The 69,927-nt window shown below is 33.7% G+C and overlaps 8 protein-coding genes and 2 non-coding genes across 12 annotated transcripts; 6 read left to right on the forward strand and 4 right to left on the reverse strand.

Annotated features, from left to right (window-relative positions):
* The first annotated feature begins 1,439 nt into the window (after window positions 1-1,439).
* LOC125859526 (homeobox-leucine zipper protein ATHB-7-like) lies at window positions 1,440-2,340 on the forward strand. The gene is made up of 2 exons (XM_049539295.1): window positions 1,440-1,829; window positions 1,936-2,340. The coding sequence occupies exons 1-2, from the start codon at window positions 1,497-1,499 to the stop codon at window positions 2,248-2,250; spliced, it is 648 nt and encodes a 215-aa protein (XP_049395252.1). The 5' UTR covers window positions 1,440-1,496; the 3' UTR covers window positions 2,251-2,340.
* Window positions 2,341-15,588: 13,248 nt separating this feature from the next.
* TRNAL-UAG (transfer RNA leucine (anticodon UAG)) lies at window positions 15,589-15,668 on the forward strand. The gene has a single exon. It is a non-coding gene; the product is annotated as a tRNA-Leu (tRNA).
* A 73-nt stretch (window positions 15,669-15,741) lies between these two features.
* LOC125859524 (pyridoxal reductase, chloroplastic) lies at window positions 15,742-19,003 on the forward strand. The gene is made up of 8 exons (XM_049539293.1): window positions 15,742-15,915; window positions 15,993-16,221; window positions 17,160-17,253; window positions 17,478-17,601; window positions 17,767-17,868; window positions 18,253-18,404; window positions 18,516-18,609; window positions 18,713-19,003. The coding sequence occupies exons 1-8, from the start codon at window positions 15,784-15,786 to the stop codon at window positions 18,896-18,898; spliced, it is 1,113 nt and encodes a 370-aa protein (XP_049395250.1). The 5' UTR covers window positions 15,742-15,783; the 3' UTR covers window positions 18,899-19,003.
* Window positions 19,004-19,161: 158 nt separating this feature from the next.
* LOC125859530 (ubiquitin-60S ribosomal protein L40) lies at window positions 19,162-20,845 on the reverse strand. The gene is made up of 5 exons (XM_049539299.1): window positions 20,741-20,845; window positions 20,521-20,607; window positions 20,327-20,429; window positions 19,511-19,577; window positions 19,162-19,417 (listed from the first exon to the last, which is right to left on the reverse strand). Exons 1-5 carry the CDS (start codon window positions 20,841-20,843, stop codon window positions 19,391-19,393), a joined length of 387 nt encoding a protein of 128 aa, XP_049395256.1. The 5' UTR covers window positions 20,844-20,845; the 3' UTR covers window positions 19,162-19,390.
* Window positions 20,846-22,542: 1,697 nt separating this feature from the next.
* LOC125859525 (probable 6-phosphogluconolactonase 4, chloroplastic) lies at window positions 22,543-26,954 on the forward strand. Its single transcript, XM_049539294.1, has 3 exons — window positions 22,543-23,075; window positions 23,141-23,276; window positions 26,271-26,954. The coding sequence occupies exons 1-3, from the start codon at window positions 22,711-22,713 to the stop codon at window positions 26,733-26,735; spliced, it is 966 nt and encodes a 321-aa protein (XP_049395251.1). The 5' UTR covers window positions 22,543-22,710; the 3' UTR covers window positions 26,736-26,954.
* Window positions 26,955-27,778: 824 nt separating this feature from the next.
* LOC125861059 (small nucleolar RNA U3) lies at window positions 27,779-27,992 on the reverse strand. The gene has a single exon (XR_007445929.1). It is a non-coding gene; the product is annotated as a small nucleolar RNA U3 (small nucleolar RNA).
* A 10,131-nt stretch (window positions 27,993-38,123) lies between these two features.
* Window positions 38,124-45,562, forward strand: LOC125859520 (rab GTPase-activating protein 22-like). Of its 2 annotated transcripts, none has more exons than XM_049539287.1 (5): window positions 38,124-38,587; window positions 40,545-40,680; window positions 41,331-41,380; window positions 43,666-43,719; window positions 43,892-45,562. In XM_049539287.1, the coding sequence occupies exons 1-5, from the start codon at window positions 38,376-38,378 to the stop codon at window positions 45,114-45,116; spliced, it is 1,677 nt and encodes a 558-aa protein (XP_049395244.1). In that variant the 5' UTR covers window positions 38,124-38,375; the 3' UTR covers window positions 45,117-45,562. The 2 variants fall into 2 exon arrangements, with proteins under 2 accessions (XP_049395244.1, XP_049395245.1); XM_049539288.1 differs by having other exon boundaries at window positions 38,151-38,899.
* A 1,253-nt stretch (window positions 45,563-46,815) lies between these two features.
* On the reverse strand, window positions 46,816-50,042 carry LOC125859528 (cytochrome b5). 2 transcript variants are annotated; one of them, XM_049539298.1, is made up of 4 exons: window positions 49,804-50,042; window positions 49,600-49,699; window positions 47,394-47,460; window positions 46,816-47,293 (listed from the first exon to the last, which is right to left on the reverse strand). In XM_049539298.1, exons 2-4 carry the CDS (start codon window positions 49,684-49,686, stop codon window positions 47,043-47,045), a joined length of 405 nt encoding a protein of 134 aa, XP_049395255.1. In that variant the 5' UTR covers window positions 49,687-49,699; window positions 49,804-50,042; the 3' UTR covers window positions 46,816-47,042. The 2 variants fall into 2 exon arrangements, with proteins under 2 accessions (XP_049395255.1, XP_049395254.1); XM_049539297.1 differs by having other exon boundaries at window positions 49,817-49,837.
* Window positions 50,043-55,924: 5,882 nt separating this feature from the next.
* LOC125859527 (uncharacterized) lies at window positions 55,925-56,906 on the forward strand. The gene has a single exon (XM_049539296.1). The coding sequence runs from the start codon at window positions 56,002-56,004 to the stop codon at window positions 56,623-56,625; it is 624 nt and encodes a 207-aa protein (XP_049395253.1). The 5' UTR covers window positions 55,925-56,001; the 3' UTR covers window positions 56,626-56,906.
* A 2,407-nt stretch (window positions 56,907-59,313) lies between these two features.
* On the reverse strand, window positions 59,314-62,977 carry LOC125859519 (metal-nicotianamine transporter YSL3-like). Its single transcript, XM_049539286.1, has 8 exons — window positions 62,770-62,977; window positions 62,323-62,683; window positions 61,755-61,927; window positions 61,373-61,470; window positions 61,146-61,280; window positions 60,876-61,065; window positions 60,661-60,775; window positions 59,314-60,485 (listed from the first exon to the last, which is right to left on the reverse strand). Exons 2-8 carry the CDS (start codon window positions 62,675-62,677, stop codon window positions 59,551-59,553), a joined length of 2,001 nt encoding a protein of 666 aa, XP_049395243.1. The 5' UTR covers window positions 62,678-62,683; window positions 62,770-62,977; the 3' UTR covers window positions 59,314-59,550.
* Between the last annotated feature and the right edge of the window lie 6,950 nt (window positions 62,978-69,927).

The following is a 69,927-nucleotide window of genomic DNA, read 5'->3' on the forward strand; positions in this document are numbered from 1 at the left end:
AATGGGATCCACATAATTTTTTATTCATAAAATTAAATAAGACAGGAGAGAAACAACAATGAATAGAAAGGTGGGATTAACTTCACCTACCACAAAAGGGTAGCTTCTTCCTCACTAAATTAATAATTCTAAAGCTTATCAACAATTATGACAAGACTGTTAAGAATGACAAATTTTCAACATTCACGGCTACAAAAAGATACAATAAAGAAAATATACCATAAAACATATGACACCTGTATATAGTATAGGAGACACTTCATCAAAATTCAAATCTAATAAGAACAAGTAACCAAAATCAAAAATCAAACAAAAAATTCAAGTAAAAAGAGGCGAATAATTCCGCGTCTGATTTAATGGTCAATAAAATAGGTACTATTAAATTAATTTTGAGATTTCAGATTTAAATTTCAATAAAAATAAAAGTAATAGATAATTTCTTATGATTTATTCGAATTAATGATAGAATTATCTAATATTTATGTTGATGAAAACTATGAATAACACAATTATTTTTTAAAAAATGGTTAAAGAGGACCACTTTAAGAAATCAATAGCGTACGTGGTGTGCTTAAAATCAGAAGAATTGGGAATATTGTGTCAAAGCTGAAGTCCTAAAATTGGTTATTTCTTCCTGCAAATGATTATTAATTAATAATACAAGAATCAAAAAGCTATATTTTTTTGTAGCTATTAGGCGACCATATATATCCATTTATATTACTGTCGTTATGTACAGTTCAGGACATCTAAACTATTTTCTTTTCAAAGTATTATGTATATGGCATTAAAAACACGATCAAAATTTCCATTTTTGTGTGTAGTGATTACATTTAAAAATCAGAATTGCCATGGTTCCCCTAATCCAGCAGATATCTCGAAGAAATAAGAAAAAATCATTTAACTTTATTTTATAAAATAAAAATTGCTCAACGTCACTTAATTATTGTCATTTCACCGCAAAGACACTTAGTTAGTTGTATAATTCATATGTTAATTAGAGAATTAAATCAAGAAATCCTTTCTATATACTCAGCGCAATTTAGTTGAATGACTTTTGTGTTACAAAACAAAGTATAGTAATTTTATGAGATTTAAGTTAGTTGAGTTACCATTTGAGATTTAAGTTGCATATTAACGTATTTTACTGCAAGAAGCTAATATCCTGAATCGGCCTCTGCATCTACCTATTGAGAAGAGAAGTCCTCAATCTCAATAATATAGCAACAAGTTAAAAAGCACTGCACATATGGAAGGTATGAATAAATTAAAAAGATATATCAAAAATATCCAAAAGAAATAAGTTGGAAAAAGATACACGACTTGTTAGACAATTGGCTTTAATGAACCAGCAAACCATAAGTCCACATCAAATGAAAGCAACCACAATAGATACTTGTTATCATACACTATAGTTAAATACACCTATTCACCAATTTTTAAAAATAATTTCTTGTCAATACAAATATTGAAACTCCTCTCTCAACTTGGAACAAATGGAACCAGAACTTGAAAATTCTGAGATTTCCAACTTCAAAAAACCCTTTAAGAACAAGTGTGAAAATATTAAAAGGTTTACTGATGAGCAAGTGAAGTTACTTGAGTCCATGTTTAAACTAGGGACAAAGATTGAGCCAAGAGAGAAGCTGAAATTAGCAAGAGAACTCGGGTTGCAACCACGCCAAGTAGCTATTTGGTTTCAGAACAAAAGGGCTAGATGGAAATCGAAGCAATTAGAACACGAATATCGCATACTTCAATCGAATTTTGACAATTTAAATATGCAATTTGAATCCTTGAAGACAGAAAAGGAGAGATTACTCATTCAGGTATCGTATTTAATTTCTTTAGTAAAGATTCTGACTCTACTGCTATCTTTTACCATGCAACTTATGGAAACGAATAAAATTTGTTGTTTTTTTCTTTTCAAAACAGTTGGAGACATTAAATGAACAGCTAGAAAACAACAACGCTCGAGGAAGCGGAAGTCAAGATTCAAGAGACAGTGAATTGCAGCATACAAGTCCAGAAAATGGATTTACAGAGTTAGAATTGAAGGATTGTTCAGGTTCGAGATTTGATCACAAGAGTGTAAATGAAGAGGATGATGACACAAGAGATAAATACTTCACTCCCAAAGAAGAATCAGAGTTTTGGAACCTGGAGGAATTAGGAGACAATAATAATTCCTTAGAACATTGGTGTGTTGGCTTAGGCAGTATTTCGAATTCCAAGTTGTGGGACTTTTGAGCCTCACAGATTGTACTTAAATTTCATAAAGTAGTACAGTAGAATAGAAGGAAGGAATATTTATTTATCTCAGCTATCTCGGTTTCTCTACTTTTCCATTGTGCCCAAGAATCAGAATGTAGCTTCGTAAAAACAGAGGCATTGTTTGTGAATCCTTGTTATTGTTCACAAGAAAGCTTAACAAAAATGTTGCAGCTAGAAAAAAATATGCATGCAATGAAAGAGGAAAAAAGAGGTACCTCGCTACACAAAGCATCTCGCGTTAGCATAGGGATCGAGAAAGGATCGCACTCTAAGAGCTGTAGAATAGGTTGTATTATATACCAACGCAAGTAGAAGCCAAGGAATGTTTATACGTGATATATACATAAAAAATAATTTACCTAGCTACGTACATAGTGTAATTTCTGTTGGGTTTAGTTTAGCAAGGTATGAATGAAAAATAAAAAAGAGAAAATGGAAAGAGGAAGAACCAATGAAAGTGGGGGAACCAATTTTGGAGGGAAATGAAAAGTCACTGCAAAGTGCAAATGACAGTCATTTTTACCATATTAGTAGAAGAAAGGAAATTGTTGTTCTTATATTAGGAAACACTTTCTTTAGTTCTTAAAGGGTTAAGAAGAAGGTGCACCCTCGCGCCGCCGTCGTCGCTCGCTCGGCCTGGGCTTGGATTTGGACAAATTTATTTAATCAATCTTATTATTTCATTTCTTTTCTCTTATAAATTACTTCAGAATGTTAGTTAAATAACAAAATTAATTTGGCGCAACGGAATTTATTTGAAACTCATGTGCAACGGTAATAACGTTCTGAAGGGACATGTTCATTCCGAAAAGTCGTTATTTTTCCCAAAAGACACAACGTTCTGGAAAAAACGGGTCTGAACAGACGCATTCCTTGTTGTAAATGGCTATAAATAGAGATGTTTTTTTCTTTTTTCAACACTGAAATTATTTCCTCTCTGCATACACTTTCTTACACAAACAAAATTGTCGATCGACTGAATCTGTGTGTGCTCTTATTGCTATTCTTGCGTTCGCTGAAGTTATTGAAGTTTGAGGTACCGCTACTTCTCTAACAGGTTAATCCGTTTTATCTTGGGAGGAATTAATCTGCAATCTCGAGTACAGTGAGGGGATTAAATTTCTTAAGGAAACACAGTGATTTATGTGGACTCGGATTAAAAGCATTTTGTCTATTTCATTTTTTTTTCTGTTTCTGTAGTTTTGACTAACCTGAATACAAGAGATAACAATCTTAAGAAATTTAATAGTTTCTATATTTGAGGTTTCTGGAGATTAAAATCTTTATGATTTTCTACTCTGTTTGACTTTTTTAAAATTCATTCGATTAACGAATAAAAGAACATAAAAACTTTATCGTTAAATCAAAAACAGTCTGTGTAAGAATTTATTCTTTACTGTTAGTATTTCACATACTAAAATTGTTTGCCATTTGTGACAGAAAAATGACTAATTCAAGTCAAGTAAATGCTGGAACAATAAGTGCTGCAACAACATCGGTTGCACACAATCGTTCAACTGCTGCCCTGGCACCGGCTGAGAAACCTGCAAAGTTTTCTGAAGTCGACTTCAAGAGATGGCAGCAAAAGATGTTATTATATCTGACTACGTTGAGTCTGCAGAGGTTCATTAATGAAAACGTTCATGTTATGTCGGATGAAACTCCGCCTGAAGAACGATTCTTGGTAACAGAGGCATGGACACATTCTGATTTTTTGTGTAAAAATTATATTCTGAGTGGCCTGCAAAATGATTTGTACAATGTATACAGTAATGTCAAAACCTCAAAAGAACTATGGGATGCTTTAGAAAAGAAGTACAAAAAACAGAGAATGCCAGAATGAAGAAGTTTATTATGGCAAAGTTTCTAGACTATAAGATGATAGACAGTAAGACCGTCATCACCCAAGTTCAAGAATTGCAGGTCATAATCCATGATCTCCTTGCTGAAGGTATAAATTTATTTAATACCTATGTTGGAAATATTAAGTTTATTTTTAATACTCACATAATCTTTAATGTAGGATTGGTTGTGAATGATGTTTTTCAAGTGGCTGCCATTATTGAGAAGTTACTTCCATTGTGGAAGGACTTCAAAAACTACTTGAAACATAAACGCAAGGAGATGACTGTTGAAGATCTCATGGTAAGGCTGAGAATTGAAGAGGACAACAAAATCAAAGAAAAGAGAGAAAGCATATGGTCCAAAGAGCAATCCTTCTAAGAAGAAATTCAATGGAAGATGTTTCAATTGTAACAAACGTGGTCAGAAGGCTACTGAATGTAGGGGTCCCAAGAAGGACAAAAGGAAGGATCAAGCAAATTTGGCTGAATCCAAATGAGAGATGGACGATCTTTGTGCAATGCTTTCAGAATATAATTTGGTTGGATATCCAAGAGAATGGTGGATAGATTCTGGTGCCTCATGCCATGTTTGTGCCAACAAAGAATTATTTTCATCATATACTCCAGCACTTACAGACGAGACTTTGTTTATGGCAAATTCCGTTGTTGCAAAGGTGGAAGGAACTGGCAAGATCCTCCTAAAGATGACATCAGGCAAGGTAGTGACTTTGAACAGGGTCTCGTATGTTCCGAAGTTGCGAAAGAACTTAGTTTATATACCAGTTCTGACTAAGAATGGATTCAAATGTGTATTTGTTTCTGATAAAGTTGTAGTAACTAAGAATGAGATGTATGTAGGAAAATGTTACCTCACTGAGGGCCTTTTTAAACTCAATGTAATTGTAGTTGATATGAATAAAGATTTTTCTTCTTCTTACTGGCTTGAGTCTAAATGTTTACGGCATGAACGTTTAGGACACGTTAATAACAAAACCTTGCGAAAACTGATTTAACTTAAATGTTTTGCCTAAATTTGAATGCAATAAATCAAAATGTCAAGTTTGCATTGAATCTAAGTATGCTAAGCATCCTTATAAATCTGTTGCAAAGAATTCATATCCCTTAGAATTGATTCACACTGATATTTGTGACATGAACTCAACACCAACACGTGGTGGAAAAAAGTATTTCATAACTTTTATTGACAATTGCACTAGATATTGTTATGTCTATTTGCTAAATGGTAAGGATGAAGCAATAGATGCATTTAGGCAATATAAAACTGAAGTTGAAAATCAGTTGGATAGAAAGATCAAAATGATCAGAAATGATAGAGGTGGAGAATACTAATCTTCGTTTGCAGAAATATGTTTGGAAAATGGAATAATCCATCAAACTACTGCTCGTTACTCTCCACAATCTAATGGAATTGCAAAAAGGAAAAATCGAACTTTAAAGGAAATGATGAATGTCTTACTTATAAGTTCAGGTTTACCACAAAACTTGTGGGGGAGGCTATCCTTACAGCAAATCGAATACTCAATAGAGTGCCTCATACGAAGACATATGTTATTCCATATAAGAAATGGAAAGATAGAAAACCCAACTTGAAATATTTCAAAGTGTGGGGGTGTCTTGCCAAGGTCCAGGTTATTATACCTAAGAGGGTGAAAATAGGACCTAAGACTGTGATTGTGTATTTTTTGAATATGCCACAAATAGTAAGGCATGTCGATTTTTGGTTCATAAGTCCGAACATCCGGATATTCATAATAATACGATAATGAAATCAGATAATACAAAATTTTTTGCACATATCTATCCGTATAAAACTAGACTTGAGTCATCTAGTAGGGGGTCTATACAACCTCGAGAAGAACTAAAAGAGAATGAAACCAATGAAGAAAGTCCAAGGCTCAGTAAACGTCAAAGGACAACTACTTCATTTGGATCTGATTTTGTAACATTCTTTCTTGAAAGTGAGCCTCAAACATTCAAGAAAGCGATGTTGTCTAGCAACTCAACCTCTTGGAATGAGGCTGTCAATAGTAAGATTGAATCAATCTTAAGCAATCATACCTGAGAGGTGGTTGATCTTCCTCCAGGGAACAAACCCTTGGGTTCAAAATGGATCTTCAGAAAGAAGATGAAAGATGATGGAACTATTGACAAATATAAAACAAGACTTGTTGTCAAAGGCTTTAGACAGAAAGAAGGTCTTGATTATTTTGACACATACTCGTCAGTGACTAGGATTACATCAATTCGGATGTTAATTGCCCTAGCTGCAGTATACGGTCTTGAAATCCATCAAATGGATGTGCAAACTGCCTTCTTAAATGGAAAGCTGGAGGAAGAGATCTACACAGAACAACCTGAGGGCTTTATAGTTCCCGACAAAGAAAAAAAAGTATGCAAACTTGTTAAGTCACTTTATGGACTAAAACAAGCACTGAAACAATGACCCTATTGTCAAATGGATTTAAGATCAATGAGTGTGATAAATGTGTTTACATTAAAGACACTCCGGATTAGGAAGTCATTGTATCTATATGTGGATGACATGCTGANTGAGGGCTTTATAGTTCCCGACAAAGAAAAAAAAGTATGCAAACTTGTTAAGTCACTTTATGGACTAAAACAAGCACTGAAACAATGACCCTATTGTCAAATGGATTTAAGATCAATGAGTGTGATAAATGTGTTTACATTAAAGACACTCCGGATTAGGAAGTCATTGTATCTATATGTGGATGACATGCTGATAATGAGCAAGGACATTGCCAATATAAAATCTACTAAGCGTATGCTTGCTAGTAAGTTTGATATGACAAATCTAGGAGTAGTCAATTTGATATTGGGAATAAAGATTCACAAAACTCCTAACGATCTAGCATTGTCTCAATCTTATTATATTCAAAAGGTACTTGAAAAGCTCAAGTATTTGAATTTCAAACAGGCAAAGACCCCAATTGATGTGAACCTTAATCTTGCTAAGAATAAAGGTGAAAGTCAGTCTCATTGAATCACGCCAGGGTATTGGAAAGTTTGATGTATGTCATGAATTGTACACGACCAGACATAGCCTGCACTATAAGTAAGCTGAGTCGATACACAAGTAATCCCAATCAAAATCATTGGTTAGCAATGAAGAGAGTTTTGAGATACTTAGAAGACACTCAAAACTACGCTTTGCATTACCACAAATATCCAGCAGTTCTTGAAGGATATATTGATGCAAATTGGATTACTGGGTCAACTGAAACGAAATCCACAAGTGGATATGTTTTCACTATTGGTGGATGAGTAATATCTTGGAAATCATCCAAACAAACATGTACAGCTCGCTCGATAATGGAGTCTGAATTTATCGCCTTAGACAAGGCAGGTGAAGAAGCTGAATGGCTCCGGAATTTCTTAGAAGATATTCCGTTTTGGCCCAAACCAATGGCACATATATGCATACACTGCGATAGTCAAGCTGTAATAGAAAAGGCTGGAAGCGTTATGTATAACGGGAAGTCTCGTCACATAAGACGAAGACATAACTCTGTTAGAAAACTACTCTCTAGTGGAATTATCACAATTGACTATGTAAAGTCAAAAGATAATGTGTTGGATCTACTTACAAAAGGCCTAACTGGGGAGTTGAGAGATCATCGACGGGAATGGGACTATGGTCGAGAACAAGTCATCGTGGCAGTAACTCTACCTAGAAGACTGGAGATCCCAAGATCTAGGTTCAAGGAGATCAAACAAAATCATAGATGACAGTTCAACATTGTCAAAACTTATTTTATGGTCCATTCTCATGATGAGACAATGTTCACTAACCAGGATAAAGGCATAAAGACTTTTAAATGGTTTCTAAATTTGATACAAGGTATATCAAATAGTGTATCTACGGGATAACACAATTAGAAACCACATATGTAAGTGTGAAGTTGAAGCCGCTTTAAGGAGAATTCGGTAAGGCCAGTTCTCTAAGCACTTATTAACCGAGATGTGTTCATGGTTGAAACGAACAAAACAATGAGAACCAAAAACAGTTTAAGGGTTGATTGTGTGACTTATATTGTCTAGGTATACACCAAAGCTCGACGGTTCAAAGATATCAAATATATCGATTGATCGAGTATATCCGATATATGTTCACTACGGAAAGTTTAAAGGGAAACCTATTTATCCAGATGCGATTAACCCTTATTTACAAGACACACAAATTTTTCATGCATATGTTTTAACTATAGTCATTCCCCATTCATGTGGGGGATTGTTGGGTTTAGTTTAGCAAGGTGTGAATGGGAAATAAAATGAGAAAATAGAAAGAGGAAGAACCAATGAAAGTGGGGGAACCAATTTTGGAGGGAAAATGAAAAGTCATTGCAAAGTGCAAATGAAAAGTCATTTTTACCATATTGGTAGAAGAAAGGAAATTGTTGTTCTTATATTAGGAAACACTTCCTTTAGTTCTTAAAGGGTTGAAGAAGGTGCCCCTCGCGCCGTCGTCGTCGCTCGCTTGGCCTCAGCTTGATTTGGACAAATTTATTTAATCAATCTTGTTAATTCATTTATTTTCTCTTATAAATTAATTCAGAATGTTAGTTAAATAACAAAATTAATTTGGCACAACGAAATTTATTTGAAATTCATGTGCAACGGTAATAACGTTCTGAAGGGACATGTTCCTTTCGAAAAGTCGTTATTTTTCCCAAAAGACACAACGTTCTGGAAAAAACGGGTCTGAACGAAATTGTCTGAACAGACGCATTCCTTGTTGTAAATGGCTATAAATAGAGATGTTTTTTTTTCGTTTTTCAACACTGAAATTTTTTCCTATCTACATACATTTTCTTACATAAACAAAATTGTTGATCGACTGAGTCTGTGTGTGCTCTTGTTGTTGTTCTTGCGTTAGCTGAAGTTATTGAAGTTTGAGGTACCGCTACTTCTCAAACAGGTTAATCCGTTTTATCTTTGGAGGAATTAATCTGCAACATCGGGTACAGCGAGGAGATTAAATTTCTTAAGGAAACACAGTGATTTCTGTAGACTAACCTGAATACACGAGATAACAATCTTAAGAAATTTAATAGTTTATGTATTTGAGGTTTCTCGAGTTTAACCTTTATGGTTTTCTACTCTGTTTGAATTTTTTAAAATTCATTCGATTAACGATTAAAAGAACATAAATACTTTATCGTTAAATCAGAAACAGTCTGTGTAAGGATTTATTCTTTACTTATAGTATTTCACATACTAAAATTGTCTGTCATTTGTGACAGAAAAATGACTAATTTAAGTCAAGTAAATGCTGGAACAGTAAGTGCTGCAACAACATCGGTTGCACACAATCGTTCAACTGCTGCCTTAGCACCGACTGAGAAACCTATAAAATTTTCTGGAATCGACTTCAAGAGATGGCAACAAAAGATGTTATTCTATCTGACTACGTTGAGTCTGCAGGGGTTCATTAATGAGAACGTTCATGTTATGTCGAATGAATCTCCCCCTTAAGAACGATTATTGGTAATAGAGGCATGGACACATTCTGACTTTTTATGTAAAAATTATATTCTGAGTGGCCTGCAGGATGATCTGTACAATGTGTACAGTAATGTCAAAACCTCAAAAGAACTCTGGGATGCTTTAGAAAAGAAGTACAAAAAGCAGAGGATGCCGGAATGAAGAAGTTTATTGCGGCAAAGTTTCTGGACTATAAGATGATAGACAGTAAGCCCGTCGTCACCCAAGTTCAAGAATTGCAGGTCATAATCAATGATCTCCTTGCTGAAGGTATAAATTTATTTAATACCTATGTTGGAAATATTAAGTTTATTCTTAATACTCACATAATCTTTAATGTAGGATTTTTTGTGAATGATGTTTTTCAAGTGGCTACCATTATTTAGAAGTTACCTCCATTGTGGAAGGACTTCAAAAAATACTTGAAACATAAACGCAATGAGATGACTGTTGAAGATCTCATGGTAAGGCTGAGAATCAAAGAGGACAACAAGGCCGCATAAAAGAGGTCAGGTGGTAATTCAGCAATATCTGGAGTAAATATTGTTGAAGAAGATCCCACAAAATAAAAGAAAAGAAAGAAAACATATGGTCCAAAGAGCAATCCTCCTAAGAAGAAATTCAATGGAAGTTGTTTCAATTGTGGCAAACGTGGTCATAAGGCTACTGAATGTAGGGGTCCCAAGAAGGATCAAGCAAATTTGGCTAAATCCAAATGAGAGATGGACGATCTTTATCCAATGCTTTCAGAATGCAACTTGGTTGGAAATCCAAGAGAATGGTGGATAGATTCTGGTGCCTCATGTCATGTTTGTGCCAACAAAGAATTATTTTCATCATATACTCCAGCACATACAGACGAGAAGTTGTTTATGGCAAATTCCGCTATTGCAAAAGTGGAAGAAACTGGCAAGATCTTCCTAAAGATGACATCAGGCAAGGTGGTGATTTTGAACAAGGTCTCGTATGTTTCGAAATTGCGAAAGAACTTAGTTTCTATACCATTTCTGACTAAGAATAGATTCAAATGTGTATTTGTTTCTGATAAAGTTGTAGTAAGTAAGAATGAGATGTATGTAAGAAAAGGTTACCTCACTGAGGGCCTTTTTAAACTCAATGTAATTGTAGTTGATATGAATAAAGATTCTATTTTTTCTTACTTGGTTGAGTCTAAATGTTTATGGCATGAACGCTTAGGACACGTTAATAACAAAATCTTGCGAAAACTGATTAACTTAAATTTTTTGCCTAAATTTGAATGCAATAAATCAAAATGTCAAATTTGCGTTGAATCTAAGTATGCTAAGCATCCTTATAAATCTGTTGCAAGGAATTCATATCCCTTAGAACTGATTCACACTGACATTTGTGACACGAAGCCAACACCAACACGTGGTGAAAAAAAGTATTTTATAACTTTTATTGACGATTGCACTAGATATTGTTATGTCTATTTGCTAAATGGTAAGGATGAAACAATAGATGCATTTAGGCAATATAAAACTGAAGTTGAAATTCAGTTGGATAGAAAAATCAAAATGATCAGAAATGATAGAGGTGGAGAATATGAATCTCCATTTGCAGAAATATGTTTGGAAAATGGAATAATCCATCAAATTATTGCTCCTTACTCTCCACAATTTAATGGAATTGCGGAAAGGAAGAATCGAACTTTAAAGGAAATGATGAATGTCTTACTTACAAGTTAAGGTTTACCACAAAACTTGTGGGGGAGGCTATCCTTACAGCAAATTGAATACTCAATAGAGTGCCTCATACGAAGACATATGTTATTCCATATAAGAAATGGAAAGATACAAAACCCAACCTGAAATATTTCAAAGTGTGGGGGTGTCTTGCCAAGGTCTAGGTTCCTATACCTAAGACTGTGGATTGTGTATTCTTTGGATATGCCACAAATAGTAAGACATGTCGATTTTTGGTTCATAAGTCCGAACATCCGGATATTCATGATAATATGGTAATGGAATCAGATAATGCAGAATTTTTTGAACATATCTATCCGTATAAAACTAGACTTGAGTCATCTAGTGGGGGGTCTATACAACCTCGAGAAGAACCAAAAGAGAATGAAACCAATGAAGAGAGTCCAAGGCGCAGTAAACGTCAAAGGACAACTACTTCATTTGGTAACATTCATTTTTGAAAGTGAGCCTCAAACATTCAAGAAAGCGATGTTGTCTAGCGACTCAACCTCTTGGAAAGAGGCTGTCAATAGTAAGATTGAATCAATTTTAAGCAATCATACCTGGGAGTTGGTTGATCTTCCTCCAGGGAACAAACCCTTGGGTTCAAAATGGATCTTCAAAAAGAAGATGAAAGATGATGGAACTATTGACAAATATAAAGCAAGACTTGTTGTCAAATGCTTTAGACGGAAAGAAAGTCTTGATTATTTTGACACATACTCACCAGTGACTAAAATTACATCAATTCGGATGTTAATTGCCCTACCTGCAGTATACGGTCTTAAAAACCATCAAATGGATGTGAAAACTGCCTTCTTAAATTGAGAGCTGGAGGAAGAGATCTACATGGAACAGCCTGGGGGCTTTATAGTTCCCGGCAAAGAAAAGAAAGTATGCAAACTTGTTAAGTCACTTTATGGACTAAAACAAGCACCGAAACAATGGCATGCAAAGTTTGATTAAACCATGTTGTCAAATGGATTTAAGATCAATGAGTGTGATAAATGTGTTTACATTAAAGACACTCCGGATCAGGAAGTCATTGTATGCCTATATGCGGCTGACATGTTGATAATGAGCAAGGACATTGCCAATATAAAATCTACTAAGCGTATGTTTGCTAGTAAGTTTGATATGACAGATCTAGGAGTAGCCGATTTGATATTGGGAATAAAGATTCACACAACTCCTAACGGTCTAGCATTGTCTCAATCTCATTATATTCAAAAGGTACTTGAAAAGCTCAAGTATTTGGATTTCAAAAAGGCAAAGACCCCAATTGATGTGAACCTTAATCTTGCTAAAAATAAAGGTGAAAGTTAGTCTCAATTGGATTACGCCAGGGTATTGGGAAGTTTGATATATGTCATGAATTGTACACGACCAGACATAGTCTGCGCTATAAGTAAGTTGAGTCAATACACAAGTAATCCCAATCAAAATCATTGGTTAGCAATGAAGAGAGTTTTGGGGTACTTAGAAGACACTCAAAACTATGATTTGCATTACAACAAATATCCAGCAGTTCTTGAAGGATATAGTGATACAAGTTGGATTACTGGGTCAACTGAAACGAAATCCACAAGTGGATATGTTTTCACTATTGGTGGAGGAGCAATATCTTGGAAATCATCCAAACAAACATGTATAGCTCGCTCTATAATGGAGTCTGAATTCATCACCTTAACAAGGCAGTGAAGAAGCTGAATGGCTCCGGAATTTCTTAGAAGATATTCCGTTTTGGCCCAAACCAATGGCCCTTGTATGCATACAATGCGATAGTCAAGCTGTAATATGAAAGGCTGGAAGCGTTATATATAACTGGAAGTCTCATCACATAAGACGAAGACATAACTCTGTTAGACAACTACTCTCTAGTGGAATTATCATAATTGACTATGTAAAGTCAAAGGATAATGTGTCAGATCCACTTACAAAAGGCCTAACTAGGGAGTTGAGAGATCATCGACGAGAATGGGACTATGGCCGAGAACAAGTCATCGTGGCGGTAACTCTACCTAGAAGACTGGAGATCCCAAGATCTAGGTTCAAGGAGATCAAACTAAGTCATAGATGACGGTTCAACATTGTCAAAACTTATTTTATGGTCCATTCTCATGATGAGACAATGTTCAGTAACCAGGATAAAGACATAAAGACTTTTTAATGGTTTCTAAGTTTGATACAAGGTATATCAAATAGTGTATCTATGGGATAACACAGTTAGAAACCACCTATGTAAGTGTGAAGTGTAAGCCGCTTCAAGGAGAATCCAGTAAGGCCAGTTCTCTAGCATTTATTAACCGAGATGTGTTCATGGCTGAAACGAACAAAACAATGAGAATAACAAATTGTTCAAGGGTTGAATGTATGACTTATGTTGTCTAGATATACACCAAAGCTCGACGGTTCAAAGATATCAAATCTACCGATTGACCGAGTATATCCAATATATGTTCACTACGGAAAGTTTAAAGGAAAATCTACTTATCCAGATGTGATTAACCCTTACTTACAAGACACTCAAATTTTTCATGCATATGTTTTAACTATAGTCATTCCCCATTCATGTGGGGGATTGTTGGGTTTAGTTTAGCAAGATATGAATGGAAAATAAAAATAGAAAATGGAAAGAGAAAGAACCAATGAAAGTGGGGGAACCAATTTTGGAGGGAAAATGAAAAGTCATTGCAAAGTGCAAATGAAAAGTCATTTTTTCCATATTGGTAGAAAAAAAATTGTTGTCTTTATATTAGGAAACACTTCCTTTAGTTCTTAAAGGGTTAAGAAGAAGGTGTCCCTTGCGCCGTCGTCGTTGCTCGATCGGCTTCGGCTTCGGCTTTGGATTTGGATTTGGCTTGGGAGGAATTAATCTGCAACCTCGGGTACAGTGAGGGGATTAAATTTCTTAAGAAAACACAGTGATTTCTGTGGACTCGGATTAAAAGCATTCTATCTATTTCATTTTATTTTTTCTGTATTTTTGACTAACCTTAATATAGGAGATAACAATTTCCGACAAAAGTATTTGTGGCTCCGCCACTGAACACAAGCATCAACGATTGATTTACTACTAAAATATCACAATTTTCCCATTGTAATTTCCTACTAAAAAATGTTTAGCGACTATTCTCAATATTTCAATGAGTATTCGTTAGGATTGGAAAATCAAGTTTATAACAATTATTTCTCATGTATTCACCGTGGAAAAAGCCTCGATTTTAAATATAGATTCCATTGCTTGAACCTGTAACATATATAAGTCACATAAAAATAATTTTATGATTGATCCAAAGCTTCTTCTGAAAAAGAAAAAAAAAGACCTCTTTTTCTTGTTGTGTGACCATAGTCAAATTGCCTATTACATATCCCCTCCGTTTCAAAAATAATGGTCTAGTTTGACTTGGAACGGAGTTTAAGAAAAGAAAGAAGATTTTTTAATCTTGTGGTTATAAATTAAAGTTATGTCAAATGTACCAAAATTTCATTTAATCTTGTGGTCTTAAACATGCCACGTGAAAAATTGAAGTTACAGTGTTGCCCAAAAAAGAAAGGGGTCATTTTTTTTTAAACAGACTGAAAAGGAAACTAGGTCATTCTTTTTTAAAACGGATGGAGTATTACATAGGATATTTGAAGCTAATTTTGTGTGACTGGAAGTAGAGTTACTTATCAAGTTTAAGACAACTGTTAATTAAGCAGATTAATAGTAACACCACTAGAGTAGAGATACATGTAAGTATCTCTACCAATTTGCTGACGTTTTTTCACAATTGAGTTAATTCACTTGAGAAAGATTCAACAATAAGAAACCATGGGGATAAAGAAAGATAGATTCTAGTTTTGTTCCTAATGATTGTTGTCTAACTTAATTAAAACTTCAATTAATTAAGATGTAATATTTTGATCTCTATGCAAAAGAAAATATAACGTGTAGACTATTTAACTAGAATTTTATTATCCCAAATATGAAATAGCATGGTAGCAAATATATAATTTAACATAAATTCCAGTAATTAAATAATGTAGTGCTTAATAGTTTGTTAAATTTATAAAGATTCGCAAAAATTAGGATCAAAATATGTCAACCTAATTAAAGATTAACATGATTTATCAGATATCATATCTGACTAAATTCTCACTTTGTCATCAATATTAAGAGACTAAAACACAAATTAAAAATAAAAATATTCAAAGTTATAAATAAAATTAGAAGATATATTATTTCATCCAACGACGGTTTGGCCGAGTGGTCTAAGGCGCCAGATTTAGGCTCTGGTCCGAAAGGGCGTGGGTTCAAATCCCACAGCCGTCATTTTATTTTTTATTTTAGTTTATAAATTTAAATTTTTAATAACTTTTGATTTTTCTTTTTAATTTTTTTATAATCTGAAAATTTATCCAAAGGTTGTCTTCCTCACCTGGAAGCAATGGCTCTCTGCCTCTCAGCTTCAAAATCCATTGCTTTCAACATAAGATGCAGCAATTCTACAAGTGATTCTCTTCCATCTTCCTCTGTTTTCAAATCCCTCAAAATTCCCCGTTTCTGGCCATGGCAAAAGGTATTTTTCGTTTCATCTCCTTTTGCTCAGCTGCACGAATTTCAAGTTTATAAAGGTTAATTGAGTTGAATTTACAGGTAAATATGGGACCTTTGACAGTATCTCCAATGGGGTTTGGTACTTGGGCATGGGGCAATCAGCTTCTCTGGGGTTATCAAGATTCCATGGACTCTGAACTTCAGCAGACTTTCAATCTTGCTGTGGAGAATGGTATTAATCTATTTGATACGGCTGATTCTTATGGGACTGGAAAGTTAAATGGACAAAGTGAGAAACTTCTTGGAAAATTCATTCGCCAGTTTCCAGGTCACATTGCTTTGTTCTTGTTTCTCATTAAAAGTAATCCCTATATATATTCATGTTTGGAAACTCTGTCATTAGGAAAATAAACCAATTCTTGCTTTTGAACATTTCACAGGCAGCATTAGGAAGTTTTCAATAACCAATTTGTTACATTTTCTTTTTATAACCATGGTGTCTAGGCCATTAGTGGAGCCAGGAATTTCACAAAAGGTGTTCAGAAATAGCACTACAAAAACTCTTTCCAAAAAGTGGAAAAAACATTTGCTACTAGTGAGAGTCAAATACACAAGCATTGCCTCATGACAAGCGTCTGAAACCATTAGGCTGCAATAGCTTGTTGTGTTAAGGGTGTCCAATACACGTTATTTTATCATTTAGTGTATTACTTAACTTGTATATACGGTATTTTTTTTTGTGACGAAGGATGTCCAATCCATGTAGCTACGCCACTAGTCTAGGCCACCCTCCACAAGACCACAAACGTAAGGGTAAGATCTGCATACATACTACTATCTGCATACCCCATTTGTGGGATTACAGTGGCATGTTGGTGGTGGTGGTGGTGGCGGTGTCTAGGCCTCCTCAAATACTTTTAAATCGTTCTCTTTAGGAACGAGGAGTAGAATTACATTGGTGATTCAGGTGATCCAGTCACAGGACATTTACGTTTCATTTTAATTTCTTCACATTAATGGAAAAATAGAGCAGCATTGAACTTAGTTTAGCTTCCCAACTTTTCATGTTTTTAATATGTTGTTTTGAAGAATTGTTTGCTACTCTCAGCAATTATGTAAATCTGTAACATTGTTTAAACTTTTGAGTTACATAATACCTTCCGTTCTTGGTTGGACTTCTGTCTGAGCATTTGGTGCTCAGTAAGTTTGTTAAGGTAACCGAAATTCACTTCTGTTTTCTAAGTTTTCAACTTATCATGTTTTCAGGAGACGAGCAAGTAAAGAATGACATTGTTATTGCAACAAAATTTGCAGCATACCCATGGCGCCTAACACCTGGACAATTTGTGAATGCTTGCAAGTACTGTTCATCCTCATTTCTTCTGAACATACTGATAATCAGAATATTTAACTCCAGTAATATGGGGAAAAAAATACCTATTGTAGAATTTTCTTTTGATAAGAATTACTACATGTTTGTCAGAAGTGAACTACAACAAACTTTTAAGAAAAACGTTAGGTTCATAATTTAGCTGATTCTTATGAAGCAACAAGATGATTGTGTTAAACAGAACTTTGTGACAGGTCTTCTCTGGATAGGATGCAAATTGAGCAAATTGGAATAGGACAATTGCACTGGTCAACTGCAAATTATGCACCTTTGCAGGAACGAGCTCTTTGGGATGGTTTAGTTGCCATGTACGACAAGGTTACTAATACTATTAACTAAAAGTATATATTTGGATTCGCGTGCATTTGTGTGAGGGAGATTTATATTTTTGGTGTTATTCTGTCACTCTTAAAAGACTGCTAAATCTGGTCTTTATCATCACCTATGGATAAAATCAAATTACAATGTTTCCATCTCGTGCAGGGTTTAGTTCGTGCAGTAGGAGTGAGCAACTATGGACCGAAGCAGCTGCTGAAAATACACAAATATCTTGATGACCGAGGAGTACCCTTGCGCTCAGCCCAGGTGCTGAGTCTTCTTCCTACTTTACTATTACGTATGCAGTTACGTTTCTTTAACAGAGTGTGGGATGCTCTGTTGTTTAAAAGTGTCAAAAACCGAATATGCATTACTTCTGGTTAGTCTAAGAAAATGAATCGCCTCTAATGGGACTGACTTATCTGGTATGTACCTGTGCTAGTAGGAGGTAGCATGTATCCCATATTCATCGAGGACACACAAGATAGCCTTGATATCACATGTTATCCAAAGAAAGAGAGAATCATCTCTAATGTTCAAACATCGTTAGTGGTCATCAAGTTCCATATGACCAAATTATTTTTTGAATTAATTCGAATCATTGCTTGCTTTGGTGTGACAATCTTAAGCCGGTAAGCTCTCCAACATCAGGTACAATTTTCATTGCTGAGTATGGGAAGTGATCAGATGGAGATAAAAAATATATGTGATTCACTAGGCATACGGGTCATAGCATACAGTCCTCTGGGTCTTGGTATGCTCACTGGTAAATATACGCCCTCTAATCTTCCACCTGGGCCAAGGTACACACACACTCAATTTCTTCCCAAGTTGAATTTTTCTTACTAGTAAACGAGCAAGTACAGCTCACACGATTATTTGATACTAATCTCAACGTAAAACATCACTTGTAGGGGATTACTCTTTAGACAAATTCTGCCTGGATTGGAGCCTCTACTTACCTCACTGAGAGAAATAGCTCAAAGACGTCGGAAAACAATACCACAGGTAAACGTATAGTTTCACTTCACTAATACTTGCTCCCTTTGAACTTAGCACCTTGAAATCACCGGGTAAGAGGTATAGCTATTAACATAACGTCGCAATGCAGGTAGCTATCAACTGGTGTATATGCAAGGGTACAATTCCTATCCCTGGAGTCAAGTCTGTAAAACAAACTGAACAGAACCTAGGAGCCCTTGGTTGGCAACTCAGTTCCGATGAATTGCTCCAATTAGAATACGCAGCTCTTGATTCTCCACAGAAGATGATCCAAAATGTATTTCAGACAAAGTGACAACTTCTCCAAATAATAGATATGTTTAGGAAGATATACTTATAGAAGGCAGTATTCGAGCTAAAGGATACCAATGTACACATTTGAATCATTTGCTCTTCGAATATGCATATTCTCAAATATCTGCAAGGTAGCTTTGTGCAAAGGTGTAATTTATATCCTGTTCACCGGAGGTAAATTTTTAGATCCTTTGTCTCAAGGCTAAGAGAGTAGGATCACAACATTCGAGATATGCCGACTGCTGGTAATAACAGAAAACCCGCCAACCAAAGAACCAACAATACTTGCTCGAAAATAAAGAAAACAAACACATCCCATAATCATAACAAACTCAAAAGAGCACTAAATTCTTTTTGTAAATGGAACTGGGGTCTAAACAAATGTGCCGCAGTTAAACAGACAACAATAGATCCACCAAAATGTGAACTAAGCAAAAGAACTACAAAATCATGTGATTGGCATAGCATATCCACAGGAAATGCAACCGACTGTCTACTTGATCTTCTTCTTTGGCCTCAACTGCAAAGCAAGTAACAAAAGAAACAGTTTAGTGTATAGAGTCCAGTTGAACTACATGATACTAAATCTTGCAGAAAATTCAAAAGAAGTTACCTGGTTGCTGTGACCGCATTTCTTCTTCCTGCAGTTCACAGCACGTGGATGCAAACGGGCATAGCACCTGCAGAAAGAAAATATGATTAAACTGGAGTTCTGGATACATGTGCCCCTCAAATGATATAATAATAACTGAAGAGAAAATGGACATGTTCAACAGTTTCTTGAGCAAACAACACACTTCCGGTATACCAAATTACCATTTTAAAATGAATACATACGTCAGCACACCATGTGGTAAAATAATATTAGAACATAAATGTGTAAAATGGCTATACTGGAGGATCTAGAAACAGGGTTGATATCTGTTGATAATATTTGGTAGATTTTCACACATAAGATGCCTTCCAAGAACCTTAATTTTCCTTTAGCCAAAGCACACAACCCAAAGTGTGCAAGCTAGAATCAGAGAGAAACAGCTACTAATATTGTTAGTTTCGTGTTCAAGGTATTGCACCAGAGATGTTTTTTTTTGGAATAAACCCCAACTCACAACTTCCCATCCACCATTTTTAGCTTTCTATCCATTTAATCACCGTGTTGGAAGTTTTTTATTAACCATCAGTGGAAAAGGTCAGGACATTGACATCCAAATGCAACCTAAGCAAAGGTCAAGACATTGACACCCAAATGCAATCTAAGCACGCATTCATAAAGGACTGTGATTTTAACACAAAAACATTCTTGTACAGACCATCTTAAAGAGTTTAAATTCAATTGAAATAAATGCATCTTGACACAACAATTATTTGATATGTGGAGTTCATCAAATGATACGGATAAGTAAACCAAAGCGCTAAATGTAGAGCTTACTTGCGGCAAATCATCTTCTCTTGGTTGTATTTCCTGGCTAAGGCCATAAGAGACGGTTCAATGATCCCACCTCGGAGCCTCAGGACAAGATGCAGAGTTGATTCTGTTTTATACAAAATAAAATTCATTAAAAAGGCAAATTAATAAACAATAAAACAATCGCTAATATTGCGAACTGTTAATCCAACACAGACCTTTTTGGATATTATAATCCGCCAGTGTACGCCCATCTTCAAGCTGTTTACCAGCAAAGATCAGTCGCTGCTGGTCCGGTGGAATACCTATATACAGAACCCATAAATTCATTTGTTGAGATCCATTCATTAGTTCCATTTGAACACCATTTCAGTTCCATAGATCAAATACGAGAAGAAATTAAACCAAAAAAAGATCAAATTTTTAACAGATGAATACCTTCCTTGTCCTGAATCTTGGCTTTGACATTGTCGATGGTATCGCTGGATTCAACCTCAAGGGTTATGGTCTTCCCCGTTAGGGTTTTCACGAAGATCTGCATCTTATCTTTCTGATGGAGATTAGGGTTTTTTTTCTTCAGGAAGCTTATATTGGGGGATTTTAGGGTTTAGGATTTCCCCTTGATGAGAACGACGTCGTACGAGTGTGCCAATGTAAGGGTAAATTTCACTTACCACCTGTGTAAATTCTGTAATTATATTCACCTCCTTGTGCATTTGAATATGACAAATTAATGAATTATGCTTTAGATGTAGAAATGGTAATTATTTATTTACGCTAAATCAAGCAATATAATTAAAAATAAAAATGCATACATTTAAACTTAATTGAGTAATATGTGTATGTGAATATTTTACCTTCATTACTTAAATTACCGAACGAGTAAAAGATACGGGAGTTGTTTGATAGTTGGTTAGAATTATGCAGATATTAGTAATGTAAGAATTAGTTTTGAATAAATCTATGGAGTATTATTTTATACTCCATGTATTAGTTATTTTATCTTCTATTGTCCATAAAATACTAGTACACATATTTCTTCGTAACTTATACATCTTATTTATGTAGGTTTCTAAATTATCAACCAAACGTCATAATAATTTTATGAATAACTTATTTTCTATCTACCTCCTAAACGTCGTATAAGTTGTATGAAAACTAATAAATGGAGAATTTATTTTTTATCCAGCTAGTTAGAGTTGTGCTAATATTAGTAATATATGGATTGGTTATGGGTGAATTTATGTATAATTTTATGCAGAGATTAATTATTCATCGAGTGATAGTTAAATATGTATTAGTTATTCTACCTTATATCCGGCATAAAATAATGGAGAAACTGCATAATTGGATATACTCCACTACCATATATATTATTATTACATATACTTTTAAAGTATTACGTATTTTATCACTAAGAGAAAGTTCCTACCATATATTAAGGAAAATATACCTAGATATGTGTATTTTTACTACCATGTGCACTAAAATATGGAGAGAGGCAAGTGAGATTTATTATGTAACTCATGTACATACGAATCACACTAGATACGTGTATTTGTATGTATCTGATGTGTTTAGCATGTATATAGGATACAAATACGAGCGAGATGGGGGAGAGGCAAGTGATACAGTGTATCTAGAACAAATTATATTAAATTTTGACTTCATGTATTATGAGATACATGTATCTCAACGTATCTAAACGCAGCAACATTTGGTAAAATATATAACATTGTAAACTAAAGTATATTTATGTAATTAGTTCACAAACTAGTGGGATTTATGTGAGTTTCCAATAATAATATATATTTCTTTATAACTTTTAAAATTATCAACCAATATAGCATTCTAACCTCTAAACGATTCCTTAGCATTCTAAGGAATAAAAAAAACTTCTTGTTACTCTTTAAATTAAGCTTCATTTTAATCAAGTACTATGATATATGAAAGACCAAAGTAACATAACATCTATATATGAAGGATGAATGATAGTTTTTTTCTATATATTACAAACAATGGTAATCATTTATGGATAATTTATTTATAATTCAGCTAGTTAGAGTTAAATTTATGTAAATATTAAAAAGGTAGAGATATTAGTTATGCAATAATAATAAAATAGAGATTAAAATTATAAGGAATCAAAGAACAGTTTTTGTTACTCTTCAAATTAAGCACCATTTCAATCAATTTGATTACTACTTTTTGTTACTCTTTAAATTAAACACAACTATAATAAATAAAATACGGAGCATGATCGTTTTCTCTATATTTTACCAAAAAAAAATAACCACATTGAATGCCACGCCCAGCTGCTCACCAACCCAAAACCTCCAGCAGACTAACTTCTTTCTTTGTGTGTCGCCGATGGACCAGTCACTTCATTCTTATTTAATAGTAGTAACATGGCTGAGTGTGCACTGAGCCTAGTCTCCTCTTCTCCCGTTCTCTCGCGCATCTCGCCTACCCGATTCTCTCCTATCCGCCGACCTATTCTGTTGACCTCTTCGTTTGTTGTTGGAAAGCCACTTTTTTGCTCTCACCCGCATCGGAGAAACTCAGTGTTGAGTACAAATTCCTGGAGATCTCAGTGCCGTACAAAAGCATCAATGGCTGAGAGAGTGAGCGCGAAAGTGGAAGTGTACGATTCCGAGGAGGAACTTGCTGTGGCTCTAGCGAAGTACACTGCCGATTTATCGGAGAAATTTTGCAAAGAGAGAGATGCTTTTACTGTGGTTGTTTCCGGTGGTTCACTTATCAAGTCTCTCAGGTATTCATTGATTAATTCTATTCGATTCTACTAGTATTATTTTGGATTGCTAATGTTTGTCGCAGGAAATTGGTGGAGCCACCATATATTGATTCAATAGACTGGTCCAAATGGCACGTTTTCTGGGTGGATGAGAGAGTGGTTCCAAAGGATCATCCCGACAGCAATTATTTGCTTGCTTATGATGGTTTTCTATCCAAGGTATATTTGCTCCCCTTCCTACAATATAAGTATTGATTTTATTTATTGCTGCTGCCTCAGTGTGTAGTGTAGTTTCTTCATTAGCTTTCTTCCCATTATATTTCACCACTCCTCTGTTTATTTGTTGTTTTTCCCAACTGTTGTGATCTTTTGCTTGTTAGCCCGATTGAAATGTAGGACGCAGTAGGTTTATTGCACTAGTGATTTCTTCTCATTTGTTCAATCAGATACCCCTAGGTATTAGTAGAGGTGCCCGAACACCAGGTTATAAAAAAAGTTTTCTTTTTTTCTAGTTACGAGCTATGCCGATGGTCTCAATCTCCTTGAGAAATAAGTTTTGCGGGGGAAAATGTGAACAGAGACTAAAGTGCACAGTATTGATGGAGAATAGTTTTTCAGATTCTCATTCATCAACTCCAGATGAAATATTTGGGAAAATCAGTTGAGAAAGTAATTATGTGATGGCGTTAGGCCAGCGGGAACAAGGAATGCAAGTCATGCATACTATAAACATATCTTTTTCCGCAGTCCCATAGATTAAGAAATTAAGTAAGATAAGCCTGCTAATGTATCAGTGAGAACTAAAATGATATGATGTTCCCTGTTAAAATGTAATTCACACTAGATTTCTTATCTTTAACACATTTTGTGCACTCTCTGTTCAATAGATCAAATAATAAATGTTGCTCTTACGTGCTAGCACGAAAATCATTTAAGTTTCATGAGATCTACGAGGAAGAAACTTCCAGGGAAGCACCTCTCAAGATTCAGTTTAATGATCTACAGACCTTACTATTCCAAAATCTTAAGGAAGTAAAGATCCTTGTGGTAAGCTGCAACCAAAGACTGCTGCCTCTTCTTAGATAGAGCAAAGACAGTCGATGTTATTTGATTAAATGTGTGGTGACTCAGGTGCTTGGCTGGTATTTGACATCGTAAAAGATGACAATGCAGAAAGAAAGATGGCTCCCCCTTTCTACCTCTATGGGGTGTACAATATTTGCTTTCTCACGTTTACATTTGAGAATTACACAATTTCTATTGTGATTTGAGAGAAACATATGCTTTGCAATGGGCTAAAATGACAGGAGAAGCCGTCACAAGTAATTAGATTTCATAGGTAGGAGAAAGGACAAATAATTGTCATTAGAGATAAAATGAGTGTTTGCCAGAAGCTTTTTGACAAATTATGGGTAAGCGGAACCTACCACTGAGGTGCAGGGGAGAAGCACTTGGTATACGTAAGAACCTTGAGCCCTGCAACTGATACCCCTATTCACCCCCTTGGGATGTCGCCATTTGGCTTTAGCTCCATGTTGATTGGCCCTATCTTTTGGCACACTCGATCAATAATGTGCAAAGCTATTCTGCAAAATTAACCAATTTATCTATTGTTGTTTTATTTTTGGTGTAAACAGAATATTTTAGTACAAGCAGAAGATATCTTGGATGTTTTAGATTATTTGTAAGAAATAGTGGTGATAGGCGGCAATATAATTAGTCTGTAATACCTTTTGAAGGGGAACTACATATTTTGGATGTAGTATACCCCTGTGAATATATAGATTAGTGTTACTATCCTCGAAAAAAATAAAAAATTAACCAATTTATCAGTTTTAGTTTTTTTGACTTAGAAGGGGAAGTGAAGATACGCCCATCTTCGGCTCCTACAAAAAGCTAATCCCCTCTCTTTTTATTTGATAGAAAATAACGCTAGTTAGCCAGATCGAGTTTTATACTTAAGACATCCTTGTAAGTAAAGTGTGGTAAGTCTACACTTGGATGTGGATTTTAGATCTTTTGGGTGTGGGTTGGTGGGTTGTCATTTGAATAGTCTCTTCAAGATGGACGGAAGAAACAATCTCTACCTATGTGGATTCTCTCTCTCTCTCTCTCTCTCCATATATATATATATATATATATATTATTTATTTTATATTTATTTTTTTGTGGGGAGGGGGGGAGGGGGTTGGTCATATGTGACGAAGACAAACAATTGGTATACATGATCATATCTACCATGGAACCAACTGTGCGGAGAAGCTGTATGTTAAATAAGTTTTAGATTACATATTCTTAAGATATGTGATGATGTTACGTAATTCATGTAAAAACAACAAATGAAAAAGAAAATCTTTGCACTGTAGAAAATGTTGGAATAAACAGAATCCACTTTTTTATTAGAAAACATTGAAGTTTGCTTTTGGTTCACAGAATTCTGATATAAAATTACTTCTTATAGAAAATTACTTCTTATAGAACCTGTCAACCCCTGAATCCCTCCTTAAACAACTGAGGTCCCTTTTTTCTTTTGTGGGGGGTTTTGTATTATGAAAAATGATGGAATATTAGCAAAATACTTCAAACATTTACAATTGTAGAGATTACCTAATGAGAAATGATTTGGAGATTTTTGTAGCTAGAAGAGTTTAGTGGGGTTGAGGTTTAGAGGATCAACTGAAAAGTAATTATAGCTTAAGCACAATTGTCAATTGTGCATGTTGGGAAACTTAAAAGAGCAAAAACTGCCCAACTCAATACCATGTGGAGCTGCTGATAAGATCAGTTGGACACTTTATGTTGACTTCGCTGGATTCCTTCTAATATAAGGATGAATAAGTGGGTTTGAATTGCACCCTCAATGTTGACCTACTTACCTTCAGTTAAGTCTCTTCGTTATCCCGAACAAGTTGGGTTGTCGTGACATCTTATTTGGCAGTCTGACTAGCTCTGAAGCACAGACTATTTAAATAAAGATGGTTGTGAACTAAATTATCCAATTCGTATCAGAAAAGATGTTTAGTGATGCATGGCTGCCAAGGGCATCATTTTGGATTTCAATTTGCTCATAGTACTTGCTTCACATGTGAACTGCCCACATTGTTTGATCTTATTATGAATTATGATAGCTGTTACTTCATCATTATTCTAAGTTGACATCTTTAATTCTTTCTACCAAACTTCTAACCTCACCTTAACTTTTCTCTTTGGCAGATACCTATTCCTGCTGGTCATGTGTATGCCATAAATGATGCATTATCAGCAGAGGCTGCGGCAGATGATTACGAGACTTGTCTAAGGCACTTACTTAAGAGCAAGATTCTAGACATCTCTAAAGAGAGTGGATTTCCAAAAGTTGATGTAATGCTTTTGGGTATGGGTCCAGACGGACATATAGCTTCCTTATTTCCCGGGCATCCTCTTGTCCATGAGAAAGAAAAGTGGGTCACCTTCATCAAGGACTCTCCAAAACCTCCACCGAACAGGATTACATTTACATTCCCTGTAATAAACTCATCTGCAAATATTGCACTTGCTATAGTAGGTGCTGGGAAGGCAGATGTAGTGCATAAATCGCTAGGTGATGATAAAAGTTCTGATTTGCTGCCTGTGCAGATGGTTTCACCCGAGGGAGAATTAGTTTGGTTTTTAGATAAGGATGCAGCTTCGAAGCTGTAAGGATGAAGACGTGTGAGTTGCGTATTAGTGCTTCACACCTGTGTGTATTTTATTATTCTAATACATTCTGAAGAAGGGTTGTTTTTCCCAGTATTGTCTGTAAAATGTTGAGGATTCATATGCCATGATCCACTTTTTGGCAGTTTTTTCCTCACTTGTTTCTGTAAGGGTCCTTGACTATCAGGAACTCGGTAATAAAACTGCAGTTCATTCTCCTATTATATTTCATCTACAAGTTAGGCATGTGTACAGATTGTTTGCAACAGTAACAGGGTGTGATATACCAAATGCAAAGCAAAGCTTAGTAGGTGCTGTCCTCCTTTGTCAGCAATAAAACAAGTGATAGCTATTCATAGATTGTTACTTCTGTATATTACTATTGCTCAATTTACATACATTCAAAACTTGACAGTGCCAAACATTCAGTTTGTATTAAAATGAGTCAGCCGTTCAGGTGGAAAATACCATTACACACGTAACTGTAATAGTAAGCTTCCTAGCAGCTTTATTACTATGTAAGCAAACACCTCAATGACTATTTTGTCTTCTAATACTAGAATACAATCATATTATTTATCTACCATTAGAGTTAAGTGTACTTCTCCTCGCTTTATGCCTTTGGATCACAGCGTTGACTCTATGTCGAATAGCTTTGAGAATCATCCTTAGTCACTTTTTAACTACTAGCCTTCTTACTCGTTCAACGCCAAGAACTCTAAATTGCAGTCAGAAAACATCACTGAAAAGAAGGTGAAAAATGGCGACCCAAAATGGAAGCAAACAGTGCTGAAATAGAAAGTTAGCACAGCGAGAATTCGGAGAACGAAAGAGGAACAAAAAGAATGAGGAGTCTGTCAGACAGCCATGAGACCATCTCAAACCTCGCAAAGGTTCAAGAACGATCATCTACTGATGCCACAGCTCGAGGAGCATAGCAAAGAGAAGCTGAAAAATGGCGACCCAAAATGGAAGCAAACAGTGCTGAAACAGAAAGCTAGCACAGCGAGAATTCGGAGAACGAAAGAGGAACAAAAAGAATGAGGAGTCTGTCAGACAGCCATGAGACCATCTCAAACCTCTTAAAGGTTCAAGAACGATCATCAACTGATGCCACAGCTCGAGGAGCATAGCAAGCTGTTAATCACGCTCTAGTCACATGGCCATGCTTCATCAACCAGACTTGGTTTCCTGTCTCCTTAGAAATCAAGGATACAGTGGTACGAGCCTATAGAACAGATCCTGTTCAAGTAAGGTCGTGTCCATAGGTAGTAGTTGCTCAGTTTATAAACAACAGACATATATGTTGCAGCACCGATGTGGGACGAATCATACGCCTAACTATTTATATTTCCCTCTCTGGCAAATTGATAAAATGGAATAACGAAAAAGAAATCAACTCTGGGATTTTGATTTACGTTTAAAGGAAAAGAAAAAGGTACTTGATCAAGGAACAAGGAGCTTAAATTTCTCAAACCAAAAATTAAAAAACTCTGCCTCCATGATATTTTTGCATTGAACTCCTAATTTCCCTTGCAACATGCATCTTGAGCCAAAACGATATTTAGCTGAAGTGGTGATTTCTTTGAATTTTCCCGATATCTCAACTTGTGATAGAGAGCTTATTTTCCTTCTCCGGCAGTCTACTGTACCGGAGTTCCTTTTTAGGGCCAAAGAAAGGGGGTTTTTGGTGGCAAATTGTTTCCCTTTTGTTTTTCCAAGACGAACTATCCATCCTTGAAATTTGAATCTTAATTATAGACATTGTATCGGGTCGTTTGGTAGAACATATTAGAAAAAAAATTGCATGTATTAGTTTTATGTATTACTAGTAACTTATTTGATACATTTTTTTCAACCGATCTATAACTAATGCAAACTTAGTTATACATTTTAGTTGGTATTAAAGTATGGATAACTAATCCATGAAAATTCATGGATTTGTAATGCAAAAGGCTATTTGTCTATAACGTTAAACAGTTAAAAAATTTACTTAATTTTAATATGAATTTAAATTATGTAACAAATTATAGTTTAGATGATACCTGTCTCCACTAGTAATTCAATGATTTCAACTGATATTGCATATCCGTGCACATATTTTTAGACTATGACTGTTTCGAATAATTAGATGAACTTAGTTTACTCACGTTATTTTTCCATATGCCCAACGGGCTCTTCTTTTAGGCCCAAACTTGAAAGTTCAAACTTCCTCAAGCAACTTGTAAAAGCATATTTAGGGTGTGTTTGGTCCGATGGAAAATATTTTATTAAAAAGTAAGTTGGTTTCTCTCTCATCTTTTTGTGTCTGGTATGCAAGTAAAAAATATCATCTTAAACACAGTTATATATAATCTAGACTAATAATATGAGAGGTAAGGGTGAGGGTAAGATTTAGTTGTGTTGTAGACGAAAAGGGAGATATGGTCCTAACTAAATATAACACAAACGGTCATTCCATCTATATATCAGTTAAGTTGAATCAAGTCGATCAAATTCATTCTTATCTATAAATAAGGCAACAAATCGAGTACTTATGACTTTGTGGATGGAGAAGGATTTGAACCCCAGATATCTCGATATCTCTAAAAATAATTCGATTTTCAAGACCGACTCTTCCAACTATTCATCCACACCCTCAAAGGTAAAGGCTTATCTACGTGATTTGTTATGTTCTTTTGTGCCTAGCAGCTATCGANAAATATCATCTTAAACACACTTGTATATAATCTAGACTAATAAAATGAGAGGTAAGGGTGAGGGTAAGATTTAGTTGTGTTGTAGACGAAAAGGGAGATATGGTCCTAACTAAATATAACACAAACGGTCATTCCATCTATATATCAGTTAAGTTGAATCGAGTCGATCAACTTCGTTCTTATCTATAAATAAGGCAACAAATCGAGTACTTATGACTTTGTGGATGGAGAGGGATTTGAACCCCAAATATCTCGATATCTCTAAAAATAATTCGATTTTCAAGACCGACTCTTCCAACTATTCATCCACACCCTCAAAGGTAAAGGCTTATCTACGTGATTTGTTATGTTCTTTTGTGCCTAGCAGCTATCGAATGATTGTATTGTCTGTTGGTTAGCATAACTTTTCTAGTAGTACGAATCGCTATGCTTCACCTCTTTCTATATGATAATACATATCTTGGTTGTAGTGCTCCCTACGGGCAATAGCAAGAGAGTGAATAACGAATGATCCTCCAAACTCAAAATGTGATTGAGTCTGATTCAAGCGAGTGAACAATTAACGTGAAACATACGCGTAAAACTTAATTTTCTAAATTAGAAAAAAAAATGAATTTTTTTGGTTGTCCATTCTATTTCTGGTGCGTCCCATTTGATCAAGTAGACCAAAGTACAAGATATATAATACGCAAGACAAAGTGGTTCTTATAGATAGGATACGTCTCTTTATACGTAATTCTTATTTTATTATTTAGTAGCGGTTGTTGGGATCTCTAAATTAAAGAGTTGAAATAATTTTTAAAAAAATACATATCTTGTCGTTAAAGCAATTGCTCCTTGTCCCCAAAAATATATACTATACTATATATGTATAATATATAATTCTTAATGTGATTCAATAAGATCTTTTCTTATCCTTTTTATGTCTTTCTTGATGCCTGAACAAAGCACCTCAATTTGTAAAGTTACTTATCCACACTTATTTCTCTTTTGCGTTTTATATTACTTGGTCCCATATTTAATTTAATACACCCTGCATAAAATTATGATCATCACAATAGCAATATACAGAAATCTTTCCTATTTTAATTAATCATTTTTACTTATTACAAAACTCGTTCATTGATCTTGTCCACAAAAAGAGAGATCCAAGTAATTTGCAAATAATTAATGAAACTTCAACTTGCACAATCTGTCACGTACTCCACTTACCCGTGATGCAATGTTGTTTTGTAAAAAAATTCCTCAACTTGGTTAGAGTTCATTAATGTTTATTATTTATTATATAAGAAAGTGAGAGTTGTAAATAAACTATATACTATAAACAATTGAACGGCTTTGGTTCTTTGTAGTTAGTTGAGATCGTCAATGTAAATAAATTAATAAATTACGGCCTTCATGCTACAATTCCAATTCCCTAAATATACTTTTTTTTTTCTTCACAATTGATCAAGATTCAAGTGGAAACGCCACTTCTATACATGTGACATGAGCGTGAAAAGAATTTTATTTAATCCGCATTTTCAATTCGACGATAGTTAAGTCCATCTTTAATTATATAGCTTTAAGAGGTCGACAAAAATAGAAATAGAGTAGAAGGTACGGATACATTGAAATTTAATATATCTTTAGTTAAAATTCTATTATTATCTTATTTAAACTCCAGTAAATAAAAAAGGTTTAGATTTATAATTATGTAAACATTCTAATTTTAGATTCGCCTTTAAATTAAGCTGAGACAAGAGAAAGTAGAGGAGTGTGATAAGTGTAGAAAATAAAAGGAATAAAAATGTCCCCCTAGTTAATTTAGGAGTGGATGTTGTTGGCTTAATAATTGTGCTTTTGTTGAAGTTTTAATGTATAATAATGTTTAATAATAGGGTAATATACATATATGGACCAAACAACACCCTCGAGAGGCCTTTATTTAGTACATTATTGTAATATTTGTAAGCCACTGATCCATCATATATAGAATTTTAATTAATTATCATAATCAAAATGATTCCTGTAGCTGGATGCTTCAACAAATGCAAAACATTTATTATTTTTTAATATTAAAGTTTATCTTTATTTATTAAAAAAAAAAAAACTAAGACGTACAATTATAAAATTGGTAGCATGTTTCACTTCTTGAGCCTATATATATTGCAATTATTCATTTATTTGTATTATTTCTGACAAATGTAAAACTGAAAATAAAAAAGGATCATTTAATTAAGCGTACGTCACCAAGAGCATACTTTTGGTATCTTGATAACTGATTAGTTGATAGTACTAATTATATTAAAGAGAGTTAGTTGGAAATAAATAAAACACATTAAAATGCCAAAGACACGCGTCAGTCCACAGTCTACTCATCCATCATGTTTTCACTATGACAATTAGGATTGTTCAAAATTGAACCAAATTAATAATTCAAATTGAAAAAAATTATTACTTTATTGATAGTGGGTAATTGGTTTATTCGGTAATAGTTTTGATTATTTTTATATCGGATATCAATTCTTAAACGTTTGAATTTTTTATTAATGGGTAAGCCGAGTAGTATATTAATAAATTACATTTATATTATAAATTTTTTGATTAATATTTAATTTCATACTTTTATTTCTCACTGTCTCGGACTTTTGATAATTCTACAAGGTGTCAGTATTTACTTTGAACAAGATGCAATCTGTCAACTTATTTCATTTGGTTTGTTAGTTGTCACCTTATTTTAAAGTCATTTTCAAAGTTTTTTTTTGTGTGAAATCTTAATGGTTAAATCGATAATTGATAACGACAATAATCGATAAATTAATATTTTAATGGTTCAATAACAATTTAGCATATCTACAATCCAATAATCTATAAACTGAACCGATAAATTAAAATTAAACTAACCAATAAGTTCTTCTAAAGTTTTTATACCTTCGTTTAAACGTATTTTTGGATTCAAACAATTAATTGTTTCAATTTTAGCATATTTCTTTCCTTTTTTGTAGTAAAACTTTATTTGTTGGTCGAGAAGTGTATAATTTAATGACAAAGTTGAATCAAAACTTATTAAAGCGACCCAAATTTTCTTTTTCTTTGGAGGAATGGGCGTTGATTTCAAGAATCTGCTCTCAATAAAGTTAGGAATGGTACCAAAAAAAAAAAGCAAGGGGGAACACCATCATATCTTATCAAAAGCAAAAGGCACAACAAAAGAATTAAAAATAAGAAAATTAAAAAAAAAACTAAAAAAAACACATTGTTTAGAGTCATCTCGATTTGGACAAATAAAAAGAAGCAAATTTGAGTCAAAATAATCTGCTGCATATTCCTACCAACGCAAAAAGTGGTCTATTTAAACAAAACAAAATTAAAGAGCACAAAAATTTGGATAGAATACTAATTAGGAGTACCAAATAAGTATACTTACCTTTCATGTTTATATAATTAGTTTATTACTATAAAGTAAATTATTTACATTTTGCAAACTCTCAAAAACGAAGTACTCAAACAAATGATTTAAGAGGAGAAGATGTTTTGACTTGTTTTATTCTTGGTTCAATAGGAATAAATTTCCATATGTTTAAACATGTCTAGCATAAATTTATTTGTGCAATTTAAAACTTCATAAATAATAATTAATTTTTAGAGATATGATCGAAAAGTGAAAATTACAAATTATTATGTTGATCTATGTGAAATTACAAATTTTGATAGAATTCGGTAATTTAATTAAATTTATATATTTATATTAAAAGTTCACTTAATATGCACGAATAATCTACCAAAAAATGATGAGCAAAAAAAAGTTGTGATCTACAAGCTATAAACATAAAATCCTGAATCCAACTTAACATATCAGCAGCTTTAATCCTTTTGTTGTTGAGTATTCGGATGTTTTTCAAATTTCCAATATAGCTTCAAGACATATTTAAATTTTCATGATCAAACACTGATTTTCAAATAAAGTGAAAATATTTCGAGGAAAAATGAAAAAAAGAAAGAAAGAAAACTGTGGCAAAACGAATCCTTTATTTTAATTCTTTATAGTAAGTTCTTTTGTTTTTTTTACTAAGCGCTTTTGACTTTTGCAGAAGTTAGGCCAAATAAACTATAAGATCGGTGGATGGAGCAGTAGTTTTTTTGTTTCGTGTCCCTTATCAACAAAAATTAGTTAAGACTTTGAAGCATAGAAATACCATTGATACTAACTAGTACAACAAAATTCAAATACTAGCTTTTTGACCTATATTGTTTACGTGTTGCACCACAATTATGGGGCGATTCACCCGATATTTGATATTTATATTAGAGTTTGACTAATTTGAATTGTGCATTGCAGAGTCCAATTTTGAAAGCTTCCAACATGATTCTTTTTCTATTTTCAGAGCTCGGACTCAAAATTTCTGATTAAAGATGGAGAAATCTCAATCATCCCATCACAACACATATTGATGACGCGTTTATGTGTTTTGCTTGCGTGCGTAGAAAGCTTGCAATTCGTGGTGAGTCACAAAACTTTTTCAACCCAAGGCCGAATGTAGCGCAATAAAGCTCGCTTGTCTGGTAAAAAATGAAAAGCAAATCATGGTGAACATTCATTCATATTATAATGAACTATTTAGTACCAAATCTCATTCTCATATACTAACACGTTCTTTTTGTTACTAGTATATTCATTTCCCTTCTATATTGAGATTTGAATAATTGGGATTAAAGTGATTTTACACATAAATTACAATTCACCGGTAATACGAAGCAAGTTTTCACTTTGAAAAATAAAATAAATAAATTTAATAATAATGTGTCAAGTCAAACATGAAGTAAAAATGGAGGGGGAGTATATTTAAGTATATGCTGAGCAAGGGTGTAAATCGTAATGAACAAGAACTAACAGTTATTAAAGTCACCATCAAAAGATGTGGTGCAGTGAATGAGGTTGTTTCTCTTTTAATCATAAATTCGAATTCAAATCCTAAACAAAAAATTAGTAGGGAGCACTCTCGATGAGTAATACCTTACATGATATGAATCCAGATTAGTTGACCTCTATTGTAGATATCAAACACCAAATAAAAAATAAAAAAAAACTATTGCATGAAGTCACCCCCAAGTTTGGGGTCTGTTTGACTAGATGATCCATGTACCTACAAGGTTAGGAGGAAATACATTTTATTTGACATTTACGTTAGAAATCGAAATTTAATTATTCAATATTATTAAGAAATTATAGATTTAAATTAAATTCGGATTAAGTTAGAAAAATGAGAGATTAAAAAGGATAACAAGGAATAATTACCGTACAATTGTCCATCATCGACAAAATCATCTTTTTAAGCAAATAAAAGATAAGAAAAAAAATTGTTTATTCAAAAAGGTAATTTTTTAAAAAAGAATATAAATTTTATCATATTTTTGTATTGTAATTTATTTTACAAGTTTAATACAACGTCTAAGTTTTCACAAGATTGATCCAGTAGTTGAAGTCTTGAAGATGTGGAGTGAGAATTTTAGCAATCATGATTTAAATCATAGTAGCAGTCTAGCAGAGCAGAGGCACATTTTTAGAATGAAGATTATTTTACAATACTCCACCAAATATTTAAGTAAATATTATACTATGTATTTTCTTTTTAAAAATATGTGTCTGTATTACTTTCTGATGGTATGTATTACTTTTTGATAGTAATGTGCGATTCAAATTTAATCGGAGCTTCAATGTGAACTTCGAACATCGAGTGGAAAACTAAAAAAGAAACAGGCAGCATAACGTCAACATGTGTGTTTGTGCTTCTGCCTATTTTTCTTTATTATATGGGATTCATAAAAAAAAATTATAGGCTTTATGTATATTTTGTATAATTTTATTTACTTTATTTATTTTTATTTGTTCACTTTAAATTTTATATGTCTTTTAAATTAATAATTATTTTATCACAAATTTTATATTAATTGATATACAATTTTACATTTCGGAATAATCATTCGAACAATAAGTAACTAATTGCATATTCTTTTTGTGTTGACATGGAAAAGACAAAAAAGTATTTGTGCCGTGTGTGGTTGCTTATTTCTTTTCACTTCTAAATTATGTGATTAGCTATAAAAATTGTTATTTACATTTTTTAGAAAATATTTTACTCTAATTGAAATTAGTGTTTGACCATGAAAATTCAAAATTCAATTTGACGTTACATTTCAATCCTGAAAACAACTTATAGTCTATTTTCTAACTCACTTTTAAAATAACAATACAAATATAAATATTATTCTACATATCATACAAAATATAACTAATTATTATAAAAGTTAATGTACATTACCTAAAATAATACAGATTAAACATTATTTTGGGACAAGAAATAATTAAAGTGTTTAGATCTCCATAATCACATATGCATGCCCACATGCATATTCAAGATACCACATTACCACTTATGCTACAAACACATGTCTTGATTAATTGATGACATAAATTGAATTTAAATGAAAGAAATATAATCCGTAAAAGTTAATGTAATATATCCCAATTTATTTGGATTGAAGTCAATTATTTTTATGTCTGTATCTGATAAGAGAAATGAGCCTTATCATGCATCGATCGGTTCGGTTTGGTTTTATGTATTATCCGTTCGGTTTATCGGTTTTCGATTTTTAAATACTTTAAACCAATAACGAACCAATAAGATAATTTTTTATCGGTTTTCGGTTTATCGGTTTTGGTCCTTAACGGTTCGGTTTTCGGTTTAACCAATAAGAAAATGCTTATAAAACAAATATATGATTTCTCTAATAAATTTGACACGACAAGATAATAATGTAACTTTACAAAAGCTCATAAAATAGCAATAATAATAACAAACATGAAAAGAACTATACATGTGTAAGACAAAGAGAAATCAAGAAGAATATGGTTCTTACTTTAGGTTTTGACGATTTGTATAATGTAAAGTTGTGAATTCAAAGTCACAACGAAGTATGAATTGATGGCTAAATGACAAAGACATGACTATTAAGATATTGAGAATAATATTTACTAATATGTATGTATATGTAAAAGTAGTAAATTACTATAGTCTTAACTCTTAATGGGTTATCAGTTTACCCAATAACCCAATATTAAAAACCAATACCGAACCGATAACCCGATAATTTTTTTTATAAAACCATTAAGAAACCGTTAACCCAATAACCCAATAACAATAAATCAATAACACTTTTCTCTGTTCGATTTATCGGTCGGTTCGATTTTTGCACACCCCTACCATCAACACAACAAACTACTACAATTTTCATCAAATTGTGCAATCTAATAAACAAAAAATATCGTATGTTGAACTAAAAATTCATAAGATTCAAATTTAGATCCACAAATTCATGAAACAAAAGTATCTTTGTAATATGGCCAGGTATTCAATTAATCGTTGATGATATCTTAAAGAAGTTATGTATATATTTAATTGGGTATAATATGATATTGAAAAACAAGTACACTAAACTAATTTAAATGAAACATGTGTTACAAGTTTAAGAAGCTAATCATGTAGTAAGCCATACATTAACACCTTGTTTGGATTGTTGTTAACCATAGTATTATACAATTTTGTTAGTTTAAATATAATATTTATTTTATTATATCGTATTGTTTAAATCCTTTGCTAGATAATAACAAAAAATCCCTTCTACAATGATCAATTTAGTACTTTCTCATAGTAACTTTATTGTATATCTATTTTTTTATATATAAATTTATTATTTTAAATTATTAATATATAACAATAAAAATATAATATAATTTAATAAAACATTATATTTATTTATAATAAATTATGAAATAATAAGTAACAACAAGTCGGAAGCCCAAAGGGAACTCCATGCCCCATGGTAAGGGGTGTTCACGGGTTGGTTTGGATCGGTTATTGTTCAAAACCAAAACCAAACCAACTTAATCGATTTTAAAATTATCAAAACCAAACCAAACCAAACCAAATATAATATACATTTATCGGTTTGGTGATTATCGGTTTCGGTTTGGTTTGGTTCGGTTATTCAGTTATTAACCATACACAAAAATAAAAGAAACAATTCATTTAAAATGTGAAAAAAGTGACAACAATCCATTCAAAACGAAAAATAGTTAGAATGACTTAAATTACTAAACTTTCAATCACTAAATTTACTATCAATAAAGCTTTAAAATTCACTATCAATAAAGCTTTAAAATTCACTATATTGACCTAGAAGAAAGAGACAATAACATTTTCAGTCTCACAAAAAATTGACATAGACACTCATATACATGAAATAAATAAGATAAATGTTTCATCTTGGGCATTTTTGGTTCAATAAGTAAATTATAAAGAAATTTTAATGAAAATATGTATAAGATCTTTAAAATTGTTTATAAAAATAATATATTAAGTATGTATATTAATAAAATATATGTATATAATTTATCGGTTCGGTTTGATTATTTCTTCGGGTTTTTTCGAATAAAACCATAACCAAACCAAATACTATCAGTTTTCAAAAATCTAAAACCAAACTAAACCAAACCCAAATAAAATTGGTTTTATTTTATCGATTTGATTTGATTTTTAGATTTGAATCGATTTTTATCTAAATCGTGAACACCCCTACCCCACGGTAACAAAAGCAAAAGCGTGCATTATTTTCTCTCTCTAGTCCCACTACTAAAATAAAAAGGGGAAATAGACACACAACAAAACCCACTAGGACGCTCTCGCAGTGATCAAAGAAAGAAAGAAAGAAAGAAAAAGAGCATACTGATTATTAGAGACAAAAGAAAGAGAGAGACTCATGAGAAGAAGAGCCAAACCGAAGTAAAAAAGAGAAAAAGCAGTTGAGAAGGGAAGGTTGGGTTGGTTATGGTGGAAAATCTAATCGGCACAGTGAAGCATAGGGGTAGAATCGTCATTATAGATTCCTTTCTCTCTCCATCTCCATGCTCAATCTCTTCTTCACCTCCGTCGCTTCTAATGTTGTTGAATCCATCGGCACCAGAATCAGTAAGCTCGGTGGAGTATTCATCGGCGTTAACGGAGGAAACGGTGGTGCTTTCTGGATGGACCGTCAACCTTCGAATGCCGGTATAGCTTTTGCTGTCACGGCCTTGGCCGGTCTCGCCTTGGCCGCCGCCGTTTTCTACACTACTAGGTAAAAAAAAAATCTCCGGCTGAAATTTACTCAACGTATTGTAAGCAAAAAGGAATTATTGAAAAAAGGAACCTGGAATTATTGAAACCCTAGAAATCTGTAGAGTAGATCTTTCTTTCTTTTTTCTATCCACAGTTAAAAACAGTCAGTGTAGAAGTAGATGAGAGCTCTCAGACGAAGTCAGACTTCGTCATCTTCAAATTCCTCTTCACCGTCTTCATCATCACCATCATCATCGACATCGTCGTGGATTCATTTGAGATCAGTTCTATTCGTTGTTGCCTCCTCACCAGCTTCTTCTTCCTCTAATCGGTGAGTCTCTCCTGTCTTTCACTCTCTAAAAATGTTTCGATCTGCTTCTCACTTTCTATAAGATTCATCTGCCTTTTTTATAAGCATAGTTATTCTTTTCAGATCCGATCTCAGGTCCTCTTTTTCTGTCTAGGATATGCTCCACTGATAAAGTTCATTCCTTCAACCCATTGCTCAATCTCAGTCTCTAATATGTTTTGTTAAATTATTCGTTTTGCTGCTATTATCGAGTCTAAATTTGATTTTTATGACAGCTGTGTTGGATTTTTTTTTATAAATAACAGTGTTGTAGTTTGTTTGGATTTCTTGTTGTCAATAACCTTGTGGATTTATTCCTTGAGCTAAGCTTTGAACAAGTCAGGGTAATGTATTTGATTTATATTAGATAAGGGTGGAGACTTTCATTAGGTGATAACATTTTTTTATTGAATGTATGTGGACTATATTTCTATATTTGTATGCTTACTTGATCAGAACTTCTGAAAGCTACGAAATTTTCAACCTCTTGCTGATTTCTCCTCCTCTACTTTGTTACAGTGACACAAGTAGGTTGACCTCGTGTTTTAAGTTTCACCAAGTTTTCCAACTTTGTGTTTTTGATGATGAATTAAGTGTACAAAGGAAATGGCAATTTGATATGATATGTAACTCTTCTCCAACTTTCCCAGCACAGGGATGTTATATATTTTTATCTGGAGGCTTTTGGGGCTTGGATTGGGGTGAGGTTTCACTAGTTGAAAGGGAATTTCTGATGTAGGTAGTATCTAGGTGTTGATGTCAGTTTTTACGTTTCTATGCCAGGGTCTCACTCTTAAGTTACTGTCAGTGTATTTTGGTTTTTGGATGGGTTGTCTTGTTAACAGTGGGATGGGATATTTAGCAGTGTTTCTAAGTGGTCTTTTCCGTATATTTTGCTTACATTTAATGTTTCCAATGATGAAAGTTTTTCTAAATTAAGTTGTGTTGGTAAATGTTTAGCATATTGTGATGATTTAGCATGAAGTCCCCACAGTCCTATAAGAGATTGAGATTAAAGTAGCAACATAGTACGACTCTTCACGGTGCAGTCTCACCCCTAGATTCCGCAGGTTTCTTAGTGAGGTGTTATTTGGAGGTAATTAGGAGTCCTTTGTTTTGGGGTATTCTGATTGAACAGTGAATCATGAATAGGTCTGCCTATACTGCTGCTAAATCACATCTGTCAGGGATAGGCTGATGGATAGATTGTGTTCTTATATTTTGCAGTTAAGTGATGTACTAATTTCATGTTGAACTCTATGTATCTTGCGACTGCTTCCTTCTTTCAAGTTGTTTTAAGTTCATTACCTTCAACACATTAATTTGTGGTTGTGAACTTGTGGTCTTGCCTGTTGTTTATTTTCTTTTTTCATTCTCAGTTGCAGTTACCCTACTTCTTCTATTATCTTCTTGTCTTGATGGTTAACCTTTGCAAAGCTCTTGTTTTCTTGAGTGAGTTGGTTTTGAAGTGATGTGAAATTGCTAATCATGCTAAATATCGGTCTTGTCTGATGAATCTAATTTGAGTTGCTGATGTTGTTACCTTGGCACTTAACACAAACAAATAATATACTGTTACCCCTTCTTGTTCACGAAGATGCTTACTCATGTTTATGATTTATTTCAGAGGTCATCTCAAATCACCATGGTCTCGTAGAAAAAGAAAACGCGCTCTTTCACCCCAACAGTGGAGAAGCTTTTTCACACCAGAAGGAAGACTTCGTGATGGTGGAATTAAATTTCTAAAGAAAGTCCGAAGTGGAGTGAGTTTCTGGCCCACCTTAATTTTTCAGATTTGTTTCCTTCTTATTTCAATGTACACCAAGATCATGAGGCCAACTAAACCTCAAAGGTTGGTTTGGGAAGTTAGGAATGAAAGGTAGGCTCAAAAGAGGAACATGAAAGATAAAATAATTTCATTTCCCTTGCTTGGTCAAGGGAATACATAAGATTGAGTCGAGAAAACCCATTCCTCTTGTTTGGATTAAGAACATGTAGAGAAGTCATAAATTTGCCAACTCTCATTAATTCTCAATCGAGACATTTCTCAAAGGGAAAAGAAAAAAATAGTTTATTTACCTTGTGTGGTTAAGGGATAGATGGTGAAAAATCATTCTGTCTTGCTTGGTATCCAAAAAAGAGTGGAAGGGAGTCGTGAATTACCCAACTAGTTTCAAAATTTTCAGATCTCTCTCTTCCAAGAGGATGAAAATCTCTTTTTTTGTGCCCTAGTGAAAACTATGTATTCCGTTAATGCAATAATAAAAGAGGTTCTGTTTCGGGGAAAAAAAACAAAAAAACTCCCCTTTTTACAACTAAAGAAGGAAATGGAAAGTTTAACATCACAGTTTCTCTTACTTGCTTTCCAAACAAGAGCAAGTATGTTGACTAATCTATTGGCCCTTTCATGTAGGGTGTTGATCCTAGTATCAGGGCCGAGGTTTGGCCATTTCTCCTGGGAGTGTAAGTATTTCTTTCTCATGTAATAATTTATCTTGTTAAAAATTTTCTTTTGAAACTTTTATCTTGTTAAGATTGATAATCTGAGTTTTGCTTGTTTTCTTCTTTTTTTTCTAAGGATAAATTAGATATTTGCTTCTTTTTTATTGTCCTCTTGTACTTTGATTAGTCAATTGTATAATTTCCACAGGGGATGGCAGGGGAATTCTATTATATTATGAATAATACTTAATTTATCATCTGGACATTTACTTTTTAGTGACTGATAAAAATCATCTCCATACTCTTCCCCTTAATTATTTATAATAACCACCTTCCATGTTCTTCATTCAGATTTGTGCCCAGTAATCTCATGCTTTGTCACTCTTTAAACAGATTCTTTTACTGGACCGCTAGTTATACATGTTAGGGTCACTAGCTCTGTCTCAATTATGTGGGGATTTTTTTCTGTAGAAGATTGTGTCGAAGTTAATCTTGGAGTGCTAAGAGTATTTCATTTGGTGACAATCTACGTCCTGGATCCTTTTACCCTTACCATGTAGATGTACACACCTTTTGAAGTGACAGATGGCATTGTTTTTAGGTTTTTTTTTTAAAGTTCCCAATGGGAGTGCAGTAGTGTTTACATCAACATACCCAGTGTAATCACAAGTGGGGTCTGGGGAGGGTATAGAGTATACATAGACCTTACCCCTACTTGGTAGGTAGAGAGACTGTTTCCGATTGACCCTCAGCTCAATGAAAAATATTTCAAAGCAGGTTGAAAAAAAGAAATAAGTCAAATTAACATGAGTGAAGAAGTCATGGTGAGTGCAGTAGTGTTTACACAAGTATTAGAGGTATAGTATTTACAGGAAAAGTACTACATTAAAATTTCGTATAATTTGGAAAATAATATATCAGAATATCATCACGTGTTTGTTTGCTGCAGTTATATTTCAAATTTTGTTTAGTATTTAGTTAACCGAGTAAACATGAACTTAATAGTTTGCTTCGATAGATTGAGAAGGTGTTTTAAAAGGCACATAAATTTTAGACCAAAGTCTAAGCTCTTGCCAAAAAAGTGCTTATTAGTGAAAATTAATGTATAAACTGCAAAAACAATTTGGAACATCTTGGTGAAGAATGCCATATTTTTGCTGAACCTCACCTGTCTATTTCCCTAGAAGGGTTACTTTTTTCCTTGCACTTTTCAACACTTACTCTATATTCTAATATTAAGAAGATGTTTGAAAGTCAGCTTTATCTCTACTGTTAAAACTTCAACCCACTTTAACCATAACCAGGGCTCGAAAATGGGAATGGAATCCTCTTTGGTAGGGATTGCTAAAACCCCATACAATGAGCTTTTTACAGCGTGAATGTGTTACGGACACCAGATGGTAAACCAACAAAGATAAAGTCCAAATTGTTGAAAAATCTATCTCTACTGTTTAGACTTTCTTTATTAAAATATACACAATAAATTGCAACATTTACCTTAATAGTTGTTTCTGAAGTCTAAATAAAACGAAATACGTTCATTGGCAATAAATTTGTATGATTTGTCATTACTCTTTAGTTAATGCATCCCCTCACCCAAATGATGCCTTGAGAGCAGTTTCCAGGCTTCTGCATCAGTGTGATTACTTCGTTGCAAGTTTGTTTTATTTTTTATTTTTATGTAGTAAGGGTATTTCATTAAAAGGCATCAAGAAGGTGCATAGCAAAAGTTGCAAAAAATAAATAAAATTGTCTGCACCTGTACAAAAACTTACGGAACAACAAAAGAGTAGGCAAAGTCCAGAAAAAGTTCAGTACTAGTTACAGCAGGCGTCTGATTAAACCAACTAAATAAGTTATATAAACATTTTGCTTTAAGAGTATGGTTAGGAGTTGAAATCCCATCAAAACATCTATGGCTCTTTTCATTCCAGATGCACCAAAAAATAGAACCAGGCACCATTGCCCAAGACTTTTTGATGGATATCCCAATTCTCCATGAAAATGTCTCCAGCTCTCATAAGCTTCCTTGATATTGTTTGGCATGACCCAGTCAATTCCAAAAACTGACAAAACACACTCCAAATGTCAGCTGCTACTGTACAATGATTCATACAAGGTTGTCCAGATAAAAACCAATTACTTTTGTAGATAGTTTGGTTTTATCATATATGTGTCAAGTTCTGTGACAATGAAAACATTGTTACATTTGTCAAAAAATGTTCTGCAATTGCTGTTTTTCGTTATTTCTGTACAGTAAATGCTTTGGTTACAGTTAAATTGACCTACTTTATGTCTCTCTGCAGCTACGAGTTGAACAGCTCTAAAGAAGAAAGAGATTGTATAAGAAATCAGAAGAGGTATTACAACCAGATAATTGGCCCTCCCTAGCCCCAAAAAAGTATTGAGATAAAAGAAAGTCTCTTTATTTTTATCTTGTAAAAATGTAGAGGGTTCGTGTGTATTTGTTCCAATTACCTTTTTGCTGCATGATTCATACTTCTTACCACTGTAGTTAATCTGTGATTGCAGGAGGGAATATGAGAGCTATCGTAGAGAATGTCGCAGACTGCTGAAACGCAATGGGACCTTTAAAATGAGGGAAACTGGTGGAATGGGAAGCGATGGTGAAGGAAATATCACTGAAGGGATGGATTCCCCTGATTATGACGATGTTGTTACTGCCCGGGAATCTCTCTCCAGTGAGGACAGGAGCACATATGTCGAGGATTCTGATAATCCTGGTGGTACAATGTCAGATGAATTTTCCAGTTCCAAACGAGTGACGGAGCCAAATGATGTCTCTGATTCCGAGTCATCAGACTCAGATTCCTCTGCAGATCCTGATATCAGTCAAACTGTCCCCTCGGCAGAAAGCATGGATGAGAATACTGCTGAAGTGAACTCTAAGGAGGACTCTTCTCCTTCAAAGGCAGAAGTCCAGTCACGGCCCTGCAATGCAGAAGATTTTGCTACATGGCAACGAATAATTCGGCTTGATGCGGTTCGTGCTAACGCCGAATGGATAGCATACTCCCCATCTCAAGCTGTAGTATCAGAAAGCAGGGCACACCGTTTTGCAGAGGCTGTTGGGTTGAAGGACTATGAACACCTAGAGCCCCCTAGGATCCTACATGCTGCTCGGCTGGTCTCCATTCTTGAAGCCTATGCGCTATATGACCCTGAAATTGGTTATTGCCAGGGGATGAGCGATTTGCTGTCACCCATAGTTTCTGTAATGACAGAGGACCATGAAGCTTTTTGGTGCTTTGTTGGTTTCATGACGAAGGCTCGGCATAACTTCAGGCTTGATGAGGTTGGAATCAGGAGGCAGCTGAACATTATTTCTAAGATCATCAAACAAAAGGATTCACATCTGTATCGACACTTGGAGAAGCTACAAGCAGAGGATTGCTTTTTTGTGTACAGAATGGTGGTAGTTCTTTTCAGGCGGGAATTATCTTTTGAGCAAACGCTCTGCCTATGGGAAGTAATGTGGGCAGACCAGGCTGCTATTAGGGCTGGGATTGGCAAGTCTCCCTGGAGTAGGATTAGGCTGCGTGCCCCACCAACAGATGATCTCTTGCTTTATGCAATTGCAGCATCTGTATTGCAACGGAGGAAACAGATCATAGAGAAGTATAGTAGCATGGATGAAATTTTAAGGGAGTGTCAGAGCATGGCTGGTCAACTGGATGTATGGAAGCTTCTAGATGATGCCCATGACTTGGTGGTTACTCTCCATGACAAGATGTAGACATCTTTGTTATGGTGCTATCCGGGTTTTACACTAATTTTTTCTCTTTGCTGCTCGAACGTTATTTTGTGGGATGGTGCTACCAAACACTGCATGCATCTCTGGTACACAGGAACAACTGCTCTACCTGAAGACAGCTTATGGTCAAGTACTGCCGCTGCTTTTCTTTTGCTAAAGAAACATGCAAATGTCAAAAAGAAGCTGCACTTGGGAAATAACTTATGTGATTTATCTCCTACATACAAGACTTGCAAATTGCTTGAATTCAGTGTAGCAATTCGCTGGAAGCCTGATTGGTGTACCATGCTTGATATTGAATTTTTTAACTTAGTTCTCTTGTTAATGCTCTCCTAAGGTGGCTTTTTATTTGGAGTATTTATCTCCTGTTGCCCCAACATCCCCAAGGCAAATGGGGTTTCTTTTAGAATGTTCTCTTTCAAAATGGAGATGGGATTGTGGATGATAGAATAGCATACCTTTCCACGCACTGTGGTTGGTTTGTAACTTTATCATCAAAGCAATAGCTATACGCATTACAATCTTAAATGATGTTTTTCCAATGACGTGTCGAGTTCGAATGCAACTGCAGAATATTTATGCTCTTCTGAGCTATTGAAGCGCTGTTTCCACGCCACAGTTCTGCGAGATACTGCAAATTTCACAAAATTGTTATTTTACAATCTGTCATTCACAATCTCCAGAAAGATAGTGCTCCGTCATAGACTAGTTCCTGCCAGTTCTGTGGCACATTAATAGTCACTAATGATCAGAGAACAAGTTGGGGCACAGACGGTCACTGTAACGTCTGTTGATCAAAGAGGAGTGGAGGCATGTTTGGTCGTAGTAACTTCTCTAATCATAGCAGTTGTCTTGTCCCTATTGTGAACAAAGGGTGTGTTCAGTATGAAGAAAAATGCTTTCACGGAAAAGGTTTATTTGAAATATGTTTTTTAGGAAAACATTTTCTTACTTATTTTTTTGTGTTTGGTACATAAGCAAAAACTATCATCCTAAAAGCATTTGTGAATAAGTTAGACAAATACTATGAGATGTGGTGAAGGGGGCTGTGGAGTAGAAGTGAAAATGAGGTGTGTTGGAAGGGTAAAGAGAAAACAGTTTGGGCTAAAAACTCCGTTACTCAGACAGACGACGACAGTGGACATTGGACTACCAGTTACCACTAAGCATTTGCTATCCTAGTAATGCTTGAAATTACAGACCAAAAGTCTACTAAGTAGGGGTATGTTTTTATATTTTTGATTTAATAAAATAACATCCAACCCAAATCGAAATAATTTATAGTTACCAAAAGAAAAGGTGAGACCATAAATTTCAGAAATTTTCCTTTTCCCTGTTATATAAATATGACTAAAACAGTAATATTCTCTTATTTCACGTGATGGAAATAATGGATATATCAGTAATAATATGGTAATGCATGAGGTAGCCGAACTCTCTTCTTTCCCATTAATGTATATATATGAATAATGGAACAAGCCAACAAGTTAGTACTAATAAAAAGTCCTGAGAAGCGAAAGCAGCAGAATTCTATATCCAGTGTAGGTAAAAGCGGGCAGGCAAGCGCAAGACTAGTCATCTCCAAGGGCTGGTTGGTTGCAATGACTAATAGACTAATAGCTGCCCCGAAATTTAGTAAGGTTGGTTGCAACAAAATTAACCAGAAGAAAACACAAAAATCTAAACATGAAGGATAAATATTCTCAAATATCTAATAAACACGAACCAGGTCAAGTCTAGTGCTGCCAAGAGGCATCGGACATAGCAATTGTGAAGCACAGTACAAAATTGACGACCACATTCAGTTGTTGCAGCTATATAATGAACTAAAACAAGATTAACCAAGTGTTCTTTCAACAACTACATAAATCAAGAAAAGAGGGCCTGACAGACTGATATTCAGAAGAATTACTGCTCCTTGGTGTAGTGTCGTACTGTTAAGGCCAAGCCCAAGATCAAGATGGGTAGAAGGAACTGTAGGATTTTGATAATGAATTCTGGAGTCTTGTCTGGATTGTATGCAGTTTGTTCCGATGGAATATAAGCACGTTTTAGGGGAACTGTTGACATGTCAATTTCCCCAATGTAATACTTATCCATCATCTCTCTAGCAGAATCACTGTGGCCAACATCTTCAAAGTCATTTGTCGCATCTTTCCCTTTTGGTAACAGAACAAAGATCAGAATTCATGCCACACAAAAACCATCGACACTTAATACCCAAAGAACAAACAGTAATTGAAGAAAACCAAGTATTACCAGTTGCTGAAAGCAAAACTTCATCACCACCTGGATGATCATCCATGAACGGAGTTACATCATACACCTGAAAACATTTTAATATGCACACATAAATTCATATATTTCATTATAGGGAAAGAAAAACATAAAACTCTTTAAGACCTTAAAGGAAAATAATCCAACATGAGATATAAGTTGGTCTACACTGACTTGAACACTGTTAATCATAATAATGAAAGATATCACTGCATAGCAAAGATAAGAGAGACAAGGTGCACATAAGGCTCCAAGGCAAATGGTCCTTTATGGAATTATCAAGGCAGTTCCCCCAATTGAGCAACTTATACCATCACATGAGTAACACGTCCTTTTGCCGTTCCATAACACTTTTCAGATTTATTTAAGGTTTTTCTCCATAAGCATATTTCAACAAAATTCACATGTCAGGACGCAGGACTTAAAGAGACATGAAAACAAACGAGATGCATAACCAAAACATGTTTCTCATGTCTAAACATCTCCTTCAAGCCATAGCATTAGATATATTTGACTTTGCTATCCTTAATATACAATTCATTAAACACTTCGTGAAGAACAATCAACTTGAGAAGAAAAGAGAGTAAAAATCTGTTGAAGAAAATGGATGACTCACTCACACAAGAAGGTTCAAAATATCGATCTCTAACAGAGACCAGGTCCCTGAGCTGTAGAAGTATATTTATATACTTTTAGATTGAAGATCTACTTTAGGTCAAGTCTCATAAATTTTTAAGAAGCAATCTGATCTGCAGTTTGTTTTTCAATTTTTCAACAAGTACCTTCTTCATGGGTTCATGTAAATAGGAATTTGGAAAATGTTCGATTGAATTAGGAAAAGAAAAGAGCATTTACAGTTAAAGTTCGAAAGAGATGAAAGTTGAAAGTTGAAAGTGAGTTCAGACTTCAGACAGAAATCACTTGAAAGTCAGAAGTCTCGTGAGCGAAAACCATTACTCTACTTGAAATACTCCTCAGTGTTTCGAAATATATCATCAGCATTTGAAATGCTTAAGTCCAACATTAGCAGATAATGATGACAACCCACTATTTGCAAATACTGAACTTCAGATATGCAAGTTCAATGTCACATGCTTGTTTTCATATCTGCACCACTAAATTTGAGTAGATAAAGAGCTGACTCTCAAAACTTAAAATACTACTCCCTTTTTTCAAGGTAGCAAAAGTAATTGGCAAACCAATTGACTGTTCGGCTTGGATCCAAGGGAGGGGCAATTCAGTTGTCTTTTTTCTTAACTAAATAAATTTAATTTAATTTCTTACTTTCTACTTTCCTCTCCCATATCCACAGTGCTAACCTCTCTACATCAAATTTCTAAGATAAACAACTAACCCTGTTCTCCAGTTTTCCAGGATGAACGACTGAAATCTCTAAGTGTATTTCAATATTAGATACCAAACTTACGTTCATATTTACCAACATGACCTTCATCAACACAGAAAAAAGACAGTTACTATGCATAGAAAACGTAACTCATTTATTTTATTAGGGGGGAAAATGGAGTCCATGGCTCCCTTTTAGAATGTACAAGGGGAGGTCGAATTCCAAACCTTTTTTCTCAAGTATACCCATTACCAAAACATATACGCCACTTTGGGACACATGCGCATAGCCGCCGCACGTGGCTAAAGTCTACCCAAACTCTGTTTTTTTTTCTTTAGTTCCATGAGAAAGACCTTTCTTATAAGTCAAACTCCTAATCTTGTTCCAAGATGAGGTGGATCTAGGATTTGAACTTTCTATTATTGAGCAAAATCAATTACATTTGTATTTTCCAGTTGAGTCTAAGGAAAGTTACTGATCCCACATATTCCAAGTTCCTAAGTTGGTCACTTCAACTAAACACCACCAGGTACAAAGAAGAGTCCAAAACTGAGTAAGTTAACTACTCAAAATTGCAAACAAAAATTCAACTGGAATAGTAAAAATAACTCACTAGATCAAATCAAAGCTATCACCAAAATCCCCAACCACTATAAATTCGATAATTCCAATGTGACAGCAACTTCAACAACTCAAATATATCCACCGAGAAAACTCATAAAACAAACAGATTCAAAATACCAGAAAAATAATAATTCCATAACCGGTACACCACACAGATCATGAAATAACTAAAATCAAATCAATAGAAAGAACAGATGAAAAAACAGAAAGAGATGTAACCTTTCCGCTGATGATGAGCCAGCAATCTTTGGTCTTGTTGTGCTTAGCGACCTCCTCAAATGCATGAAATTTCCGATCTGACGCCATTTTTTTCCTGCTACTGCAACACCGGCAAAATCACTTTAAAACACAAAACAAATCGAACTACATAGATACTGCATCAAATAAAATTGAGAATCTCTATGAACTTCTACAAATACTCACGAGAAAGAGACACGCAGAGAGTTCTTTGGATTCTGTTTCTCTCTCCGATTGTGCACCCAACACCCTTTTTGCGTGTGGAGGCGGAAGTACAGGGTCAATATTATTATAGAAATTCAGATACGAAATTGCCCTTCAATTTTCTTTGAAATTACGCCCCCCATTTTTAGATTCCGGACTTTGATTTTTCCTGGTTAGTGGTTGTTGAAAACTTGAAGTTCTATACTGCAATCTCACCTAAATTCAAGTTAATTAATGAGATATATTCTAATTTGTAATATTACGTATTTTATTAGATTTTGATATTTTCTGATATGTTCAAATATATGTATCTAGAATACATGGCGTCAAATTTAAGAGTAATTTATTCTAGATACATTGTATTCAAATAAATTCGCACGTATTTGAGATACATAACAAATATCGCTTGCTTTTATCGTCTCTCTCCCATCTCACTCGCCACTGCAAATCACTCCAGATACATGCATATACATGTATCTAATGTGATTCGCAAGTATAAATACATACAAATCTCACTCGTCTTCCTCCCCAATTTTGTTCGTCTCTCTCTCTATTTTTGTGTAGCTTGTAGCAAAAATATATGAATCTAAGTTGAAGATATACGTAAAATAACTCTTAATTAGTGGTAAGATACGTAATATTTTAAAAGTATAGCCAATAATAATATATATGAGTATGAAAATGAAGTATAATTATGTAATTTTTCTTTTTATATGTACGAGATAAAAAAAAATATTTTCTTTTATTCAAATTGTAACATATGAGAAACATTGTTTTTTTAATTTGTGATTATACAAGATAAAATTGATAAGGACATTTCATGAAATTGTTAGTTTATCCTCTCTGTATGTAATTAGCTACCTTCACCATTTTCGTATAAATATTAAAATACAATAATTTTAAACTTAATTAATATTTATAGTGAAACATAAAATAAAATAATTTTATATTTTATTTCAAAATTATTTAATAGTGTTTCAATATAGCTGGGGAGGCTGTGATCCATCTATTTTTATTAAAAACATGCCACAGTGAAAGTCACGTGTGTATTACCATTTTCTTATTTTTGTCCATTATTGTGATGTGCCAGCCAGCCAGCCAGAAAAGTTTTTTCTTCTATTTTTCTGGGGTTTTGACTATTAGTTGTGCTCTACGTCCTATATAACGGACGTCGAACACTTTCTATGTTATACGATAATTAAGAAATTATGAGTATATTAATTAATTTTATTGATTTTTTTACTATTCATATTTTTTAGTCTTTTTCTAAAAAATAAAATAGATCTATAAATTTTTGTTTAAACTTTCAAAGGTCATATTAGTTCTAGAGGTAAAATGAGAAAAATTAATTAATTATTTCTCAATTTAATAAATAATAAAATAATATGAGACAAATAATTTTAGTAAAATGCTCATCTCACAAAAAGGGTAGGAGTAAATGTAATTGCTCTCTTTTTGGCTAATTACAAGTTGCTTCCATTTGTGTTAAAGAATGACAAAAGTCTCACATTGATGGTTAATGAAATGAGTTGACTCCTGTCTCCTTATAAAGCTTGATCAATCCTCTTCCCTTTGAGCTAACTTTTGGGTTGGGAGCAGGGCCCATCTGACCCAATGTTGGGAGGCCTCAAAATCAAAATTGTCCATGCTCCAGATGTTAAGCATTAGGTGTGAGGTAGGGTGTTAAAGAATGACAAAAGTCTCACATTGGTGGTTAATGATATGGATGAGCTCCTTATAAGGCTTGGACAATCATTCTTCCTTTGAGCTACCTTTTGGGGTGTGAGTTAGACCTAAGACATAATTTAACAATTTGCTTGCTAAAGTTTTCCAAAGTTAGTGACTTTTCTTCAAAGATTTCTAGTTTCTTTCCAAGGGAATTTCCTGAAGTAACTTTCTTGGCTTTCATATGAAATTTCTATTGAGTTTTATTTGTTCACGTGGATAGTCTAGTTTATTAGTCAAGGAAAAGAGAAGACTTTTAAAAGGGGTGATCTTAGTCGCTACTAAAAATCACTTATAATCTTGAATGGTAATATTTTGGGATTTTGTAGCAATTTTTGTCACCGCTAAAGGTCTAGTTCTTTTGTAGTGAATTCTATATGAAACGCTTAGGTGAAGGAATTAGTCTCATTTGGCTTGCCACGTCTCTAAAAAAATTAGGTATTTAACTCTTGAGGGTATTTGTGTTCTCTTGAGATAAAAGAAAAGACAACATATAAATGGTCTTTTCCATTATTTCATTAAATAACTGTCCCAAAAAAGATAAAACCTAACATCTCAAACTTTGTGATGGAACCAACAAGGGTTGTGGTGGAATTGTAAGTACTCTTTCATCCTTAACCAAGAGGTCTCGGGTTCGAGCTCCCTTGGGCACAGAATTGCCTTTAGGGAGTGCTTTACACCCCAATGTGGGACTTCCCGATGCGAATCCGAATTTAGTTGGGCTTCAATGTGGGTACCGGACACCGAATGAAAACAAAAAAATAAACTTTGTGATGGAGAGAGAAGCAAACAAATCGTGTCATGATTTTCATATGGACCTTCCTTCGATAATTATGTTAGGCTTGGAAGTGCACGAATGAGGACCAAGAGCCAACTTATTTTTTTTCAATAAAATGATTGTGTATATATAATGTATTGATATTATATAAATTATTTTTTTTTAATTTTATTTTATATGAGTTAATTTGACTAGATACAAAAAAAAATTTTAAAAAGAAGAAGAATTTTTTGAAATTTGTGGTCTAAAATAAGTGATAGATATTTGTGTGACTATAAATCATTTTGTTAAGACTAATAAATATATTAAAAATAATTTTTTATTTAAAAGACGTTTGGGCATGCGATTTCATATTGCGATATGAAATTATGAAATGAAACCAGTGTTTGGACATGATGTGATTTCACGCTGATTCATCTCATGATTTCATATCATGATTTGAAATCTCAAATTCTCCAAAAAGCAAGATTCGAGAATTTCAAATCCTGATTTGAGATTTTTTTTTAAATGTAAGAAAATTGACCCTCAAGTTTATATTTTGTAAAAACAACCTCACATTTATATCTACTAACCATTTATTTCATATATAAATAAATTAAATTTATAATTTATATCATTACTTTTTAAACCATTTATATCTCATATAACGATTATTCTCACAAACATAAAAATTATTATTACTTCAAATCAATTCCTACCTACTTTACCATTTATATTCACCAAAATTCATTACTCTTTATCAAATTTATTTACCAACCAAATTGACCGACAAATGACTCAAAATAACAATGTTGGTTCGTCTTCTCGGTCATATGATCGAGAAATACAAATTTAACGTGAGAAGATTGTATGTACTGTGTGAGATATTATATTAAAGACTAATACACTACAACTTTTGTTCCGTTTTTTTTTTATTGGATTAAAGTTTATTTGATAAATGTTGGGATAAGGGTCTGAAAAATATCCCAACTTTGGTCGAATTTGTTGTTGCGATACTAAACTTTCATAAGGACCTATTACCTCCCTAGACTATTTAATACCGTATTTTTTACTCCCTGAACTATTTAATAGTGTATTTTAAAGGTATATATGTGCACATGTGGACACATTACTATTTATAATTTTGCATTATTTTTATGTCCACGTGGGCAAATATATATGCTTAAAATACTGTATTAAATAGTGTAGAGAGGTAATAGGTCCTCATGAAAATTTAGTATCGCAACAGCGAATTCGATCAAAATTGGGGTATTTTTCAGACCCTTATCCCATAAATGTTGCATGTTTTTTAATAATATATTTGTAATAGTGATTATGCAGTTTTATAAATTTATGCTTATTTAGTAAGATTTTTATAAAAAAGTGAGACATTTTAAACATTTTAATAACTTATTGGGTTTTTATGTTTTGAGAAAACATAAAATATAAAAAGTCCAAATCACATGTGTTCACATCCGAATCGTCCTAGTTCGAGAAATACGCTCCTAACGGCCTTCGAAGGATGAACATAATTTAGATTTTAGGGTTAGAGTAGCCTCAAATAATTCTAACTAGAATCGAATACATATTGTAGAGTTCCAACTTGGGGTGTCAATGGGACGGTTTGGTCAGTTATTTTAAAAATTTATATCAGCCCAAATTTTTTTGATATTTTGTAATGTACCATCCCAATCATACCGGTTTCTCTTCGGTATCAGTATGGTTTGGTTAATTTTTTATTTTTTTTCTTTTAAAATATCACTTCAAAATATACTATTTTCAAAACATTTCTTTCGCAAGTATGTTCTTGAGGAAACACTTTAATTCTTCACCAAGAAGTCAAGAATGTACAACCTTTGTTGTCGTATTGTTTGATCTTAAACATTTAATAAGAATGCTTGCTTATATTTTCTCATATTGTTTGATGGAGTATCTATTATAGTATCTTTTAAATTTAAACATAATAAGTAAATGCTAATTAAAGAGTAAAGACCTAAAGTCGTCCAGTCAGCGTAGGCCTAGGACTTGGATTATATTTATATTTGAATAATATTATAAAATATATTTATATATTAGATTTAACATATTGTTAATATATAAAATATATTTACATACACGTAAGGTCATTTGGTTCGGTTTGAGAATTTTTTGGGTTTTTTTTATAAAGTAAAAAGACCATCCCTATTATTCGGGACGGTTGTACACTTAAATAAAAATCCACTATTTTATTGAAAAAAATGATATAAATCGGGTCGGGTCGGGTCGGATCGATCGATCCTTCATATTCTTTTGACATCCCTATTTCCAACTAGAATTGAAAATGTCCTGCAGAGTCCCACAAATATGTCTACAAATGTTCCCTGCTACAAGGCTTGTCGAAGAGCAAACTCGATGAAACTCAAAGACGAGACATGAAGTACTCATGCTTCCACCTTTATGATTTTGTGACTTCAGATTTACATATTTGATCCGTGAAAGAAGAGATGAAGGGCAGATTTGGTTCCACTAAGCGTGCCAATTTGTTTGCAACAAATTTTAAAGTGACAAAAAATAAATTGTGATCACAAATAAAATATCAAGCAACATAGTTTTTTTTTTTGACAAATAGTGCGGGTACAATTCCGCTCCTCTCTCGATTCTTCTCTCATAGTAAGATCTCTCCATAATTTGANACAATTTTGTGACTTCAGATTTACATATTTGATCGGTGAAAGAAAAGATGAAGGGCAGATTTGGTCCCACTAGGCGTGCCAATTTGTTTGCAACAAATTTTAAAGTGACAAAAAATAAATTGTGATCACAAATAAAATATCAAGCAACACAGTTTTTTTTTGACAAATAGTGCGGGTACAATTCCGCTCCTCTCTTGATTCTTCTCTCGTAATAAGATCTCTCCATAATTTGAGGATCGTTAGTAGCGTATTTCTCGAACTATGATGATTTCGATTTGATCACTTTATGAATATTTCATGAATTTGTAGAATATTCAAGATGTCTTTTAAAGGGAATATAATAGCTTTTGTATAAGCTTGAATTAGAGTTTAGAGTTGAGTAGCCTCCAATAATTCTAATTAAAATTTAGCACACCTTTTAGAGTCTCAACTCGAATTGACACATCTCGTAGAGTCCCACAAAATTTCAATATCTATTACATCTCAAAATAAAACTTCAATTTCATATTATGATTTATATCGCATGGGCACTCGGACCGTTAATATAAAAATGTACTTTTTAAAAATCGATTAAAAAAAATTTATATAAACCGTAAAAGGAAAGTATAATTTTAGTTTGATGTGAAACTTAAAATAAAACAAATATTCTTTAATTATAAGATGACATATCCGTGAAAAAATAAAATAAATTATCGTACTGATACTAGAAAGCCGGAAAGTGTCATTAACTCGCAACATCAGAATTAGTTGGGCGGCGGTTGCCATGATTGCCCTCATCGACCCAACGTGTGGCTACCTGAGGCCCAATTAGTGTCCTTTAGCATGGCATTTTCTTTTCTTTTCTTTTCTTTTCTCTTTCTCATTTACCCCATTACCAATAATTATCTTCTTCTTCATTTACATAACTTCATTACTTTTTTATCACCATAAATCTTAATAATAACAATAACAAGTAATAAAGAAGAAAGAGAAATTGAGTCCCCCCATTTTGTGTCTCTTTCACCATTGATCCTCAGTCAACACTCCATGCCTTCTCCCATCACCAGTACTTCTTCTTCTTCTTCATCCATCCGCTTCATGGGTCTCCTTAAACAACCTGACTCCAACCCTAACAACAACATCCTTGATGAATTCGACGAGAGCGATGTTTTCTGGTCTGAATCCCCTGATTCCACTGTCGTTAATTCCTTCTCTCCCCCTACCCCTACCCGCCACCTCCCTCAACGTCCCCCTACCCTCTACAAACCTTCCAATTCCGGTCTCTCCGCTGCTCTTACCGACGACCACCACCCTCTTGTCCGTCGTAAATCTACCCTCAACCCTTCTGTATCTGCCACATCTGCTGCTAAGATGATTCCACCGGTGTTTCGTTCGGAGAATTCGAATCCTAATTCTTACCCTAAATTTCATCAATCTGCTCCGGTGAACGTGCCCGTGTGGCAGAAGAAGGATGGACCGGTGGGTGGGTTAGACCGGTTTGATGAGGTGGAAGATGAGGTGGAAGGGGAGGAAATGGTTCCTCCTCACGTGATGGTGGCGCAGTCGCACGTGACGTTCTCTGTTTTTGAAGGCGTTGGGCGGACGCTGAAAGGAAGGGATTTGCGGCGTGTTCGTAATGCTGTATTTCAGAAAACAGGTTTTATTGATTGACCCTATAACCTTCCTACTCCCAATTAAAAAAAAAAATAGAGGAAGAAGAGGTTAATCAGTTTGTTATATTTGGTGATTGAATTCTGAAGAATAATATTAATTTCGAAGGATTCAGTTGCTCTACGTTCATTTCAAGCTTTGTATATTAGAATTTGGCCTTTGTTGACATTCTCATTTGGAAAATGGTTATTTAATTGTAATTATGCATTATGGTGAAGTAATCCTCGTCCCAAATACAGATGTTTCTTTTTTCTGTTCAATATAATAGCTTGATTTTTGAATGATATAAAGCTTTCCTTTTGGGGAACTATGATAATGCTCAAATTGACATTTGGTTATTATTTTGATTCATTCAAAGTGAACTACTTATTATGTTAGCTCAATAATGTTGCAGCAGGGGAATTACCAAGTATCCTTCGTTCCAATCCTTGAAGGATGGTAGCGATGAATTCACTAATTTTTTGTTACTGATATGCATGGTGTGAATACCTATACCTAAACTTATTAATCCTTCTTATTTGTGAATCTTCCATGGTGGTGACTAGTGAGGTCAATTTTGGTGCGCAATGTTTAAGAAAAACATACAGTAAATGCTTAAAGTTGATATTATGATGGCAAAATTATGCTCAGACGAGACAAAAGGTAAAACCAGGAAATTACATGTAGTAACATTTGCAGCTGAAAATGTTATCTTTACATGACCCTGAATCGAGAGTTCATAGTTCTATTGCAGCTTCTATTATCTTCAGAAACTTGATTTGGCATTTTGGATTATAGTTCATTTAAGCGTGCTTTTACTAATGATTCCAAGGAATCTGCAAACCTATTAGCCCAAAAGTAAAATTTGCAGTCTAGTTCTAGGGCTTTAAGCAATATGGTGAAAATGTTTTAATTAATTGGGATACCAGCAGAATTGTTACCTGATTTGTATTTATGTGTATTGCTCTTATGCTGTACGTTGTTTCCTGGTAAGGCAAGTCTATCCAATTTTCTTCGATATACGCTGTCAAAGTTTATTCTATTATAAAAGTTAAGCTTATTTTGTATATTCTTCATTGCTTTGTAAATTTTCTTCAATTGTTCTGCGGATCCAGGTGGCTGCCTCTGGTAGAGGCTGAAAGCTCACCATTTAGTTATTGCCGAGTGATTAATAACCTCAAGGCATTGGCATCAGCTCCCTGAATGGTTAAAGCATTGTCTGTTAGATGTTTACATGGAACATATTCTGACTGCATTTTTCAGGCTGTGTGGGAAGAAAGAAATGAGAGATATTTCAAGGATAAACGTACATTCAGTTTGCAGTTGTTAAAATCCTGGTGTAATTTCTCTTTTATATTGATGTATGTAAACTCTAATACCGATTCAATATAATCCTTCCTGCCAGTTTAAAGAGAGGGAGGCTGATCATTTTTTGCACCTAATAGAATATATTCATTTCTATCACTATTGTTCTCTGATCTGCAATAGTGGTTGAAGAGATTACCACCACATCTTCTGTTTATACATTGATGCCCATGAACTCAGTTCTCATTTGATGAAACTACTAACGCATGAACAGTTCACGGAAACAAGTTTATGCATTTCGTGTTGAACGTTGATTTGTTGTCTGTTCTTCTGAGATTAACATGCAGGGAGGAGAGGACAGTCATTACATTTGCTCTGTGACTGAGTTCATTGACTCAGACAAATACTAGATGTTCTTGACCTGCAAATTTCGACATTATATGATTAGCTGTTCGCTTCTTGTTTTTCTTCTTATTAGGTTATGCAGTGATTAAGAATTGTATATTGTCTTGTGCTTAAAGATGCTTTGTTTGGATGATTCCAGAAGGTAGATTTTTCAGTTGAAAGTGACTTTTTTCTGGAATGTATGATAAAGACACATTTAAAGGCAGTACAAACACTTGTTTATTTTGTGGATGTGAGTGATCTCAGTAGGACCCCAACACGGATACTATCGTCGGTCGAATGCGTAGTTCATTTGATACAATAATACAAAGTGGTTAGTATCGTGATGAAATAAAAATCTTTCAGATCTGTGATCAGTCCCACATCTAAAGAATTTTTTTCATCATTTCGATTTGATGCATGTTCGAAATTCCAAAAAATTGAGGGATCACAAAAACTATTCTTGGTTCTCAAATTCCCCAACTTAGCAAGTCAATTCCAATTTCAAATCAAAACAAAAAGAAGATTCTGTTTCCACGCAAAAACAAGGGTCATCTGTACTCACGCTTTCGCTGTTAATGGAAAGATTTTTCAGTAATCTAATCTATTATGCAATTTTAGTTCTTCAACCAGGTGTTTGGATATGTTCCATTGTGAAATTTAAAAATAATAATTTTTATTTTCAAAGTGAAAAATAAATTTTGAAATTGAAGTTGTTTTTAACTCTGTTTTTCAAATTGTTGAAAATTCTGAAATTCAACTTCAAAGTTGAATTTGGAAATTTAAGGCCAAATGTATTTTTCAAAATCAAACGCCGGTTGAAAAAATGATTTTTTTTTTTTGTCATAATAACATACCATTTTGCAAAGTATGAGCCGAAGAAATGACTTATCGGACGATAGACTAGGGGTGTGAAGAACCGACCAATAAATTGAACCAAATTTCCTTTTATGAGACAAAAGAAAGACAACTTTCTTGTTAGGTATTTTCCTAATGCTGCCTTTTGGGCTAAATCGAACCAAGTTTTCCTTCTATGAGACAAAAGAAAGCTTGTTAGTTATTTTCCTAATGCTGCCTTTTGTAAGCTAACTGATGACTAGCTATTCTTCTATATTGTACCTATAAATGATAAAACTATTTGTTTGGTAAATCCTTAAAATACGTTTCTAAGCTATATCCAGTTTCTATACTTCTAATATGCTTTTTTTTTGGGGGGGAAAACACCTGCTCCTTAGTTTCAAGAATCAGGAAATTTCACTATGTCTGTCCGACTGTAAAAGCCATACAAATTGGAGGCCTAACTTTGAGTAAAGCAAGTACTGCTGATGGAAGAATCCATAATCCATCACCACAAATAAATCCTGAAGCCACTGCAGGAATCATCAAATCTGCCTTCTTGCTGTTGAGTTTATGCCATACGTATACGATCAAACTCCCCGCAGCCATATCAATTGCAAAGGAAGCCCCAACAAGGAAAGGCACAGCCATAGCCATTGGGAGAGGAACCAATTTCCCGACTCTTTCCGGGGCCATGTCTCTCACCAAGTTGGCAAGTATGGCAAAGGCGAAAAAACCATAACAGAGCTGCAAGCAATGGAGAGGCAGAGCTGAGAATCCTTCAACACCTAAGATTGCCATGTTTCTATAGATGAGTGCATAAGGAGCTTTGTACTCCCCATTGGGATCCCCTACATCAAAAGATATGTAGAATAGGAAAAATGTAAGAGGTGCTACGACACAGCCAATGGCAGTCCCAATAGCTTGGCTAAGTAACATGGAACGCGGGGATGTCAGGGTCAGATGGCTCGTCTTGAAATCGTGCATCAGGTCAGAGGATATAGAAACCATGGATTTAATCAGTCCACATCCAATAAGTCCAGCAACAACACCGTTATCTTTCCCGGATAATGCAGCAAGCACAAAGAGAGCTACTTTACCGTAATTGTATGCCATATTCAAGTCTGTTAGACCGGCACCATAAGCATTGCAGAAGCTCAAAGCTGGTGCAAAAACATAGGCAACGAGCACGTAATACCACTTCAACGCAGGGAACATAATTGGAATGACAATGATGGAGATGAGGGAAAAAATCAAGTAGCCAATACAAGCTAGCCAGAAGGGAATGCTCTCTCTGATGAATATTTCGTTTCTCTGCAGCTCTTCAAGTGGAAGATTCTTGGCTTCTGAGGATGCTGCCAGAAAAAAGAGTCTTAATAATAGAATTTCAACAAAAGGAGACAATGGTTTGCCCCTCTTCTCATTAGCTAACATAAAATTCATTCAATATTCAACTTCTTTGTTGGAGCACACTTCTTTGACACTTGACATTACCATCAAATTTCATTACTAATGGAGGAGAGCACTTACATGATTCAGGCCTTTTTGTTTTCAGCGTGGCATATATGTTTCTAAAAGTGAAATAAAGTGTCCTGACAAAATTGTAAAGGCCATCTCCCAGGAGAAGAGCAATGGAGATAAAAACCTGCATACAAATTTTATGGTCTAATGAGAAAAAAGGTAGAATGCTAATTTGATTATCGGTCAAATTAAGCGCCTAACTTATTTGATCTTTTTTCACAAACCTTGTAACCCATTAGACTCTTCATACTGCTCTGTGGTAAACTTGAAGAGAACCAATATCCATTGCGATCAGCAAGTAGAGGCCACATGACACCCCAAGAGAGCACAGCTCCAAGAAGCAAAGAAAAGTTCACAAGGTGGGAACAAATCATTCCAGCTCCCACATAAGTCATGTCGAAATCGAAGAAAAACCTGGAATGGTATAAAGTAGTGTTAGTTGTATTGGAGAAATCATTTATAAGTCACTAAAACATATATCATCAAGTACATACGTTTGCTTCCAAGCTTTCAACCCGAACGTGGGGAAGTTGGCAAATCCACATTGATCTCCACCAGAATAGAACCACTGAAAGAAACTCCAGAAGAAGCTGAATGTGAAAACTTTCATGAACCCTTTAACCTGTTTCCTGAAAATTTGAAGAAAACACTTTTCATATCTCAAGAAAGGCTAGTTTCACATGGCAAGTTAGTCCTAACTCCTAATTATAATCTTGCATACTTGGCTAATTTATCTCCCTTGGGTGTATGGAATCCATTGATTAGAACAGCAGTCGCAGTTCCACTTGGATAAGGTAATTTGTAGTCAATTATCATGATCTGCACCACAACAAATAAATAAAAATTCAAGAGTCAGTTGAAGGTGTGTACCTAGAAGATATACTTGTAAGATTTGATTACGAGAATATGCGATGAATCATCACTAATATCTGAAACAATATTTGAAGATTATTTCAAATAAGCGTTTGCTTATCAAATTGGCTCATTATTTCAATTTCAAAAGGGTACTATTTATTTCAAATATCGACCAATTCATGTCCAAGTGCCTACTAAGTAGTTTAACAAGTGAACAAGACGAAGACAGCTAAAAGATTGGAAAATACCTTTCTAAGAGGAACCAAAGCTAATAGCCCAACAAAACTAACAACAAAGAGAAAACCAATCATCCAATCAAGTTTAGGTTCCTTATAGCTCCCTGGTGTATTGCCACTTGTATCAACCCCAGCTTGCTGATATGTGTTCTTATTCAGTCCCAAAAGATATGATCCAAAGCCACCTAAATTAACACAAACAAACAAAAACCAGAAAAAAAACAAATGAATCCCAATTTCGAATGCCTCAAATACGCCAATCAAAAAGGCACACAGTAAGATATATCTGCTAGAACAACAATCATGCCTCAGTCCCAAAAAAGTTCTGAATCTTCACTTCTTCATTTAAGTTCATCATACTAAATAAATGATATATCTCTACAACAACAACTAGCCCTCGGTCCCAAACAAGTTGGGGTCGACTCTATGAATTCTCACATTTTATTTAAACTCATATCATCATCAAACTACTATGCTTCGGTTCCAAACAAGTAATCGGGGTAGGCCCCATTTCTTAATTTAATCTCATTTCATATCATCAACATACTAAAAACATACAAAATGACAAAAAGAATCTTACCTCCTACAGCAATACTGTAACATGCAACAGCACAAGTCTGAATAATAGTATTCTCCTGTTTAGTAAACGGAGTAGATGTAAAATTCGCCTTTTTTAGAATTTTAGTCCATGACTGTAGAATCACATAAGCAAGCAGAGCAGCTGAGACATTGAGATTTGGTACAAGTCCAGTAGTGAGATTAAGCTTCGTTACAATCACACTGTAAATAATTCCAATCAAAACACTCGCAACAATTCCTCGTACTGTAATCTGTTTAGTCCATGGAGGAATTCTCTTCACTTCATCATCACCATCTCTCATTTCTTCCGTTACTTCTTTTTCAATCTCCGTTAATTCTACACCAACTCTACTCATTTCTCCCTGTCAATTTTCAATTCAATCACTACAAAATCAAAAACACAAAATAAAATAAAACATGATGGGTTTTAATAGATAGAAAAGGGTACCTAAAAATGTAAGAAAAATCCTTTTTTGATGATTCTTGGAAAACGTGCCGAAATGGATTTGTCAGTTGTTCTTGGTAGTGAGTTATTGCGATCTCATCCACCACGAGAAACGGTGAAATTGGACAAGATTTACAGAGAAATTCAAATTGAAAGATAAATAATTTACCCATAGAATGTGGAGGTTGTTGGAATTTGAAGAATATGAAGAGGAGAAGGGAATTGATGTACTGCATGAGTAGTACAATAAACCCAAAAATATGTTTTTGCAGTACAAAATAATCAAAATCCCAACAACAGAGGTCTGAAATAAATGTCGTGATTCTTATGTAACAGGTGGTCGGCTTAGATGAGAATGCTACTCAATTCTGATTTTTCAACTCTTATTTTTGTCTCTATTTGGAAAAAAAAATCACAACTTTATTAGCCAATAAAAGTGCAAAAGTTATTTATGGATCGTTAGGTACGTAGAATAGGAACAACTTACTAAATATCTATTGAGAATAATAATCTCAAAATAACTTATTCGGGCCTTACGATAGATTTCTTGATAAGAATTACTGCAATTGATAAGTTGGGTATGGTTGTGATAGTATATTACTATTTATTTATTAAATAAAGGAAATAAAATTGACTAACTACTAAATTGACGTTACGCTGCATCCGCTATGGTTGACCATTTGTTCACTGTGCAGTACATTAAAAAAAGTACATATTAAAAACAATATTGGAGAAATATGTAATGAATTTTTTTTTCTTGTGGAATTTTTTACTATATTAGTAGTTGTAGTACGATTTTTATGAACTTTTTTACTTTAAAAAAGAGTCCACGTGTAGTTTTCTTTCTTTATCAATGATCAATTCTATGATTAATAATTTACGAAGTGTATATATATTGATCCAATCAACGAATGATCGTTTCATATTGTGAAAAAAAGTTTCTTACTTTATCCCCACCCACCCCACTATCTCCCAAAATAAAATAAATAAATAAAAATTAAATACTCCTCCAGTCAATATTAAATAAATTATTGAGTTTTTTTTTCATAATTTAAAATAAGTACATTTTTAAAGTTAAAGAAAATTGTTGGGTTTTGTTTCTTCTTTTTAATAAGTTTTTTTAACTACTTTACATTTTCTAAAAAAATAGTTTAGAAATAATCAAAAAGTAATAACGAAAAGTAACCTTTTATTTATTTATGTTGTTAATTTTTTCTTAAAAAGTGTGTTAAACCTCAATAATTTACTATGGGTGAGAAAGAGTAGTACTGTACTACCAGCCATGCAACAACCAATTAATATTAATGAAGATTATGAACAAATTAATAAATGATTGAAAAAATTAGTGTGGTGATTTTTATGAAATAAACAATCAATTTTCACTGATCAATCAAATGTGTTATCACATGGCGTGAGGAAGAAGATTTTATTTTCAACTTGACATAAATGCATGAATAATCAAATACTAAAAAGAGGAATACAAATTACAAAGTCAAGGCTCTAAATACTAAAAAAGAGGAATACTCCCTCTATCCCTATTTACTTGTTCATTTTTTACTAGGCACACACCTATTAAGAAAATAATAATTAACATAATAAATCTATCGTTTTGCTCCTATTAATTGATAGAATTTCAAAATCAAAAAGAGGAATGCTCCTTCTATCCCTATTTACTTGTTCATTCTTTACTAGGCACATACCTATTTAAAAAAAAATAGCATAATAAATTTATCGTTTTACTTCTGTTAATTGATAGAATTTCAAAAGAGACATTGTTAATTATATTCATCCACATAAAGATAATGTAACTTTGAACTTTCATCTTTCATTAGAAAAGTAAGAACAAGAAAAATCTCATCTCTAATTAATTATTACTAAAATTAATACAATATGTTAAACATAAAACAGTAAATGAATTGAAGAAAAAAGATTAGTGGGAATAGTAGTACCTTAGCTTGGATTCAAAAAGCTTCTTCCAAGTATTTTATAAGAACTTGTCTTCTCAATTTGAGTGAAAAGGATATCTAAAGAACAAATTTTCTTCTTTTATTTTTGTTATGTAACTGAGATAATATTACTTCACATGAAAGAGAAGATACATTGCAATAATTAAGGCAAACCATTAATATTGTTGATATAATATGTCATCATTATGTAAATAGTAGAGTGTACATAGCAAGTAGGAACAAACAGTTAGTACATTATAGTGAAGAAATGTGTCATAATGTGAACATGCATGGTGGAAAAGTTGAATGAGTCTAACTTCACCAATTAAATGACAAAATTTGGATTTTCTCATATCTTCACTGCTTGGGTGATGACTAGTGTTATCTTACTCCATCCGTTTCTAATTACTCGTTCAATTTTTCCTTTTTACTTGTTCATTTTTATAAATCAAAAAAATTTACTATGTCAACCATTATTTTTTAATAAATATGACAATTCAAAATTAAAGTAAACAAATAATTGGGGACAGAGAGAGTATTTTACTATAGTCAATGGAAAGGGAATCTATCCAAGCTTTTGTAGCAGGGTAATCAATGTATTAGAAACAGTAAAACTATTCAGATTTTTTTAAAAAAAATACTGCAGTACTTCTCTTTTTAGTCTAATAATTAAATTACCTTAGGTTTAGAATTATTTGAATTTTAAATTATGCATATCTTATTCAATTATAGAGAGCAAATTAATTAAGCAAAATTTTCAAAAGAGCAACAAAAAATAATAAGGTTCAAATCAAAAAGCCAATATTTAAACGGAAGACGGACAGTGTGAAATTTTTAATTGAAAAGTGCAGCCTTAAGGCGCATGTCAGTTTGAGCCTTACTATTAGAGAAAAAAAGTGCAAGTTGCTAGTACACTAGAAGGCGGTTGTCCATCTTAAATGAATTATAGGAAGTTAGTGTTGCATCTATTATCTTTTGTGCATCTTTTTTTTTATTTTGTTTTTTTACTTGATGTTTATGTTTTGAATTTAATTTAGATTAATATTTAAAATGTGTCTTATTTTAAGTTATTTTAAACTTATTTTAAGTTAGTTTTAACCTTGTCAAACACTTCCTAACTTATTTTATATGTATTGAATTGTGAAGATGCTACTAAATATCGCCAAAAATTGTGTTGGGATTTTTTCTATACATTTATCATAATTAGAGATTTTGAGCTCGAAGACATTTTTAACAGAGAGTTCTTTAGGTTTATAGTGTGATTTATTAGTACAAATTCTACTTATTTTTGAGTTAAAGGCTATCAATACCATTTATTTTCAAACCAAGATCTCTAAAATGAAAATTCAAATTAATCTAAATTGAATACAAATACAAAACATAAACATCAAGTAAAAAAACAAAAAGAAAAAAGATGCACAAAAGAGAATAGATGCAACAGTAACTTTCTGTAATTCATTTAAGATGAACCATTGCCTTCTTGTGTACAAGCAACTTATGAATTTATTTTTTAATTGTAAGGCGCAGCCTGACATGCGCCTTACAAGGTGTTTGTGTAGCACGCTGCACCTTTCAATTAAAACTTTCACGCTGTCATTTTGGTTTGAACTTTAGTTTTTATTGTTCTTTTGAAAATTTCGCTCAATTTTTTTGCCCTTTTGGTTCCGGACTCCTGAAAATTAAATAAATATTATTACAACAATATTTTATATATTCACAACTAATACTTGAGTTATAATGGCTACTGTCCTAGAAACTATTTAAACAGAATGAAACATTTCCCCAAAATTAAACAAAACTTCTCTATTATTAGCAAATTTATTAATATTAGCAAGTTATTAATGAAAAAAATAAGATAACAAAATTAAAATAATTTAAACTAAAAGAGAAGGTAAAAGAGAGAAGCAGAGAGTAAGGGAGAGCACGAAAATAAAGAATTAGCTTTGTTGGTTTTTGTGATTGTTTTCATCGGTAGGAGAAATGCCTATTTAAAAGTGAAGGTGCTTCTCTATTTGGAAAAAACATATTGAAACTTTCGAAGCCAATAAAGGTACAATCTATTAACTATTTTGCGCATAAATACTCGAAAACTGAAAAATCGAATCGAATCGTATTAATTTGGTCTTCGGTTTTTGGTTTGGTGTTATTTTTTCGGAAGTTTGATTCGGTGTTCGGTGTAAGGGTCTCAAAACTTCAGTGCATCAAAGAACCAAACTTTTATTTTTTAAAAAATAAAAATTAAATTTATATATATATATATATATATATATGGGCATTCTCTTAACTAAAAATTAAAAATTCAACTAACAATTAAATCATTCATGAACAAATCAATGTAACAACAAATGTACAGCTTCAAATATTAATTTTCAAGAGAAACTCAAACATATTTCTACCAATGTACATTATGTAAAGGTACTTATTTTTCTCGAAAAATAGTTGGAGGCACAATGTTCTTGATAAAGACAAATATAGTCTTTTAGTTAGCACAATAAGTGTTCCACGGTGATACGCATCATTCCTTAACATAGTTTTAAATTTCTAAGTATCTTATACTTTATCCTTATTTTATTTTTTCATTCACACCGAAAAATTGATTTAAAAACACTGAATTAAACCAAACCGAATTAGTTTAGTTTAATATACGGTGCACACTTTTCTAAAACTGAAAACCGAAGAACCGAATGTCCACCCCTAAGTTAGTCTCTATTTGGAAAACCAAATCCGTAACTTTATAACTCAATAAAGTGCAAAAGTTATTTAAAGAAAGAGAAAACACATTAAAAAAAATCCTCCACTAGTCCGCTAAATTTACTTTAGCATTTTAACTTTATAAATAATTATTTACCCTCTAATCTTATTTCAAGTAAATTAAAATCCACCCGAAAAGTTGATGTGGCAAATAAAAAATAATAATCGAGTGAAAACGTAAAAAATAAAAAAAATAGGTCTTTTTTCTTTCCAACCAATAAGGTTTCATCTTCCTCACACTCCACCACTTTTATCCACCAACAACCTCACCCTTTCTCTTCTTCCTCACACCCCATCACTTTTATCCACCAATAACCCCACCCTTTCTTCTTCCTCACACCCCATCACTACTGTCACCCTTAGCCACAACCTGCACCACTCCCTTATTCGACGAACCCTCCACCTTCTTTCTTCTTCTTCGAAATCCTCTGCCCCCACTTTATTTTCGTTCTTCGAACTTCCCACCCACATCCATCTCTCTCCTATTTCGAACCCCACCACCACCCACACTTGCCTCACCCTTATATTTTTATAATCTTGGATTAATTCTCAATTTTTTTCTTTCTAAAATTGTATAAATAAATAAAAAACAAACAAAGAATTAAAAAACTCAAAATTTAAATAATTTTTAATGTGGAATGCTCAGAAAGCACTCCTTGAAAAAGGGTTCTGACCAATATTCTCCCCTATCCTTATCTAAGATAAAAATGCAATCTCTATTTTCCATTATCAAGATCCTATTCCTCAAGGAGGATTCAAGGGCACCGGCCAAGGCTCCGACAGGACCTGCATCTCGAATGAATCTTTCGATGCCAATGAGGTTGAGCATGATGGGCCGGAACCCTCATGGGAAGGGATTATTTCCCCACTAAATGCACCAAAAATCAAAGTAGAGAATGTCGCCATTCCAAATAAAAAAGGAAAAAGTCAGGGTAGGATTCACCCCGGTCCATTAGATCTCGAACAACTGAAAGGCCAAATGATCTTCTCTTTTTCTAACTAAGAAGGCATCAAATCCTTGTTGCCTGCAAGTAGGCTTTTTTCTCATTCCCTCCCAATTTTTCTTATATAGTCTGTATTTCAAGTAGTCAATATGCCAATGCTTATTTATTCTCTTGCCCTTGCTTCTCTTGTGCCGGGTGTGTGATCGATTGGAAAGCTCCTTTCCCTTTTCGCCTGGAAAAGGGTCAGTCTCAAAGCAAATGAAAGCGGTTGATTTGATGCTCTCTGGAAAGAGCCAAAATAGCCGCTGATGCAGAGTTAGCACTATCCTGCTTCCATCCCCTATCTCACCTTCTTTTCCTATGTCTGGCGCTAACGTGGCATTGATGTGACAATTAAATGAAGCGTGTGTAATACACTTGTCATTGTGAGACTTGTATTGTAGTATTAGGATTGAAAAAAATCACTTCAAAGATGTTAAGGGGTATTTAAACGTCAGTATAGTTTAAGTAAAGTAAGTTGTGCTGCCAAATTTAGTGTTAAATAAAAATATTGCATTCACTTGCTTTATAACGCGTGTGGTCACACATTTGTCCAACTCAATCATTTTAATGCCCCATAAGTTCGGTCAATGGTTAGAGAGGTTTAGAAAATAGAGTTTCATCGAGTTTAAGGGTCCAATATTTGGTAAAGTCATAAGTACAAGGGTCCAACTTACAAACAGAATCAAGTACAAGGATCTCTCAGGTCATTCCGCCAACTTCTTCTTTATTCTATGCATTGTTCATTTTACTTTTGTTGTATCACACATATATGTAAATCCTCTTTATATTATATATAATTTATTTTTTTACCTAGATATTTATAAATTTTTCTTTAAGTTCATTAACATTATAAATAGAATATGTATGTATCCGTATATTTTATCTTTCTCCACTTTCTTACTCCATGTGTTTCATATTACTTGGTCCTTCTTGTTATGACAACTCTTGGAAAAATTTAATTAAAGGTGCATTTAACTAAATTAACATTTTTAATAATGTTTTGAAACTTTAAATTTGACTAATACTGTTTTATGCAGTTATTTGACATTAAAGATAGAAATAGAAAAAATATCAAGAATTTCTTTTGATTTCATAAATTAGATAAGTAAATTAAAACAACTATATTTTTTTAGAATGAAGATCAAGTAATATAACGGGGACATTCTCTATTGTTTATATAAATAAACAAGTTTTGATTGGTATTAGTGGAATATTACATAAATTATAATTTAAAACATAAATAAATACAATCTTTTAAAATTTTACCTTGATTAAATTAATTATTTTGTATTTCCTACAACGAAATATGTTGTATAGTTATTATTCTCTGCTATTTTCACTTGTATAAATAAATACTAAAGTTTTGATTAATATCCATAAAAGTAATTTTCTCATTATGCTATTTTACTTCACTATAGAACATAATTAACTTGTATACTTAATTAATATTTCTCACTTTTTATCGTCCAAAAGATAAT

This window comes from Solanum stenotomum, chromosome 3 (genome assembly GCF_019186545.1).
Source record: "Solanum stenotomum isolate F172 chromosome 3, ASM1918654v1, whole genome shotgun sequence".
Taxonomy (NCBI): domain Eukaryota; kingdom Viridiplantae; phylum Streptophyta; class Magnoliopsida; order Solanales; family Solanaceae; genus Solanum; species Solanum stenotomum.

Excerpts from the sequence above, each read along its gene's own strand:
- LOC125859530 (XM_049539299.1), bottom strand. The coding sequence starts at position 20,843 with ATGCAGATCTTCGTGAAAACCCTAACGGGGAAGACCATAACCCTTGAG. Across the intron at positions 20,608-20,740 it reads CAAGATTCAGGACAAGGAAG|GTATTCCACCGGACCAGCAG; the intron begins GTATTCATCTGT and ends TTCTGTATATAG. Across the intron at positions 19,418-19,510 it reads AATGCGGTCACAGCAACCAG|TTGAGGCCAAAGAAGAAGAT; the intron begins GTAACTTCTTTT and ends CTTGCTTTGCAG.
- LOC125859524 (XM_049539293.1), top strand. The coding sequence starts at position 15,784 with ATGGCTCTCTGCCTCTCAGCTTCAAAATCCATTGCTTTCAACATAAGA. Across the intron at positions 15,916-15,992 it reads GTTTCTGGCCATGGCAAAAG|GTAAATATGGGACCTTTGAC; the intron begins GTATTTTTCGTT and ends TTGAATTTACAG. Across the intron at positions 18,610-18,712 it reads GTCGGAAAACAATACCACAG|GTAGCTATCAACTGGTGTAT; the intron begins GTAAACGTATAG and ends GTCGCAATGCAG.
- LOC125859525 (XM_049539294.1), top strand. The coding sequence starts at position 22,711 with ATGGCTGAGTGTGCACTGAGCCTAGTCTCCTCTTCTCCCGTTCTCTCG. Across the intron at positions 23,076-23,140 it reads TCACTTATCAAGTCTCTCAG|GAAATTGGTGGAGCCACCAT; the intron begins GTATTCATTGAT and ends TGTTTGTCGCAG. Across the intron at positions 23,277-26,270 it reads ATGATGGTTTTCTATCCAAG|ATACCTATTCCTGCTGGTCA; the intron begins GTATATTTGCTC and ends TCTCTTTGGCAG.
- LOC125859526 (XM_049539295.1), top strand. The coding sequence starts at position 1,497 with ATGGAACCAGAACTTGAAAATTCTGAGATTTCCAACTTCAAAAAACCC. Across the intron at positions 1,830-1,935 it reads AGGAGAGATTACTCATTCAG|TTGGAGACATTAAATGAACA; the intron begins GTATCGTATTTA and ends TTTTCAAAACAG.
- LOC125859520 (XM_049539287.1), top strand. The coding sequence starts at position 38,376 with ATGCTCAATCTCTTCTTCACCTCCGTCGCTTCTAATGTTGTTGAATCC. Across the intron at positions 38,588-40,544 it reads GCCGTTTTCTACACTACTAG|AGGTCATCTCAAATCACCAT; the intron begins GTAAAAAAAAAA and ends GATTTATTTCAG. Across the intron at positions 40,681-41,330 it reads TAAAGAAAGTCCGAAGTGGA|GGTGTTGATCCTAGTATCAG; the intron begins GTGAGTTTCTGG and ends CCTTTCATGTAG.
- LOC125859519 (XM_049539286.1), bottom strand. The coding sequence starts at position 62,677 with ATGAGTAGAGTTGGTGTAGAATTAACGGAGATTGAAAAAGAAGTAACG. Across the intron at positions 61,928-62,322 it reads TTACAGTATTGCTGTAGGAG|GTGGCTTTGGATCATATCTT; the intron begins GTAAGATTCTTT and ends GTGTTAATTTAG. Across the intron at positions 61,066-61,145 it reads TTGAAAGCTTGGAAGCAAAC|GTTTTTCTTCGATTTCGACA; the intron begins GTATGTACTTGA and ends ATACCATTCCAG.
- LOC125859528 (XM_049539298.1), bottom strand. The coding sequence starts at position 49,686 with ATGGCGTCAGATCGGAAATTTCATGCATTTGAGGAGGTCGCTAAGCAC. Across the intron at positions 47,461-49,599 it reads GGCTCATCATCAGCGGAAAG|GTGTATGATGTAACTCCGTT; the intron begins GTTACATCTCTT and ends AAATGTTTTCAG. Across the intron at positions 47,294-47,393 it reads AGTTTTGCTTTCAGCAACTG|GGAAAGATGCGACAAATGAC; the intron begins GTAATACTTGGT and ends TGTTACCAAAAG.
- LOC125859527 (XM_049539296.1), top strand. The coding sequence starts at position 56,002 with ATGCCTTCTCCCATCACCAGTACTTCTTCTTCTTCTTCATCCATCCGC.